Here is a 72,089-nt window from a genome sequence, read left to right as displayed (position 1 = left end):
AGTGGGAGTTCTTTCCCTGATGAAAGGGTGTGTGTTGGCGTATGTGATTGGATTAAAGAAATATTTTATATTGGACTCTATTTTTTGAGTGGCACTCTATTCTTCTTTTCTATGAACTTGACCTGCAGCACCCCCTTGTGGCCCTTTTGTGTATTCAGGGGTACTTGCAAGGGATAATATTCTCTGTGTCATAGATCCTTCTTATTCAAGAGGAACCCAACACAGTGCATGGATGCAGCGCCTCCCATCTACAGTTTCAAACAGGTGTAGATTGCTGTCTGTGACCACAGTTAGGAGTTTCCTCTATCTTCCTGTCCCGGTGTCACCCTGTCTAACCCTTATATACAGTGATCCTAATACATGTTGTCTACTAAAAAAACAGTGTGCTTATTGTCATTTGTGTCTCGTGTGAGAGATTTCCCTTCTCTTTCTATTCAGGTGAGAGAGACTATTATGCAACAGGGACACAGAAAGCAATAATAACATGTCAGCATCCTTCCCCACTCTATCCCAAACTAAAAATCAGCCCCACCAATTGTATGGAGCATATTTAAAAAGCAGTTAATATGATGATCAACATCCTCTGCAGATGAATCTTCCTCATATATGGGTTTCCAATGATTTGACTCCCCACCAGTGAATGTTTGATTAAAGTGGCATTTACGGCTTTATAAATATGCCAATATGCCCTTATGTGTTGTGAATATAGTCTTCAATACCCAAATAATGATCAATGTCTTTCTTTTCTCCCTTTACTGTCTCTCTTCATTGTAGAGCATGCATCATTTTAAATGTGAGTTATCGGTAAAGTAAGCAAAGCTTCATTTTGTCACCCTCGCCGTATGGACAGTGTCAAACATTTTGCCATTTACCTCCTTATGCCATTTACAATTTGTTGGCAAAGCTCTAACTGCGAGACAAACTTTTGCTTTGCATCACTTTGTTATTTTTATTCTATGCTTCCTTTGTCATTATATGCAAACCATTTTCCCCACTCCAAAAACCTCTCCACCATGACTATTTTTGGTAAACATCCATCAATGCTAAGGTGGAATCAAAAATGTTTTGTTGTTCAATTACCCGGATGCAGTGCTATGCTGTTTATACTGCCTTGCATTCTGATGCAGTTCAGAAAAAATTATATGAAGTGTTAGTTCACCTTTACAGAAAAAATTAACAATGGATGCCCACCCCACCCCCTGGTTTCTGCTGTATTTGCCTTCGGGGATGCTGTGATGTCAGTGCCCATGCAGCCAGTCCATCAGTCTGAGGATTTGAAATCTCTGCTCTTCTCTCTGCTGTGCTTCCGGGACGGACGAGAGAAATTTTGATTATTCAGCGCCATTGCAGAGAATCACTCTGATCTGTCCTAGAAGTTCTGCACCAAGAAGAACGGGGACTTCAAATACCTAGATTACTGGACCGGCTTCAAAGGCACTGATATCCTGGAGGTAAGTACAGTGGGGACTGGGGGGTGGAGATGGCATCCGGTGTTAGTTCACCTTTTCATTTTTTCTGTAAGACCATGCATAAAAATAAAACACGGAGTTTGGCTGTCTGTTTCACAGCTGGGTCCCATTCTGTGTGTCAGGAATGTCGATAGTGACTCTTATATGAATGAAGCCTGCAAGTAGCAGTTGCAAGCTTCATTAATAAAACATTTTACCAGTATTATTTTAATTAGTGCACGCATGGAAATCAAGCTATCAATCAAGCTGTACTAATTAGAATGACCTGGAATTTAACCATAGCAGCACTGTCATAAAGGCTGCTTCAGGTTTGTGCCTAGACATGTCTGCACTACAGTCTATATGCAGTCCAATTTCTGTCCAATCCTAAAATGTATTTCCACTTTTGCAACCAAATTTACACACCTACTTTATATGATACATGTTCCCATTTACATAGCATAATAAGTATTTCAAAATGACTCCATATCTTTTTACGTAGCTAAAAACCCTACCCAGTTTTCCCCATTTATGAAATGTTAAAAGAGAAGTATAGCCAAAGCCTTTTTGGCCTTCTCTTGTGAGTCACAGTTGTGCACTTTTGCACGGTTTGTCTACAGAGGAAGGTTTTTAGTATAATTTGAAAATGTCATTTGTAGAGGAAAAAAAATAGTATTTCTCTTTTATTCATTGACTGACCCAGCTCCAGAATCTTGTTGACCATTGGGTTATGCTGCCCCCTACAGAAGTGCACACTAGGCAGGCAAAAACTTTACCACGCCTATCGGGCAGTCCCAGGGGATATACTCCCCTTCTCTGCTATAGGCACCTTTTTTCTGCCTAGTCAGGAGTAACAACATAGTTCCTTGGTGGGGTCTCTGGTCCTAGCATTTTTCTATTTTTAAACTGAATTTTTTTTCCTTCTTTTATTATTTTCTGTTCCTGTGAGAACTACAATCAACTGCTGGACTGGGCGATGGACTGGATATTCTAGATCTTTATGGTCTCCCCAGCCGACCAGCGAGCATGTGCAGGCCTCAGCTTCACGCTAGGTCGGCCGCAACATAGCCTCACTGGACGGGGGCTGGCCGGTGAGTTAAACGTCTCACAAGGGCGTATACAACCTGGTCCCGACCTGAGTCGCAGTGTGCCTCCTGGCCCGCAGCACCCACATTCCGATAGTGCTGTGGTCTGGCTGGAGTGGTGCCCACCTGGTTCCATGGTATGGTAAGTAGTGCCCCCCCCCTTTCCCTGATGGCCTTTTGGGGTGGACGTGGGCTCCTCCCTGGGACAGTCGGACCCCCAGGTTCCCCTCCTTCCCACACAGCGTTCCCTCCCATATGTCGGGGGTCCACTGTGGACCACCCCCATCTACCCACACTAAGCTCCCCCCTCCCAGGGGGTGACCATACCTGTCCAGGTTCATGTTGGGGGCCAGAGGGAGGGGGGGCTCTGCCGGCAGCCGAACCTGGGTGAGGGCTCCTGCCAGGCCCCCCCCCCCCTTTACTGACAAAATGTCCCCTGAGGGTCCCGGGAGCCGCCACTTTGTTGTGGATGGCTGGCTGTGATATTGGTGGCCATGTTTGTGTAGTCCGGCGGCCATTTTCTTGTGGTTTCCCATTGAATAGAGCGGCAGCCATGTATTTGGATCCTTATGGACGGTGATTGCGGGGGGTGGACCTCTAGTGCTGACTCCTGGACTTCCTTTTTCTCTCTGATCGCCGCCTAGTGTGCAGCATCTGGTGCTCTGCTCTTTGCCTGACCGGGGTGGTGAGTTCCTGTGGGTGCCTTGTGGCTCTCCCTCTCTCTGCTATAGCAGCTGCTGGTTGTGCTGGGACCTGTGATGCCACTGGGGAGGCAGCGAAGGCTCACTTGGCAGTGTTTCTTGTTTTTGCCTGTGTGGTTCCCCTGTTTAACCATGGAGTCCCTGGAGCACATGTCATCACCTGATCCCCTGAGTCCACCCTGTCTGCAATGGCGGCGGCCCTGGAGTCCTTTGTGTCTAAGGTTGATATGATCCTGCATAAACAGACCAGCAAAAAGCGTTGACTGCCTTCAACAGCCTCCTCTTTCCCTTCAGATTCTGAGTCTGATCTGGCCACCATGGGCGCAAGTTGACCTCCTGGGTCTACATCCACGCACCCTGGGTGCTCTGATAGTGAGGATGATTCCTCTTTACTACAGCCGCACATGAATCGCTGTTGTATGCATTGATTGTATCGGTGCAGGAAACTTTAAAAATGGAGGATCCGGCTGCGTCGGAGGCGCTGGTCACCTTCGGTACCCAAAAGTCCTCAAAAGCACCAAAGGGTTTTCCTTTTCCCACCTATTTTGACAAAATTGTCGCGATTTGCCCTAAACGCAATGTGTTAGTGCCTAAGTGTTTCGCTAGAAGGTATCCCTTTGAAGAGTCCCTGTTAAAAAAGTGGACAGTCCCACCTATGGTGGATTCTCAGGTCTCCATGCTGAATAAATCGACACAAATTACGGTGGAGGAGTCTCCGGCTTTTAAAGACCCTTTTGATCTTTTGATAGGTGAGCGGAGATCTTGGTCCGACACATGTTCACTATGGCCGGTTCAGTCCTTAGGCTGGTGTTCACTATTGCCTTGGTGTTCCAGACCTTGACGGAACGGGCAAAGCTTTTGCGCCAGGATCTGGAGGGGAACAGCTTCCCCCTGCCTTTGCGGAGCTTGTAGACCAGTTGGTCCAGGGGTTGCAGTTTGTCTGATATGCCTCTCTGGATGTGGCTCTCTTCGTTTCTAGGCTGTCCGTGACAGCAGTGGTCCTTCGGCGCATGATATGGCTGAAATGCGGACCAAGCTTCCAAGAAAGCCTTATCGGTTCTCCCCTTTGTGGGGATCACCTGTTCGGGTCTTTCCTGGATGAAATCATTGAGAATCACAGGAGGGAAGAGTACTCTCCTCCCACAGGCTTCCAGGGGCAAGGAGTCTTGTCACAGATGTGGTCCTTTTATAAGCAGCCTTTTCATTCCTCAGGATCTCAGGACAAAGGATCCAAATCCATTCGTTCTGCCTCCAGAGGTTCCAAGAGACCCTGGCCTGGTAAGCTGAGGGCAGGTCCTTCCAGGCCTGCAGACAAGCCCTCTTCTGCCTGAAGGGGTGCCCTCACCCGTATTTGGGGTGGGGGACGTCTTCCCTTCTTTCCGTACAAGATTTGCTACTGCAGGGGGCGATTGTACCGGTTTTAAACTTTGAACATTTTCAGGGTTTTCATTCAAACTGGTTTACAGTACCCAGAAATGAAGGCAAAGTTCGTCCTATCCTGGACCTTAAAGCCCTGAACTGCTTTGTGCTGGTACAGAAGTTCTGGAATAAGTCCATTCATACGGTAGTGGCATTCCTTCATCAAGGGGATCTTCTTGCCTCTGTCGATATCAAGGACGCTTACCTCCATATCCCGATTTATGTTTGGCATCAGCGCTTCCTCCCTTTGCCGTGGGCGAGGAGCATTATCAGTTAGTTTCTGTTACCCTTCTGTCTCGCCTCAGCTCCTCAGGTATTCACAAAAGTGTTGGCCCCGGTTTTAGCATTGTTGCGACAGCGGGGGATTGTGGTACTGGGATACCTAGATGATCTTCTGCGAGCAGAGTCTCCGAATGCTCTAAAGAACAACCTGGACATCACTGTGCGGACTCTGCAGGAGTGCGGTTGAATTTCCAGAAGTCTGCTCTGGTTCCCTCCACCAAGTTGGACTATCTGAGTCTGACTCTGGACTCGGCCTCAACCAGGGTGTCTCTACCGCTGGACAAGCTCCAGAAATTGCAGGATGCAAGTCAACTTCTGTTGTCCAGCAATCGGTCGTCTCTCAGGACTTGAATGTGGGTGCAGGGCCTGATGGTGTCCACCACACGATACCTCTGCAGAGAGAGATTCTTGTCAAGTGGGACAAGAATCCACAGTTTCTAGGCAATCTGATTCTGTTGAGCCAAGGGTCCCTAATTTGGTGGCTTCACTGTCCAGCACTTCAACAGGAAAATTCCTTCCTTCCTCTGTACTGGACGGTGGTCACCACGGATGCCAGCCTGTCTGGGTGGGGAGGTGTCTTGGGCACGGATTGTGCTCAGGGGGTTTGGACTCGGGAGGAGTCCAGACTACCGATCAATATACTGGAACCTTGGGTGATGAGACTTTGTCTGGCCCATTGGACAGTTCGTCTTCAGGGGTGCCCGACTGTGGCGTATGTCAATCATCAAGGGGGCACAAAAAGTGTCCTAGCAGCTTGGGAAGTAGCTGGCATTCTAAGGTGGGTGGAACGTCTCGTTCCAGCCCTCTCTGCTGTGCATATTCCAGGGGTGGAAAATTGTCAGGTGGATTACCTCAGTCAACAGGCGTTGGACCAGGGGGAATGGTCACTTCATACAGAGGTGTTTCATCAGCTGTGTCTCCGGTGGGAACTCCCAAGGTGGACCTGTTGGCATCTTGTCTCAACAGGAAGGTGCATAGATTTGTGGCGAGGTCTCGGGATCCTTTTGCCGATGCCACAGATGCACTGGTGGCTCCTTGGGGCCAGTATCGTCTGATATATGCCTTCTCCCCTCTAATACTTCTGCTGAGACTTCTGCGAGGAATTCCGCTCCTCCTAGTGACCCCAGACTGGCCTTGCTGGTCTTGGTACACGGATCTAGCATGTCACTGATGTCCCTTGGAGACTCCCTCTCAGAGAAGATCTATTGGCTCAAGGGCCGATCTTCCATCCTGCTTTACAGTCGCTGGCTTTAACGGCTTGGCTGTTGAAAGGATAGAGGGTTGTCTGACTCGGTGATACCCACGCTGTTAAAAGCTAGAAAATCTACCTCTAGGAAGATTTACCATCGCGTCTGCAAGTCGTACATTGCGTGGTGTGAGTCACTGGTGGTTTCCTCCCCGTTCCTTTTTGGTGGCTCGAATTTAGGCATTCCTCCAAAGAGGTGTGGAACAGCGCCTGGCCTTGGGTACCATCAAGTGCCAGGTTTCGGCTTTGGCTATTCTCTTTCAACGTCCTTTGGCTACGCATTCTTTGGTTCGCACCTTTGTTCAGGGGGTTCGCCACTTGGCTCCCCCAGTGCAGTCTCCTTTGCCCCCGTGGGATCTCAACTTGGTACTGTCTGTTCTTCAGAAATCATCTTTTGAAAATATCCGTTAGATTCCTCTGCTTACATTTTCCCAGATGGTAGCCTTCTTGGTGACTGTTACTTCTGCACGCAGGGTGTCGGAGCTGGCTGCTTTGTCTTGTCGTTCACCTTACTTGGTGGTTAACAGAAATAAAATGGTGCTTTGCCCTTGTCAGTCGTTCCTTCCTAAGGTTGTCTTTGGTTTCCATCTGAATGAAGACATTGTGTTGCCTTCCGTGTCCTAAGCCTAAGCATCCTAAGGAGATTGCCTTGCATTCTTTGGATGTGGTTTGGCCGATCAGGGTGTACTTGGCGGCAACCGAGTCGTTTAGGAAATCAGACTCACACTTTGTCCTTACGGATGGATCTCGCAAGGGGTTGGCTCAGACAGACGGTGGTGCAGGCCTAATCCATCAAGGGGCAGGTTCCTCCTTTCCCTGTTAAAGCGCATTCTATGCGGGCGCTTAGTGCCTCCTGGGCCTTCCGCCATCAGGCGTCAGAGATGCAGGTTTGCAAGGCGGCCACCTGGTCGTCTGTGCATACTTTCGCAAAATTTTACGAAGTAGATGTGCTGGCATCTGCGGATGCTGCTTTTGGCTGCAAGGTTTTTCAGGCTGCTTTTTTGAGTGGACTAGTCCTCTTTGAGGGTGTATGTTTTTTTTTTCTCAGGTGAGCTCCAGTTGTTCCTGGTTGAGCTGCATGTTACCTGGTTGGCTAGGTTTAGCCTTTGGGAAATTTTTTCTGCTGTGTTTTTTTCCCACCCCTCATGTTTGACACTGCTTTGGGACATCCAATGGTCAAGAAGATTCTGGAGCTGTGTCCGTCAATGAATGAAAGAGAAAATTGGATTTTTGTCTAACCGTAAAATCATTTTCTCTGATGTTCATTGACGGACACAGCACCCACCCCTCTAATGAGTTGGGTTATATTTCTTCTGACACTGTTTGCAACAAAACTGAGTGCCTGTAGCAGGGAGGAGGAGTATATCCCCTGGGATTGCCCCATAGGCGTGGTAACGTTTTTTTCCTGCCTAGTGTCCTACTCCTATAGGGAGCAGCATAACCCAGTGGTCAAGAAGATTCTGGAGCTGTGAACATCAGTGAAGAGGATTTTATGGTAAGACAAAAATCAATTTTTTTACATTTTTTAATTGCATCCTTTTAAATGAGATCCACATAATGTAAGTCTCCTATAACAAGTGCTAATGTCCTTTTTATAACCTTAATTCCTGTGTGTAGTTTGTAAGTCTATAGTACATGGAACAGCCATATTTGCTAATTAGAAATGCAGGCTCTGCTTAATGGTGCTGCGCAGTTATCAAGCTGAAAACCATGGCATAGAGTAAGACTAGTTTAGTCTATCTCAATAGCTCTTAAATAATACATGTGAGCTTTTTAAATGTGATAACCCATTAGTAGGATGATAATGCATGCTGCTGCCTGCAAACACACTTTTATTTTTGTTACATCCTGATACCACAAAAATGCTGGGGTTCTCTACAGAAACATGGGCCACAGATCTTAAAGTTTTACAATGGCCTGCAAGGCGACCCATCAATCCTTGTGGCCAATAGGTAGACAGAGTGTAAAGAGAAGGTCATAATGCATACATTAAAAAAATAAGAGAATGTATGGAACCAGTGGGGGGAGAGGATGCTACATTATATTTAGAAATCCCATAGGTACACTTGAAGGATAACAAAACTTTTAAACAACACGGGGCCAACTGCCAAATCCCTCCTTCCTTCCTCAACCATTAGCTATATTCCCTTTATAGGCCCCAACTGGAGAAGCTGCCTATTTGCATAAACCCTAATGGAGAAGCTGTCTACTTGCAGGTCTGCAGAAAGATAGCATTTCTATTAGGGTCTATGGAGAAACGACCACAGCATTGCAGAACCACCAAAGTCAGTGTAGACTATGGCTAGTGGTGGAACCCATCTTATGATCCCAATTGAGTAGTGTGCGATACATATAGGTAAGGGTGGACCCCCAAGTTGTTTAAAAGGTTTATTATCTATTAAATCAGTGGTCTCCAAACAGAGGCCCAGGGGCTGGATGTGGCCCTTTGCTTGCCTATATCCGGCCCTTGGGGCACTATCCCTCCCACAGATATGAGACACTATTCTGCCAACTATCATTAACAATGGAGTACCATTTTTCCCACTGACACTATTTTTCCAAACGATAATAACGATGGGACACTATTCCTCCCCCTGATAACAAATTTGGGGAAAGTTTGAAGGCCCCTGAATCTAAGCAAGGTTGTTATTTACTTTTCCTGATGTACAAACAATCACTGGAGGAAACATTTTCGTATCCAAATATATGAAATATAATAGCATAAATACAGAAGAGTAAGCAAGTATGATGATTACTTTTGTGTACATAATACATCAGTCAATCAACATGTGAACCTAATGAGAATTAAGCTGTGGTTTCCTTTTATTCTTCAACATGTGTATGACAATGGTCATACATAATGTTTTATTTCTTTATTTCAAAGAAGAAGTTCTTGATTTTATAAAACTGTTATCCAGTTGACATGTAATTCTCCTCCAGTTCAGTGTGTTGGAAAAATCCTCGCACCTCTTTAGAAGGCATATTTTAAAATCTAATTTGAATATTGGTGCTGTAAAGCATGATTTAAATCCTTACATTTAGGAGACATGATTTAAAATAAACCAGTGGCCAGGCTGCACAGACTAAACTGCTCCTAATGTTGATTAGTGGATCCTCCAGGAAGTAAATTCCTTTGATTGTGGAGCACTCAGGAGTAATTAATGCAAATATTGACCACCTCCTATAGTCGGGTCCACTCAAGCAGCCTATTGGAGGAAATGGAAGGGGGTAGGCCAGAGCCATCAACCACTCAATGTGGTCAGTATTTGCATAGTAGAGTGTCATAATGTTTTGGGCTCCAATAATCTAGCTTGCCTACCCACTGTTCAACCTGTGTAGCCTATTTAGGCAAAACAAAAGGTTCTATATAATGACCACACCAGCAGCACAAACTAGCCTTCACTTTGTGTTTGGCTGCAGGAAAGGGACAGCATTTACGGTACTTTTGGGTATGGTGGAGCATATGCATCATTCCCCTTCTTTCCATGTGACAGCACTGGTGCTTAGCAATTGGCTGCTCAGGCACCTAATTCTGTCAGATGGGGGTGGGGGAGTCTAATGCACTCGGTAAGCTCTAAAGGAGCAGCAGGAGAGCAAATGAAAGGTAAGTTTAAAGGGTTTGTAGATCCTAACAACAAATCCCTAATGTGTACTTTTTAGTCTGCTAAATATAGCAGTAAAATGATTTGGTGATATCTGTTTAATATGTGCAAAAAATAACCTGCTGGTCCTACAAGAATCCTTATGAGCAGACTACGTTCTATGTTGCATTCTTATCCGTTATATTGTTCTCCGTTATCTCTGAGGACTACAGAATTCCTCCTGTCTATGTTATGGAGAAGAGGGGAGGGATGTTTCTGTAGGCCCGTCTTGTTTCTGCTGTTCTAACAAAGTGGGGTGAGTGTGCATTGTCACTTAAGGACAGGAAATGTGTTACTGGCAAGATCACCAGGTGGAAATAAATAAAACTAATGCAAGCCACCAAATCAGCTGTTCAGTTGCAATATATTACATTTTTGTTTTTGTGTACATAGCTTTTAGGCTGCTGGTGGGGCTAGCATTTATTTAGGCGAACCTCTTGATTTGTAATTTATGGGGGAAGTACATGTTTATGTTCAGCATCCAGTATCTCATGTAGTAGAGCACTATTGTAGGCACAAGTTTTTATTTATAAATTGCACTTACTGTACTGTATTATGAGGATTGTTCTTAAGATTTTAGTGCAGATTGTCCATATTTAAGTATAGCATAATAATATTTAAGCGTTGCATACAGTATCTCACGAAAAAAAAAAAAAAAAATGTATATAGTTAGTCAGGTTGAAAAAAAGAAACAAGTCCATCTGGTTCAACCAACAAAAAAAAAAAACAAAAAAAAAAAAAACAAACAGTATTGAAAACCCAACCATACAATCCTATATACACAATCCTTTACCCTCAGTTGATTCAGAGGAAGGTGAAAATGCCCCAGCAAAGCATGATCCAATGTGAGTACATCCCTCACATTTTTGTAAATATTCTATTATATCTTTTCATGTGACAACACTGGAGGAATGACACTTTGCGACAATGTAAAAAAAAAAAGTGAGTGTACAGCTTGTATAACAGTGTAAATTTGCTGTCCCCTCAAAATAACTCAACACACAGCCATTAATGTCTGAACCGTTGGCAACAAAAGTGAATACACCCCTAAGTGAAAATGTCCCCAAAGTGTCAATTTTTTGTGTGGCCACCATTATTTTCCAGCACTGCCTTAACCCTCTTGAGCATGGAGTTCACCAAAGCTTCACAGGTTGCCACTGGAGTTATCTGCCACTCCTCCATGACGACATCACGGAGCTGGTGGATTTTAGAGACCTTGCGCTCCTCCACCTTCCATTTGTGGATGCCCCACAGATGCTCAATAGGGTTTAGGTCCCGAGACTTGCTTGGCCAGTCCATCACCTTTACCCTCAGCTTCTTTAGCAAGGCAGTGGTCATCCTGGAGGTGTGTTTGGGGTCATTATTATGTTGGCATACTGCCCTGCGGCCAAATCTTCGAAGGGAGAGGATTATGCTCTGCTTCAGTATGTCACAGTACATGTTGGCATTCATGGTTCCCTCAAAAAAAAAAAAAAAAAAAGCTCCCCAGTGCCGGCAGAACCACACCATGACACTCCCACCACTATGCTTGACTGTAGGCAAGACACACTTGTCTTTGTACTCCTCACCTGGTTGCCGCCACACATGGTTGACCCCATCTGAACCAAATAAGTTTATCTTTGTCTGGGTAATCCATGTCCTTAGTCTGCTTGTCTTCAGCAAACTGCTTGAGGGCTTTCTTGTGCATCATCGTTAGAAGAGGCTTCCTTCCGGGACAACAGCCATGCGGACCAATTTGATGCAGTGTGCAGCGTATGGTCGGAGCACTGACAGGCTGACCCCCCCCCCCCCCAACCTCTGCAGCAATGCTGGCAGCACTCGTATGTCTATTTCCCAAAGAAACCCTCTTCATATGACACTGGGTATGTGCACTCAACCTCTTTGGTCAACCATGGCGAGACCTCTTCTGAGTGGAACCTGTCCAGTTACACCTCTGCATGGTCTTGGCCACTGTGCTGCAGCTCAGTTTCAGGGTATTGGCAATCTTTTTATAGCCTAGGCCATCTTTATGTAGAGCAACAATTCTTTTTTTCAGATCCCCAGAGAGTTTTTTGCCATGAGGTGCCATGTTGAACTTTCAGTGAGCAGTATGAGAGAGTGAGAGCCATAGCACCAAATTTAACACACCTGCTCCTCATTCACACCTGAGACCTAGTCACATGACGCCAGGGAGGGAAAATGGCTAATTGGGCCCAATTTGGACATTTTCACCTAGGGGTGTACTCGCTTTTCTTGCCAGTGTTTTAGACATTAGTGTGTGTTATTTTGAGGGTACAGCAAATTTACACTGGTATACAAGCTGTACACTCACTACTTTACATTGTAGCAAAGTGTAATTTCTTCAGTGTTGTCACATGAAAAGATATAATAAAATATTTAAAAAATGTGAGGGGTGTACTCACTTTTGTGAGATACTGTATCATATTTCAGCTGTATCGAAACCATAAAGGAGGCATTCTTACAATGTTATGTTTCTAATATTGCAATCTTATGTTTTTTACACAGGGAATGCAACATCTTCAATACCAGCACCACCGCCTGCGCCGCCACCACCACCTGCGCCTCTACCACCACCTGCGCCTCTCCCACCTCCAAGCAAGGATGTGCCAACGCAGTCGGTCACCCCTGCAGTGAATGGTACAGACCGTGGAGCCTTGCTTAATTCCATTAAAAGCTTCAAGAAAGGAGTGCTGAAAAAGGCTGCGACCAATGACCACAGCACCCCACGGATCAGCTGAAATCTGCAATTGAACAGCATCTGGGAGTAGGCGCCAAATGTGTGTGTGTGTGTGTGTATATATATATATATATATATACACACATACATATATATATATATATATATATATATATATATATATATATACACACACACACACACACAATGCTTGGGCTAATCTCAGTTCAGATGTTTTATTTTAGAACAGTGTATAGTGGAAAGAAGGCCTTACGTTTTAAGAAAGGTTGAAGTGTAAAATATAGGCCTGGTCTGGCCTAATTAATTCACAGTACTGGAATCGCTTATCAAAGTTTCTCAAGGAGGGACTCTCACACTTCGTACATATGGGCTTCACTTTTTTAGGAGCAAGTGTGCACAGCAGTCCAGCAAGATTCTACAAAGCATATGCAAAGCTTTTATCCAGCTTCAAGTGTTGTTGAAATCTTTAAAGCAGCCTTCAGTTGAAGTTTGGGAAGGTTTAACACAGAACCTAAAGAGGAGCTCCAGTCCCCCCCCCCCCCCCCCCCAAAAAAAAAAAAATTTAAGCCCGTGGCTACAAATACTGTAGCTGCTGACTTTTAATATAAGGACACTTACCTGTCCAGAGATCCAGCGATGTCAGCACCCCAGCCTATTCTTCAATCGGCTTCTGGTGCAGGCGTGGGCATCTTAGGTAAGGGAAACCGGCAGTGCAGCTTTTCCTGGCTTCACAGACTGTTTCCTCCTGTTCATGCGTGAATCGCGCTGCGCTTTATGAATGGTCCCGCAGTCTTCTGGGACCTGTGTGTTTCCCAGAAGGCTGCAGGGGGGGGGGACAGCGGGTGGAGAGAAGGGCCGAACATACTTATAGATCATTGCGTCGATCTGACCCGGAAGTAGGAGTAGGAACCATTTTGGGTGGAGCTCTGCTTTAGGAGGTAGTGCGGACTGTCACTATAAATAAGCAGCTAGTAGACTTCATTAAGCGTACTTAATTACTACTAACTACTACGTAAAGCTTGCTGAAAGCCTGCTAGCAGCTTGTTTAAAGCAGAAATCAAGCCAAAAATAATACGATTAAAATGAAAAGCCCATTACGACAAAATGGGCTATTGCTGCTATTTGCCATTAATCTACAGATCTCCCCTGCAGTAATTTTTTCTGTCACTAGTCAGTCTTGATGGTCAGCATCATTTAGCCAACTTTCTCTAAGCCCAGGGCTTCCTGGACCTGCCGCAGCCTGTGACTGGACAATGATTGCGGCCAGGGGTGTACACATGCTGCGACTGTTTGATTTGCTTCACGGTCATTGCAGGAATTATACCTCCTGTCATATTCATTCAAGTTGAATAGGGCCGCTCTGTAAGTGTTCTGCAACTGCGTGCACTGCACATGGTTGCTGTGTGCTAGTGTAGGGTTCAGGGGTTAAAGCAGACAATGAGGAGAAGATACAACACCTCCTCACTACCTGTCACATGCTTTCAGAAGAGCGATTCTAATTCGGATCACTCTTTAGAGAGAAAAATTACATTTTAAATATATCTTAATGATAACAAAACTGCATTATTTGTTTCTTTTATAACTGCCATAATCCGCTTTAAAATGACAGTCAGCACTCCCATTTACATTCACATTCCAGAACTGAGTTTGCTTTGACAGAGCTTCCTGAAAGCTTTGCAAAGGCTTTAAAAACTTGCAGTACACATTGGTCTTTAATATACTAAAGCCCATATGCACAAGGCCTTAACAGAAACACGTGCTTTGCCCATGCAGAGCAATGCAACAGTTATACTTTAGAGCTTCCCTCCCCAGCAGCATACACACACTCTTCCTGCACTCTTCTATTGCTCTGTGCATCCACAATGGTGAATGTGTGCTGTCAGGGAAGGGCGCATTAAATTAGAACTGTTGCCTTTTCCTTGCATGGACAAAACACAGATTTCCTTTGGGCAATCTATGTTGCATATAGTAGCCAGATTTTTTTCTGTTACTGCGTGGGTAAAAGTTAGAATGCAAGGCAGCAGAGATTTGTACGAGACAGTCCTTCCTTGCAACCCTTTGGTATATGAGGCCAATTTTGTCTTAAAGTAGAAGTTCACCCAAAACCTAACTAACTCTAAACCTACTTGCAGCCACATTCTAAAATGAATCTATCTAGCCATGTAAAGAAGAAATCCTATACCTTTTCTGAAGCCAGTCCAGTCTTCAGCGGCGGATGCAGGATAGAACCAACAATGGCTGGGAAGTGAGGTCACCCATAGAGGTACTATGGGTCTTCCGTTGTCGGCTGCCTCCTCTGCACCCGCCTCCGCAGCGAAGCCGCCGCTGACAGCTCAATGTGGGACCGGATCAGAGCAGGTTGGGGAAAAGGTATGTATAGCCACTTCTTCATTACATGGTTAGATAGGTTAGTTTTAGAATGTGGCTGCGAGTAGGTTTAGCGTTTGATATTTTTTGGGTAAACTTCTACTTTAGATTATCAGTAAACAGATCATCTCCTTCTTGTACAGTTTACCATGCACAATGTATCCCTTCCGCTTGAATGCTGCAATGTAATATTTTGGCATAAAACATACCAGTCATTTGGTAAAGTCTAGTTGCTGCCTTAAAGAGATTAACTGTTAAAGTCAAAATACATATTTGTTAAGGGAACAAGCCCAAGATTATCTGTGCAATTTAATTTTAGTGCATATCCCTGCTCCTTTTCTGCAGCTGTTGAGAAAAGCCCACACTAGTTGCTGATAATTTAAAAGTGGGAAGTCTTATGCTCAATCCCAGTGCTGTATGATGCAGTGTATCTCTGCCATCTGTTTAGATGTGGGAAGTCCTATGCTGAACCCTAGTGCTGTATGATACAGTGCATCCCCAGCATCCATCAAGGAATGCATGCCTCTCAAAGTAGATATTACAGGGTTATCATCAGGAGGCAAGGTTTACTAGATAGTATTTCTGAAATCTTCAGCCATATGCTTTAAAATATGTATGTAAACTTGAAATCTGTTTTCATTTAGTTTGGCATCATGCTTCACTTTCTTTAGCACAATGAGAACTCCAAGCCATTGCCTGAAAATTAGCAGCAGTGTTGTCAGCGTTTCAGTCTTGTGTGCGATTCCTTGGTTGGCTGCTGGGTTTTATGTCAGGTCTATCAAATAGGCAGCCCAACAGCCAACTGAAGGTGCTCGCATGGCATGCTGGCAAGCTGCTGCTAATACCCTGGACTTAGCATTGTCAGCCTGCAACAAGAAGTTCTGTTACTGGGAGGATCTCTAGGTAAAAAACTTTTACAGAGTCACAAAAAAGGAGTTAATTAAAGCTGAGGTTTAATCTGCTTACTTTTTGTTTCCTTGGTTCCTCCCTTCCTCATCAACATCATTATGAAAAAAATAACTAAAATCTTTATTTTTTTTAATTACATACCTTATTTTAGATCTAGTGAGATCACCACTTGATCTCTGTGCTTCTCTATGCAATGCAAGAAAATCATGGCTAGCAGGAGAGGTCAGCAGGGTACTGTACATAGCTTTCTGAAAACATCACAGCACCCTGTAGGCATCAGTAATTCTCTCAACAGCCCCGAGCCCCAGGGCTGGTCCTTTTGAGGAGTTATGCAAATATCAATATTCCTTGATAGGAGAATTTCAGTCTGAAGGAGTGGGTATACCTAGCTAGGCTGCATTTACATGCAGACAGTCCTAGGTAATGCCCACATGTGATGCTGAGCCTCCATGAATAAAAGGGACAGGCCAGGGACAGTAAGTCTGGGGGGAAAAGCGCTAGATGATGGTGTACATCCTCCAGACAGAAAATTTGCCTCTATCTGAGGTGCAGCAGCCTCTAGTGCACACTGGGAGAAGCTCCCAGTGTGCAATGAAAGCGTAAGGAATTTCAGTACAAGAGAGGAGCCTGTACAACTGTGTAAGATTGAAGGTAAGGCTTTTAGATTTAAGGGTAAGTTCCCTTTAAAAAAAAAATAAATAAATGAAAATTTTTTGCATTTCTTGTTTGGAGCGATCAGCAGACCGGTCAGTGTATCTGTGTGGCTGTACATCTCGTATGGGTAGGCAAATACACTGACAGGAAGAATCAATGAACTACCACAGTGCTCCACTGCACCCTGGGAGTTCTTCGAGAACTACAAGCCGACATCCGCAAAGGATGTCAGTACTTGTAGTTCATTAATTCACAGAACTCTGTGAATAAATGATGCGGCTATGTGGGCGGAGCCCCGCATGGCTGCGCTGATTTAAAAACTGACAGCTTGTACTGCTGTCACAGGGGGGCATCGGGTGGAACTTGTAGCACGTTCCCAAAGTTTAACTTATCCTTTAATGTAAGGTTCAGATTATAAGAAACTATATGCAGTGAAGTATGGTGCTAAACCAACTGAAAAACAGATTTTGGGTTTAAAAATGGAGTGCTAGGGATATCGTACCTCATACTGTAAATTTATTCTAAGTTGGCGTTATGCTCTGTGCATAGTTCCATGAGCATGGAAGTGACCTTATAACAGACCTAGGGAAGGCTTTACTACAAACTGTTTTTTTTTTCTAATTGGCTTCTAGAGTGTCCATTTGGAGAACATTGCTACGTTGGCCATTGGTGCTATGGGTGTTTACAGCTGTCTATGGAAGATTCACATAGAAACCGAATTTCAGTGTCTGCATTTCCCTCATAGCAACAGGCAAATGTTTTCTATTGGACACTCAGTACATCAAGGAACATGTACCAACATTAGGGAACATTTAATTCATTGCTTGCTTCCTCCAGTTCCAAACCAGTATGTCTGTATCTCCGTACAGACCTGGAGCTAGGGGAAGAGTCTGCAGCAACCTGCGATGCCCTGATTGCAGTTACAGTGTTCTGCAGGCCCAGAAGGCACAAGAAAAAGCACATTTTTTTCTTGTATCTACGTTGGTGCATTTATTTATTTATTTTTCCCTAAAAAGGGGACTATACCTTTAATAGTGCTGAAGCTTACTGGAAGTCTGGTAAAACTAATTTAAAGTGAGAGTCAGCACTCTCGTTATGAACTCTACTTAACATCCTCAAACTGGGACCTGGCATTTGCTTGGCACTTTGCAAAGCTTTCAGGCAACTTTAAATACATTTGTAGTACACACTGCTTTTATACAAGCTAACGTCCGCGCCCACAGGACCGAAGTGTAGCTAAATGGATAAAGATGCAGTTAAAAGACTTGTATGCATCTTACCTGCCCAATATATTGTAATTGTCTTCAGCAAGTTTTCCCAACTAGACCCACTTTCAATTACTATAGCCAACTCCTGGCCATTCACTTTTGTCCTATGCAGTCAAAGCAATACAGCTTGGTGAAGATTGTGAAGGGACAGCAGCTCCCCGATGAGGCTGCCCCTTTCTCTGGTTGCTGGTGGTGTGCAGGAGGATAACAGGAGGCTATTACAGAAACTGGAGGACTATTTACCAATGTAGTTGACTGCTTTCTGCCTGTTTTGAATTACATAAATGGATTAAGTGGGGGTGTATATGTATGTGTATGTTTATATATATATATATATATATATATATATATATATACACACACACACACACACACACACCTACTGATCAGCCATAACAATATGACCACCCACCTAATATTGAGCAGGTCCCCCTTTAGCCACCAAAACAGTCCAGACCCATCAAGGCTTGTCCCTCCACCAGCTTGCCTTTCATAGTGCATACTGGTGCCATCTCTTCCCCAGGTAAGTGACACACACGCACCCAGCCATCAACATAACCATGATATTAAAGAAAATATGAATCATTAGACCAGGCCACCTTCTTCCATTGCTCCGAGGTCCATTTCTGATGCTCACGTGCACATTGTAGAGACTTTTAGCTGTGGACCCAGGTCAGCATGGGTACTCTGACCGGTCTTCAGCTGCACAGCCCCATACACAACAAACTGCCATGCACTGTGTGTTTTCACACCTTTCTATTGGAACAAGCATGAACTTTATTTTTAGCAATTTGAGCTACAGTAGCTGTTCTGTTGAATTGGACTAAACAGTCCTGACCACTGCATACCGGGAACATCCCAACCACAAGACCTTGCTCTGACCCAGTCGTCTGGCCATTACAATTCAGCTCTTGTCAAAGTTGCCTTTTTTTTTTGCTTTCAACACAACTTCAGGGACAGCATGTTCACTTGCTGCCGAATACATTCCACCCACTTTCAGGTGCCATTGCAACAAGGTGATCAATGTAATTCCCTTTACCTGTCGATGTTATGGCTGATCAGTGTTTATATAAAATATATATATTTTTTCACAATATAGGTAAGATAAAAGCACTTTTGCAACACAAAAAAGTAGCTGAAAATCCCACCTCTGACATTTGCAACTGGAACAAGAGGACCCACTGGAAGATTTCCCCTCGCCCCTTTTCTGTAAAAATGTACACTCCCCTTTACTTTCTCAGTAAAAATGGTCATAAGAACATATAATGGGTTCAAGTCTCCCTATAGGGATGCAGAAAGCAATAAAAAATTTAACAGAGGCTGTAATCCTTCCTCACTCTAAAACTAGAAAAAGTGTATTGACCGGCATCTTACATGAACCCTAACCCTCACTCTACCGCTTAAAGGCTAAGTTCACCTTAGAAAAAATAACAAATGCACATAATTACAAAGTAAAAAAAAATGTGCATTTTTTTTTTTTTTTTACTGGAGCCTGCAAAGCATTGCACCCGCGATCTGATGAGGTCTGCCTGTCAGTTTTTCAGGCAGACCTGATTTGGCCCTCCAATCTCTTCTATGAATCGATGGATGTCAGCCGATCCGATCCTGTGTGCCAAAAACAGGCCGATGGTGGTCCCATTCCCCATCCATCCAGTGGATTGGATCAGATGGAAACGGACAGGTAGTCCGTTTCCATCAGATTACCCCATAGAGGATTCGGACTATGTCCGTGTCGACTCTGAATAGCGGAGCAGACATGGACCTGTCACCCATCTGCTCAGCGGGGATCAGCGGATAGATCCCCCGCTGAGCAAGCAGATTCTGCTTAGCGAAGGCACCCGTGTTAAAGGGGCCTTAGGGGTGGGAAGGAGAATGAGCGCTAATTTCACTTGTAAGTGAAGGTCCACTTTAAATACAACAATACTGCTTCATTGCATTTAAAAAAAGGGAATGTTAGCAGGTAGGTTAGATCTTCTCTAGCAGCCTGAAATGGGTGTCTACTTTGTACAGATATTGTGATTGGATAGCTCATGCATGATCCAACCATCATCCAATGCACATAATAATGCCATTCTGAGCAATTATGGATTTTTCACACTGTATCTGTGACCGCAGTTCCTCAGAAGAAAAGTAAAGGCCCATGATATTGTTATGGACCTAAAAAAAAATGTAAGACCCTCTCCAACTGCAGTGTGGGGGGGGGGGTGGGGGGGTTGGGGAATCTAAACAAGTGTGTTTTTTATTTGGACAGGGAATGTATTGTGTCTATAGTTTACACAATTTACTGTGAAACAACCATCTGCAGATTGATAAATGAGGCCTGAAATCTGGGCCAAGCCCTAAAAAGTCTACGCTGCTCAAAGCAACCAGCATTTCCGTTAACTTCTTCAGTACAGGTTCATTTACAATATAACTGGTGGCTAAGAGCAAGAGACAACTGGGATCACTAAGCCCCATAATACCAGCAAATAACTACTCTGGTTTCCAGCAACATGCATTCAAGCATCTGTACTTTAACATCTCCTTTGAAGACTATAAGGTGTTTACAATGTTTAATCTGTTACCAAAACGTCATATATTAGCCAGGCAATGAGATATTGTATTAATATAGATGGTACACTTGGTGAATTTGAATCTAATTTACTTTTTTTGCACTTTAAATCTGTTTTACAGAAGGCAGAGGGATTGTTATGTGTATGATTATTGGGCTCAGTAATACAATGTATATTCAGTCATATTTTTAATAAAATAAACTTGTTCCATGATCTCTTATCTGTTCGTATTGTCAGTCATTTTAGCATCATTCCATCCAAAGTCACAGGGTATAATTGAGTTTAAAGAGAAGCAACTGACTATGTATCATACAGTATCTCACATTTTTGTAAATATTTTATTATATCTTTTCATGTGACAACACTGAAGAAATTATACTTTGCTATAATGTAAAGTAGTGAGTGTACAGCTTGTATAACAGTGTAAATTTGCTGTCCCCTCAAAATAACTCAACACACAGCCATTAATGTCTAAACTGCTGGCAACAAGTGAAAATGTCCAAATTGGGCCTAAAGTGTCAATATTTTGTGTGGCCATCATTCTTTTCCAGCACTGCCTTAACCCTCTTGGGCATGGAGTTAATCAAAGCTTGACAGGTTGCCATTGGAGTCCTCTTCCACTCCTCCATGCTGACAACACTGAGCTGGTTGATGTTAGAGACCTTGCGCTCCTCCACCTTCAGTTTTGAGGGTGCCTCCAGAGATGCTCAATAGGGTTTAGGTCTAGAGACATGCTTGGCCAGTCCATCAACTTTATCCTCAGCTTCTTTAGCAAGGCAGTGGTCGTCTTGGAGGTGTGTTTGGGGTCATTATCATGTTGGAATATTGCCCTGCGGCCCAGTCTCCGAAGAAGGAATCATGCTCTGCTTCAGTATGTCACAGTACATGTTGGCATTCATGGTTCCCTCAATGAACTGTAGCTCCCCAGTGCTGGCAGCACTCATGCAGCCCCAGACCATGACACTCCCACCACCATGCTTGACTGTAGGCAAGACACTGCTCACCTGGTTGCCGCGACACACAAATCTGAACCAAATAAGTTAAGCTTGGTCTCATCAGGTTCCAGTAATCCATGTCCTTAGTCTGCTTGTCTTCAGCAAACTGTTTGCGGACTTTCTTGTGCATCATCTTTAGAGGAGGCTTTCTTCTGGGACAACAGGCGTGTAGACCAATTTGATGCAGTGTGCGGCGTATGGTCTGAGCACTGACAGGCTGACCCCCCACCCCTTCAACCTCTGCAGCAATGCTGACAGCACTCATACGTCTATTTCCCAAAGACAACCTCTGGATATGACGCTGAGCACGTGCACTCAACAGCTTTGGTCAACCATGGCGAGGGATTTCTTCAGAATAACAATGCAAGGATTGTGTATGAAGTGCAGTAACCTACAGCAATATGTATTTATTTATTTTAGGAATCTACAGTTAAATAAAAAAAAGGTGAAAGCTGAACCATTTGGAAAGGCTTCTTTACAGTAAGAGTTTTTAAGGTTTGTTCAAGCATACTTCGGTCTCTGAAAAGCACTCTAAGTTTGGATCTCTGCAGAGAGCGTCTGACAGGTGGTGAGCAGGTGTATCGACCTCTTCACGGCCTGCTTTAACCCCTTGATTGGCACACTACTGCACCAAAATTACATGCATTGCACATGGTTGCGGGGTGTTTGCAGAGTTGCCCCATTTTCTTGAAAGGATTGCTTGCACTCAAGGGACGCTGCACCCTCCAAAGGAGACAGGTGGTATAATTCATGCCGTATTATAGAGGAGAGCAACACCGTTCAAGCCAGTCCATGGCTGCAATCCAGGGTGGGTGCTGAACCTCAGCTCGCCACCGCAAACAGCATACATGAAGAAATTGGTTGCACACCACCAAACGATTAGATGAAAAGAAGATTCTTTATTCACATATAAGGTGCAAGGTACAGCAGGGTAGGATAGTAGACGACTATCACGCAAATTCTACGTGCTTGTTCATTAACTAACTTAGCACATAGTGTGAAACACGTCTACTATCCTACCCTGCTGTACCTTGCACCTTATATGTGAATAAAGAATCTTCTTTTTATCCAATCGTTTGGTGGTGTGCAACCAATTTCTTCATGTATAATTCCTGTCGTAAGCACAAAGCATGTGTATACCCCTGGCTGCTGGCTCTGCAACTAAAGGGAGTTGAGGAGGCTGTAAAAACGCAGATCAAGGGAAGGGTTTTACCAGTTACTCCTCAACTGCTAGTGTGAGCAAGCCCTTAAAGTGTTACTAGACCCACAACAGTATCATCTATCTGTATATGCAGTAAAGCATGCTTGTTATGCTCACTGTGGAAACTAAGGGGTTAATCCTCCGCATTGTGTAAAACAATTTTGTATTGCTAGAGGGGTTTCTTTTTTTTTTTTTTTGAGGGTGCATGTGATCAGCACAGGGCCAATCAGCACTGTCCAGACAGAGGGTCCAGGGGTCCTGCAGCCTCATAGGACAATCAGAGGAGAATGAAAACTCCTTCTACAAGCACCAGACAATGATATACGTCAAGGGACATCTATACCTCCTGATGAGAAAAGATATAGAGCAGTTTATATTTACTAAAATAATTGCATTTCAATGTTCTGTGTACTGTGGGAGACCAGATATAGTGAATGCAGGGTCTTGGGTTTAGTAACACTTTAATTGTTGAATAGACCTCCACATTAGCTAGTTTTTGTCAGTCAAGCTATCACAGCCTTGAATAATAACCTGGCAATGAGGGGGTATTACAGGTTGGTACTCATGTGGTTAATAGAAATGACCCAGATCTACATGGTAGCAGGTAATCTGCCAGCCGTGTCCAAATGTCTTTCCCAGAACTCTAGACAAACCTCAGTTGCTTGCCTCAGCCAAGGTCTCAAAGTTCACGCTTCTATATTATCATAAACTGCATGATAATTCTAATCCCCTCCAAATCCCACAGAAGGTCTGTGCCTTTAACCGTGCCAGTCTCCGATATCAGGGTAAATCCCTGGGGGCCCTGGCATCATATGCCATCCTAACAGGTGCCCGCCACAATTATTTATAGTTGGCTTGTCAGACCTGGAAGCCTCCTATAAGCTTAATGTGTTGGTGTGATAAACATAATGCAGATATACGAGGGGTCTTCAAAAAGGTTCCGCACTTTTTTTTATATTTAATAGAGTTTAAAAAAAGTGCGGAAACTTCTTGAAGAACCTTCGTATATGTCAAATTTAAAACCTTCTGTTTATACCTGTTTTATAATTTATGTGCATGTGGGCAGCCATCTTCCCTTCAGCTCCGGAAGGTTTTACCCCCTTAATGACCAGGCCATTTTTTGCGATATGGCACTGCGTTGCTTGAACCGACAATTGCGCAGTTATGCAACGTTGTACCCAAATAAAATCCCACGAGCAACCAGACTGAAGTTAAAGAGGAAGTAAACCCTCCTCTGCAACTTGTACCTATAGGTAAGCCTATGATAAGGCTTACCTATAGGTACTGTAAATATCACCTAAACTTGTACCGCTTAGGAGATATTTACTTTGCATGCAGCCAGTGACATCACTGGTGCATGCGCTCTGAAGGAACGGCCGTTCCTTCAGAGCCCCATGCCGTGACCATCGGCTCCCGCGCGGGAGTGACGTCATCGCGGCTTCAGCCAATCAGATGGCTGGATGCCGCAAACCCGGAAGAAGGGCGACAGAACATGTCACCCATGAGACAGGTGAGTGGTTGGCACTGCGAGGCTTTGTTCTAAGGTAAGTATTTCATGTGTTTGTCTTTCAGGTGTTTGTTTTTTTTTTTTTTTTAATTCTGAGGTTTACAACCTCTTTAATTGCTGCTCCACCAACTCATAAGTGCATTCACATTATATCCAAAAAAATCCTGCGCAATTAATGAAACAACCAAAGGGAATATATAAATAAATAAGTTATATGTGTATCATACGACTGTGTATATCCAAAAGTGACAAAAATATGAATACCAAAAATAGTGGAACATAGAATGAATGGAATAAAATAAATAAATAAAATATAAATAGATCAAAATTGTGCAAAAATCCAAGGTGTGAAAATAAGTCACTATATATATATATATATATATATATGGTGTTCAAAAGTCCATACTGTGCAATCAAGTCCCATTATATGAAGTGTTGCCACTAAAATTAAATTCTTCAAAAGTGCTAATAGTGCTGTAAACATGCAAATGTGAAGTCACGGAAAAGTGACAAAGTGCTTCAAAGGTGCCACAGTGAAGATCTCTCCCAAAAGAACTGTGCACCCCCTTGTGAGTGGGCGCTCACTTTAATGCATGGGACCTCGCAAATAAGCTAAGTCAAGAAGCGCTTAATGCCTCCCTGGGCTGGAAATAGGATCTGTTTAATCCCCCCAGGTGGGGATGCTCTATGGAGTATCTCTCCCTCTGGTGCAAAGGTGGTTCCATATAAAGGAAGAAAGCTAGATAGTGCTGAAATCTTTTAAAATGTATTGAATAAAAAACAACAATGTACTACTCACATTTAGAAGGTGCTAAAGTGCACCAATCTATATTGGACAACGATGAGCAGATAAATATCGTGGTGGTGTGGTGAGAAACAAACAGCCACGGGTTAGCTGCATAAGCCTCCAGGCGCTCTCTCTTGGTCAGTGCAGCGTCCTTGCCCTTCCCCTATGCGTGACGACACAGGGACCATTTCCCCCTGATGAAGACACGAGGTCCCTTGTTTAATCACGTGTAGGGAAAGGAGTCACGTGAGTGCTGGGAGACGCTCTGATATAAGGTATAATCTGCATTTTTTTTTTATATAGCACATGGACACATAGCTTTATTTAACAGAGGGGATGGCATGATCATAGTATAGTTGGCTCCCTCCTCTGCCCAGCTGACAGTTATTGGGGGCGGGGCTGAGTAATCCCACTGACGTCAGGGAGGAGCGAGATGCGCTAAGAGAAGGTATAACCGGCATTTTTTTTTTATATAGCAGAGGCACAGGGACACAGAGGGGATGGCATGATCATAGTATGGATATGAGAGTAGCAGGAGAGGAGGATCATGGAGTGGATGGAGCTGACAGGTGGGGGGGAGAGGGAAGGAAGACACAGGAGAGCAGAAAGGAGAACTGCGGATGACGGAGGCAGGTAAACTAACCACAGTGTCAGGGCTCAGTAGCCATGATAAACCGTAGTTCTGTTTAACGGGGGGAGTATATAGCCAGGTAGGATCAGCCAGGTATTTCAGGTGATACAGGAGGCCAAATTACACAGCACAAGCACTGTGCTGCATAACATGCTGTAAGGCCCCTTTCACACGGTCCGTTCTGTCGACGGAGTCCGTTCTGCTCAGCGGGGGATCGATCCGCTGATCCCCGCTGAGCAGGCGGATGACAGCTCCATCTCCGCTCTGTGTGCAGAGACAGAGCTGTCAGATCCCTGCTCTTCTCTATGGGGAGATCGAATGAGAACGGATCGCCTGTCCGTTCTCATCCGATCCGATCCTCCAGACGGATGGAAAATAGGGTTTCCATGCGTCTGGATTTCACGGACCGGATTGGATCGGATGGCAGCGGGTGTCAGCAACGATGTCTCCGCTGACATCCGCCGCCCCATAGGGATGCATGGAGCATCCGATCCGGTCCGCCTGAAAAACTGACAGGCGGATCAGATCACCTGTGTGAAACGGGCCTAAGGGAACAGGATCCATTTTTTTCTTTTTAGGGTAACAAACACTTTAAATAAAATGTAACTACAATACCAATGAACGAGGCCTAAGTATTTGATACAATTTTCTGCTATTATTGATAAACTTGTTACAGAAATCCAGCTCTGCATACAGAGTTCTATAGACAGAGGAATATCCTACATCCCTTAGGATGTGCATGCTAACTTCTAATAAGCCAGAAAAATGCACATCTAAAGGGATGCCAAAAATATTGTCTTTCTTAGTTTACTGAAAACAAAATGTGTATCTTCTGTCCTCCTTTCAGAGCCTTTCCTGGAAGTCTATGCTGTACACTAATGATGATTTGTGGGGCTGTCAGCCTGCCATCTGATGGGAATGAAGTACACCATTTTCTTGCTATTCCAAAGCTGCATTTTTTTTTAATGTCCGGTGACTTTAATCAGGAAGGTAGAGAGAAGCTCAAGAGGATTTCTCACATTGGAAAGAGGGTCATACTGAATGTCTCTCTATAAATAAATACATTAACAAGTATATGGAGATCATTTTTTTCTGCCCCCACATCTTGATCATATTACAAGAAATTGTTTTTTTTTATCAGACAGCAGAGCCTCCATAATAGCCGAAGATTCAGACCTATTAATCCATAACTTAATCCAATGTGCTTCTATTCTCCTCCATAGGGATTTTTTTAAGCTAGAACTTGGTGGAATTCAGTTCCACTACCACCACTGGCTCAGGCCCACTGCTCCCTGCCGCAGTGCTGAGAAAAGATTATCCAGTGCCCAGGGCAAAGATGTCAAATTGAAATGACCATAGAGACCTGTGATCCTATATAGAATGATCACAGGCGCTCTGTGATCATTCCAGAGAGAACGGTCAGCTGTGTTTACAACAGCTGACTGTTGGTCTCTCTCAGCGGGGAGCTATCGCGGCTGGCCGGCGGCAATCCCGCACGCGCTCACCCCATAGTACCAGGCGCGAGACCGAAGTAGTCCTTTGGTTCGTGCAGGAGGGGCTGCTTTTCCCCAGTAAAACTGCAGCGGGCGGTCCGGAACTGGTTAAAATACTACATCTCTGCTACTTTACCACTCAAAAAAATAACAGATTGTTTGTGGTGCCTAGCAGGGCAAGAAGAGGGAAAGTAGCATCAAAGGGCACAATAGCCAGGTGGATTGTACATAGATAATCTGCAGGTAGGGATGGTCCCAGGCTTGATTGGATCGTACCCGCTAGGAAGCTGTCACTGCACACCGCCAATCATAGGCAGTAAGGCATTTCTCAGCCCACAGCTGCACACACACACACGCAGCCTATGATTGGTGGTGTGCAGTGACAGCTTCCTGGTGGGTAAAAGGCCGAAAAAGCCTGAGCCCATCATTATCTGCAGGGAAGCAAGCTGGCCTTCATTCTCCACATTTCTGTCCTACTGCAGCTTGGATCTAGACAGTCTCACTTCTCAAGATTTTGAGAGGAAGAACTTGCAACTTTCTGTTTCATAAAGGCTAAATAAAGCCTCGTACACACGCAACGATTATCGGCCGACCGATCGTCCGACTTTTGTCCAAGTTGTGTTTTGTTGGTTGGAATGTGCCTAGACTGCACACGAATTTTCTCGGCCAAAAAAATTCTACTTCAGAAGTGATGTCATGTGTTGGTTTGTTTTCTTTGTGTTCTTTCTTCACTGCCCAGTCTTGCTCATCAGATTTTTCCCTGTCGAAATCTGTACTGACTGCACGAATATCGGCCGTTGTGTTGACGGCCAACAAAAATTTTATAGTCTGCACACCAGATTTTTTTCGTCCGAAAAGTCGGAGTTGGTTGTTGGAAGCATCATACTAACAAGCCGAAAATCGGCAGATCGGACGTTAGCCGAAAATTCCCTGCCAATTTTCGACGCGTGTGTATGGGGCTTCTGTGTTTGATTTCAGCAGCATTTCCCTCCCTAGTAGCGAGTTATTTATCATGTGTATGTTGCCATGAAGGCACCAGGAAAACAGAAAATGTAATACTTACCCTCCTGTAATTTTCCTTTCCTGGTGCCCATCCATGGCAGCTTACTTCCCTCCCCTGTTCTTGTGGCTGGTTTGAGGCTAGTTACAAGAATGGGGTAGAGGGGAGGTACAGTATGTGTTTTTTTTTTTTATAGAGTTGTATTGGTCTTGTAGCTTGGATGTGGGTGGAGCAACCATGTGTATGATGCCATGGATAGGCGCCTAGGTGGATGCGGCATTGATCTGATGCTGAATCTGTCCCCCGCTGCCTCCGCACTGAAAACTGAGTGAACAAACACTGCTGATTGCTCAGTTCTCCTCTCCGCTCTGAGCAGAGAGCTGTGACTGTCAGGTACCGGCTTTCCGCTCTGCCCCTACAAGGCTCACTGGAACGCTGAGCTGTGTTGGCAGGCAGGAGGGGCTGGCTCGGCTTCCCAGCGGCTCCCTGAGAGGCTAAGGCAGCTGCCTTCAGCCTTCAGAGTGACTTCAGCCAACAGCAGACTTTACCTTGCTGAAAATGGATCACAGGAGTGCAGAACAAAGGGCACTCCTGTGATTCATAGGAGAAGTAGTCCTAGAAGACTACTTCTGGTCCCAGAAGACTACGGGACCATTCACAAGGCTTGTGCGGCATGCGCATGCACAGTAGGAAATAGGCCTACTAAAGATGCCGGCGCCTACATCCGAAGCTGATTGTAGAATCAGTTCGGGTGAGGACATTGCTGAATCCCTGGACTGTAAGAGTCCTTATATTAAAAGTCAGCAGCTACAGTATTTGTAACTGCTGAATTTGAATTTTTTGGGAGGAGCCTGAAGCTTCTCTTTAATCAGCAGAAAAGCCCATGTGGACTATGCACTGTCTGTCTGTTCTGTAGGGCTGTAGACAGAATTTCTAACAGTTCCTCATTTGAAGGGGCTGTCCCTCTTTTGGAACTAAATCCTCTGTCCTTCCTTCCTCCTCAGTTGTCCCTCTGTTTGGTCTGGTGGTGATCCAGTCTCTAAATTGTCTTTTCTCAACCTTTTTACCACAGAGGAACCTGTAAAATTATTTTTGGGTCTTGAGGAACCCCAACTAAAATCAAATATGAGGAGTCAGTGGGAAGATTGTAATTTTATTGGTGGTCAGTGGGAAGAATGCAACATTTACACACAGCTCAACAGATGTTTAGGGTCACATTGCTTGCTCTGCCAAGTGGCGTTGGACCCGGAACTATGTAGGTACCATCAGGTGAAAAGTCAATTAGCCACAGCTCAAGGAACCCTGAGGAACCTCTGAGGGAACCTTAAGGAGCCACAGAACCCTGGTTGGTTAATCATTTCAGCAATCTATTTAGATCTGCCATAGTTCTAAATCAAATTATTGCTCAAATGATTGTACAGTAAACTCCCCCTCCATCGCGGGGGTTACGTTCCAGGCCCACCCGCAATAAGTGAAAATCCACGAAATAGAAATACCCTATTTAAATACACTGTAGGCATGTTTTTTATAACTTTCACTGTACTTTTAAAAGCATTTTAAGGTCTTTAACCACTTGCCGACCGCTCACTGTAGCTCTACTGCGGCAAAGTGGTTAGTTCCCGTCCAGCGACGTAGACCTATGTCGCTGGACTCCTCCCCTTGTGGGCGGCGCACGCGTGCCGCCGGAGGCTCGCTTCCGCTGTATTCAGTCACAGCGGGAGTCGGGCCAGGGGAGGAGCGGCGGTGATCGCCGTCGCTCTTCCCCGATCGTCGGGGAATCGAGTTTGGAGATCCGCCCGCTTGTGTAAACAAAGCGGGCGGATCTCCTAAGTGACAGACAGTGACAGATTGCAGGGTTCAGCATAGCTGAACCTGCGATCTGTCCCTGTGTCACTCAGTCACCTCCCCCCACACACATCAGTAAACACCAGGCATACATTAACCCCTCCCTCTCCAATAAAATTAACCCCTTCCCTGCCAGTGTCATTTTAACAGTAACAGTGCATATTTATAGCACTGATTACTGTAGTAATGTCACTGGTACCCCCAAAAGTGTCAAAAATGTCAGTCAAGGGTCCGATCTGTCCGCCGCAATGTCGCAGTCCCGCAAAAAAAAAAAAATCGCAAGATCGCCGCCATTACTCGTTAAAAAAAAAAAACACCAAAAATGACAGAAATCTTTCCCTTAGTTAGTAAACGCAATAACTTTTGCGCAAACCAATCAAAATACGCTTATTGTGATTTTTTTTACCAAACATAGGTAGCAGAAAACAAATTGGCCAAAAATTAAAAAAAATTTTGATTTTACATTTTTTTGGGGGGAATTTCATATAAAAAATGTGAAAAATATTATTTTTTCAAAATTTACGCTCTTTTTTTGTTTGTAGCGCAAAAAGTAAAAATCGCACAGGTGATCAAATACCACCAAAAGAAAGCTCTGTTTGTGGGGAAAAAAGGACGTAAATTTCGTTTGGATACAGCGTCGCACGGCCGCGCAATTGTCAGTTAAAGTCACGCAGTGTCGAATCGCAAAATAGGGCCTGGTCAGGAAGGGGGTAAAATCTTCCGGGGCTCAAGTGGTTAAGGATCCACAGGAGCCTGGTTGGTTCATCATTTCAGCAATCTATTTAGATCTGCCATAGTTCTAAATCAAATTATTGCTCAAATGATTGTACAGTAAACCCCCCTCCATTGTGGGGGTTACGTTCCAGACCCACCCGCAATAAGTGAAAATCCACGAAATAGAAATACCCTATTTAAATACACTGTAGGCATGTTTTTTTAACTTTTAAAAGCATTTTAAGGTCTTTAAACACACTTTTAAACAATAGAAACACATTTAAACACATAAAAGATACTGAGAGACAGAGCAAGAGGAAAACACAAAAATACTTATTTAACAATGATTTAATTAGTAAAATAATATTAATAGGTCTTACAGAAAAAAAACGCAAAATACCGAGACTGCGAAAACGGAACCGCGATTTAACAGGGGTTTACTGTATTTATACTTTTAAAAAGTATTGATGAAAGTAGTGATGAAAAATGCTTTGTGGGTTTAACCAGTTTTGCATACTTATTCTTTGTGGTTTGCCTGAATGAGGGCATGAAAAGCTTTGTGTCCTAAACCTACCTTTTTTTTTTAACTAAAGGGTATCTCTGTCATTTCAAAAAGTTGAAAAGAATGAACATGGTAGCTGCCATTACCAACCAACCAACCCCTGAAATGTTATTTACCTGGCCAACATTGTTTTTAATACTTTGAGTTACTGACCCACCACAAGCATGTAACAAGTTAAGTTAGTGAAGTCAGGACTCCTGATTTTCATGCTTGTTCCAAGTCAGTGGCCCAAAGTTTTGAGGTTATTAAACTTTACTTGCAGTATTAGCAGGATTGTCAAAACACAGGTTTACTTTAAGCAGTACCTGCCCTGAAAGATGAAGGTACCCCTGCAGGTGTAAAGCTAGTCAGATTTCAAAGCATGAAAACTTTACAGCTACAGGTTTGCGGTGACCCTACAGAGAGTGACATATGTTGCCTGTCTGTGGGTGGAATCCTCTAGAAAGTGACTGCTACATGTGAGGAGGGGGGACCAGCTGTACTCAAATGTCAGAAGCGTTTGCACAGCTGACACCAGTTGCTGAAAACAGAACATGGCAGCACTATCATAAATTCTCTATGAAGCCTTGTGGCAGCTTAATATAGCTCTGGCCTCAGCTGGAGTGAATCTTGTCTGATGGTGAGGAGCTCTGTACAGGTACTGTAGCGTCTTATTTCCTTCACGTTCATTGTTCGGACAGCACTAATAATCATGACAAAGTCCAACAAAGATTCAGATTTGGACGAGCTCTTTGAGGACATCGATGAAGATGAAATTTTGGCTAATCTTTCTCCCGAAGAGCTGAAGGAGCTTCAGAATGAGATGGAGGTTCTGGCGCCGGATACGGATTTACCAGGAGGGATGACACCGAAGAACCGAACAGATAATGCCTCATCTAGCCAGTCTGACCTCCAATCCCAGGAATCTTTTGGAGACATCGACGAAGATGAAATTTTGGCCAATCTCTCTCCGGAGGAGCTGAAGGAGCTCCAGAAAGAGATGGAAGTATTGGCTCCAGATCCAAATTTACCAGTGGGGATGATACAGAAGGACCAGACGGAGAAAGCACCTACAGGACATTTCGACCACCGATCGCTCATTGATTACATGCATTGGGAGAAGCAGTCAAAGCGAATGTTAGAGGAGGAGAGAGTTCCCGTTACGTTGCTGCCCTCTGAGGTAAATCATAACACAATAGAAGGAAATGACTAATAATTTGTCTCTGGGTGCTACAGCAAAACAGGAGCAAACATTCCTGATCAGTAGCTTTTCCTAAATTTTTAGTGATGTGAATCAGTTAGACTCGAGTGTCCCAGATATGTTCCTGTCAGTCTCACTCCTCCAGCTATATTCTCTTTACTATAAAATGAATAAAAATCCAGCAGGATAATATAATCCTCTTGCACTATCCATAAAAGTGGGCAGATCAATTTTAAGCAGAAATATTATAAATGAAAGTGTATGTCCAGCGAAACATTTTCTTAGTTTTGGATAAAGTAGGGAAGATCAAAATCCTGTTGGGTTTTTACTGCTATCCAGGCCTCTGAGAGATTTCACCTCAACTGTCAAGGTGACAACTCACCAGAGAGGATATTAGGACAATCTCCAACAGCAACACAGACAAATAGAAATTATTCTTTAAGTAGAGCAAAGGTAGATCAAATTGTCAGATTTTTATTTCTGAAAAAAACAAACCGCCATCACTGAGTCTGCAGAGGGGGTCCTCTAATATAAGTCACTAGGAACTCAAAGCCGCCTATGCCGCAATACGTATAGAGGTTTTGGGCTCCACTACTTAATTTGACTTCTTGATACTGTAAAGACTGATTCGGGATTTACTACCTCTCCTACATGTGTTATACATATATGAAACATGTATAGGGTTTGTCATTTATAATAATGAACTCTTTAATTTGACATACTTTTAAGGTGCAGACAATTGTATAGAGGCGTTCTGTTTTTAAGTACCTAGATTTTTATTTCTGTCTTTGTCCCTGTTCGAGATTTTCCCTCACTTCCTGTTAGGTGAACCCATTGTTAATAGGACAGAAAGTGAGGATAACAGAAGTTTTGGGTGGATTAAGGCTGGGTTCACTCATGCTGCGACCGTGGCTTACAGCAGGAGTCCGATGCATCCCTGTTCACCGATACAGGTGTGGATCAGGTCCGAATTTCTACCTGAATTTGCACCTGATTCAGAGCCAAAGACACACAGGAACCTTTCCAAATGCAGACCACGGCTTCCCCAGAGTGTGTGCGGGTCACACTCTCCTGTCAAACCACATTCAATTCCGATAAGTGAGAACCTAGCTAGCCTTAAGCCAAGTACTCACCCAAGTTACTGAACAAAAAGTGCTGCTTTACCACTTAAGATAAATCACAGGCCAACACACATTTTAGTGCCTCTAATGTTAGACCTGTTCCTGGGTATATTTTACCTGCTGAATACAAAAATGGCTTAATCTGCCCTTATTTTTCCCCAACATTTAATGTTTAATCGGTTTTAAAGTTTGACATGTTTTACACACAGTAAGGGATATAGAGCAACAAGATTATTAAGACTACTCAGAGAAGGAATAATGTGCAGCACATCAGTAATGACAAACATAAATGGTATAATAAGGAAACTACATTTATACCAAACTTATAAAGTGCATCAAACACTTTAAGATGTTATTGGGATCCATGGACTCCACATCTGATTAAATTTAGAGATAGAACATATTCTAAGAGTATGCCTTTTTCAGTTTTTTAGTTGTAGGTTAGGTTTACAAGAGCCACAAGCTCAGATACATTCGGTGTTTGTGCAGACCTCCAGAGTCTGGTGATGAGCGTCTTAGAATAATGATTACGATGCTGCGGAAATGTAAGGATAGGTTCTTGATGCCTAAGTATAGTAAAGCTAGTGCTGGGTCAGGTTTAGTAAGAATCCCAGTGATTTGGGAAATAAGCTGGAAGACTTTATTCCAGTAGCTAGTGAGGCCTTTACAAGCCCAAAATATGTGTAAAGAGTGCCAGTGTGTCCACATCCCCTCTAACAAAGAGAAGAGTTCTCAGGAGAAAACTTAACGGTATGGAGTTAATTACCAGTGGGATATAATCTTTTGAGACATTTCCCAGTGGTTGATACAATGGGTGACACTCTGGGAATGTCTGCTCTATTTTTTGACATACCGTATACATGTCATATGCCACTCTTCACTCTGGTTGCACATCAAAAATTTGGATATTTTAATGTAGTGTTTTAGATTTGGTTCACTCTGCCACGACTTGGGATCCATGAGACCTCAAGTCACGTGACATGTGAAATCCCATTTTATTCAATAATAGCTGTCTTAATTAGCACTACTACGACTTGTGCCCATAGACTTTAATGGCAGTTTCCTCCAAGTCGGATCCTCATCTTAGTTGATGTGATTTTAATCCGACATTACACAAACATTACACAGAGATTTCCGGAAGTTGCTTCAAAGTCGCCTGGCAAAGTTTTCAATGTGAACTGAGCCCTGATTAATCTCCTTGTAGCATGAAATAAACACAAAAAGTAGCCATACCCTCTACAGTGCTAGATCTGCAAAAATGAAATAAGTTGATGAGTTGGAATGTACACATCTCCTTTATAATCATAACTATTATACCTTAAATAACTTACACTTTAGACAAGACACAATTTTTCCAAAGTAAAATTAAAAGTATGTAAACACTCTTACTATATCTGCTAACTTGTATGCCAAAACACAAACAAGGTAACAAAAGAATAAGTTAATCAACAAGATTTTTTTCAAAAACTGACTGAAAAATTATATAAATCTAACCATATCTAAGAAACTAGAGCTGATGCAGTCCAGTCAATGCCAATGTAATTTTCTGAATCAGTGCCCCAAATAACCCCAAGAACAGGTCTAAAAAGCAAGGCACCAAGAAAAAGGTTTTTCTTTGTTGGGATGTGTAATGAATGAGGGGGATGGCCCTTAGCCCCCATTTAATTTGACTGTGACTTTGAAATTGTGTGACCTCACCTGAAATCACACGATTTTAAAGTAGTACTAAACCCAGATCCTGCATTCACAATATCTGGTCTCCCACAGTACACAGAACATGGAAATGCAATTATTTTAGTAAATATAAACTGATAAGTGTTAGGCCGCAGGCCTGTATTTGTGGGAGGAGCTAGCGTGCCTTTAAGACGCTGCTCCTCCCCGCCTGCCGCGTCACTCGCTGTTATCCCGGACAGCAGAACTTCCGGTCCTCCAGGCACCGCACCGCAGCGTTGAGCAGCAGCCGCCGACCTGACCGACCGTGCCGCCACCGCTGCCACCACCACCACCGCCGCCGTTTCCCTCCGGCCTGCCTCCAGCCTGCTTTCAGCCTCCTGCACTGACTTCATCTGCTCGTGCGGCCGTCCATCCATCCGGCCTCCGGGCGGCAGGTACCGTTGGGGGGGAGGGTTTCCTGCGGGGGCTTGATTCCTGCTTTGCCTGCACCAGGCCACGGCCCTGCTTCTTCGGGGGGTTTCTGGGGGAGGGCTTGATTCCTGCCTTGCCTGCACCAGGTCACGGCCATGCTTCTTCGGGGGTTTCTAGGGGGGCTTGTTTCTGCCTTGCCTGCACCAGGCCACGGCCCTGTTTCTTACCTTTCCCTACACTTACTGTTTTACCACTGGTACTAGCTGTGTACTTCATGCTGTTATTTTTTTCTACTGCTACTTGTGTACTGTTGCTCTGCCTATGGACACTGCTTTGTTACTTTGGGTACTGCTACTCTAATTACTATTGTGACTAGGGGTACTGTTACTGCTAATACTTTTTGCTATGGGTATTGTTACTCTTATACTAGTGTTACTACTGTTACTGCTACTCTAATACTGTTGTTACCAGGGGTACTGCTACTCTGCTAATACTATTATTTTGATGTGGGTATGGCTACTCTAAAACTATTGTTACTATAGGTATTGCTACTCTTAATACTATGGTTACTATGCGTACTACTACTCTGAGATTACTATTTTACTATGGGTACTGCCGCAATGTTACCGTTATTTTACTGTTACTGCTGATACCTCTTGGACTATCACCTTACGTGCTGCTACACTCCTATTTCTGTGTACTACTGTTTAAACAGCTACGCTGCATACTGTTACTACCACAACTAACCGCGTACTGATACACTGCTACGCCATTATGTGCACCATGGCGGTATATACTGCTATATTATCGATTACTACCGCACACGCTACTGCCTTACACTACGGACGCGCTGCCAATACCATTACCTTACGTGTACTATTGCCATACATGCCGTCACGCATGTCACTTCTGTGGACGCTACTATACGGCCACGCTACATCACTGCTGATACTATTACTACCATATTTATTGCCATACACTATTTTCTTCACTACTAATGCTGTTACTACCGCATGTGCTATGGCCATATACACCGCTACTACATTGTGTACTACTACTACTTCTTCTTTAGGTATGTTGCACTACCCCTTTGTCAAGCCCCCGTATAGGGTTAGAGAACTGGCTGTTTAGGGCTAGGCGCTGGCCTTAGTCTCCCTGGTAGCTGGTCCCGCAAGGCCAACTCCCCAATCTCAACACAGAGATTTTCGCCCTCGGGCCAAATCATAGTTAGTGCCTCGCATCCACCCATCTCTTGGGGTCATAGTTAGGGCCTCACCTGTCACGGCCACACGTTTTAAATCTTTTACTGTCATCGAGAGGCCAACCCCCCGCCACCACGCTAGTGGCTCGTGCCCCACGCCCAAATCATAGATAGAGCCTCTCACCTGCCGCTCGGCAACTAGCAGGGCCTCACCTGTCACGGGGTAGTCAGCATTTCGCCTCGGCACTAGTTAGCCAGCCAGTTCTGTGTTAGCTTTACGGTGTTGTTTAACCAAGTTCCTTTGTATGTTATCTTCTCTTTTTCAGCGTGTCTCAAGCTGCCAACGTAGGTGAAGGGTCGTCTCCCCCAAGCACACCCACTAGGCCTACCACCCCTGTTAGAACTGGTACCCCCAGGGAATTGCGAGAAACTTCCACGCCAGGCCCTTTAAGACCCTGGACCATCCCCAGGATTTCGTCTGTTTTGCACCACAGGGGCGCCCCCTTTTTCAGCTACGGCAAGAAGGCTGAATTCTACGTACAGCTCTCAGCACATCCTGGGAATCCTGGACTGGGTACCAGCTGTCGGGGGGGGGGGGGTTAGGACGGACATACAAGGGACACTAGACACCATCTTGTGATCACTACAGTCAAACAGTGACAGACTGTCCAACTGGATACGCTGGCCATCCCACGTGGTCCCACCTCCCTCTAGGCCGTTACAGGCTCTCGCTCCTAACAGCTGGCAGGGTAGGCCCCCAGCCTCGCCACTTTCTCCCCTTCTGCTTCCCCAGTCTTTACCCCAGCACACATGGTCCCCCTAGCCCTCCGCAAGGACATCTTAGATGAAAGGACATGAATCCGGTTTCCTTGCTGGTTGTCTCCCAAGACGTTGTAGGAAACTGGGTGTACAATTGCGGTGATTTGGCCATCGTATTGAAGGCTGAGACCCAAGACTCAACAAGCTTACCATACCAGATTTTGTCTTAGCCTTCGGCATCTACAGGGACATTGCGTGCTCCGTGCGTCTGCATGCCGGGAGGTATTAGATTTATTCCTTCATGAAGTGGTTGACTTAGGCCACAAGTACGGGGGGGGGGGGGGTTTCTTGTTCTACGACTTCCACAAGTCTGTATCAGCTAAACAGTTGCAGCCTTGGCATAGTCTAACATCCGTTCTCACTAGAGCTTCTTGGGCTCGGAACTCTTTTTCAGATATTTTGCAGGCTTTGTGCCCCGACTTGTGCAGTCTGCTCTTTCACCTCTCATACTGACGACCTGGGCCCCACAGAGGCCGATCCCTCCTTTCCTGGTTCCTCGTGGGGAGCTAGTAAGCTTGATCAATGTGACCTAAGGGACAAGCTTGGTCATCCCGTCGTTTATTTGGCTCATTTATGCAATAACCTTAATGGAGGTGCCTGTAATTTTAGCGCCTGCAGACTACTGCACGTCTGTTCCATATGCTTTCGGGCCTATGCAAATCCATGTGCCCTTCTAAGCCTCCTGGAGCACAAACCCTATTGGGATAGTCTAGCGTTTATTCGAAAAAAAAAAAAAAATCTGGTCATTAATCTGCTCCTCATTCGTCCACTAACCCGAGCATGAATTGCCCTCGTCCACTAACCCGAGCCTGAATTGCCCTCATTCCATCTCCATACAAAAAATTCTCTCTTTACTTTTTCACCGTGGATTATGCCATTCAAGCAATCTTGAAGGCAGGTAGGGCCGCATGGCTCAGTTAGTCCGATAACTCCAAACGCCTTCAAATTGTTACCCGTTCGTTCCTCCTTTTGGCATGTTCATGGTGTCAAGGGCAGAGGAATGTTACTTTGCTGTTAGTCTCACGTTGGGGCCAAGAGTAGCCCGAGAAGATTCGTCACATTTGCTGAGACTCTCTGCTGGTTCCTCCTCTATGTCTCGAGGTGCCCCACGAGGTGACATCATGTGGATGGTTTTCCTGTTGGTCGTACATAGCGACTGCAACCCTGTCTGTCTCAAGGCACTGTAGCACTGTTACTACCTTAGGCGTCCCCCTGTCACTAGACTAGACTACTGAACCCACCACTAGTCTAGTCTTCCTAGTCATCACACTCGATTCCGACACCACGCAGTCTAGTCTCCCCGTGGACAAACTCGGGCGCTTTCGCAAGGGCGTAGTCAAGTTCCTACAAGTTGGAACTTTTACTAGTAAGGATCTACAATCCTGGTAGGTTCTTTGTTCTTTGCGATGTGCTTTATTCCCCAAGGTAGGTCATTTATTTCTAGGCATTGGGCTTATTACCAGGCCTTCCAGGTGAACTTTTGGTCGCTCAGATTCCCCGGCTAGGGCAAACCTGGCCATGTGGATGGAATTCCTGGAACACTGAAATGGGGTCTCCATGTTCATCCCTCTGTTATCCGCCTATCCACAGTTTCCGGACGGACGCAGCCGCCGGTACCGGGGTTGCAGCAACATATAAAAACTCTTGGTTAAGAGATTGTTGGCTGGAAGAGTCTCTTGGCTTACCGGCCTTTCGCGAAACTTCGGCCTCATTAGGAATTTACCTGATAGTGACAGCGGCTTTCGCATGGGACAATCCTGGTCAGGAATGGCTGTGAAGTGTTACAGTGTCAACAGGGCAGCCTGCGACGTAATCAATTTAGGGCCGTTCATCTTCTTTGATCATTGTGAGGCTAGTTCGCTGGCTGTCCTGGTTGGCGGCCACCTTTCAGTTCTTCCTCTTCTGCGTTCACATCACAAGTTCCCCAAAGTTCGACAAGTTGATCCTGGGCCAGCCTGGATTTGGCACACAGTGTCAAGTGTCTCGGGTAGCCTTATCTGCGAACACCAGGAGGGCTTACGTCAGAGCCATGACCATCTTCCAAGGTTCTCAGTAGAATTTGACTTACACGGTCGTTCAGTTAAACCATGGTCGCATTCGCTGTTTTTGCCACCTTTCAGCTCAGACTTTCATTCAACACGTTCAAACTTTACTTGTCTGGCATTCGACACCACAACTTGTCATCTGCTCCAAGCTTTCTCCTTTCCTCAGGGCTTACCCGGTGAAGGAAGTATTGTAAGGTATTAGTAAGGTAGTTCATCATGAGACAATGTGCGTTTGCCCATAGATGGGAATTCCGGACCTTTTCTGGCGTACTGGTCACATTACCATTCGAACCTCATACAACCTAGTCATCAAGCCTCCATGTTTTAGCCTTATGGGTTCCTTAGACCAGGAGAATTTGCCTTTGCGTCCCAGTCAGTCAGGCTATCATGCCTCCTCAAGAGGTTTTAGGTAGGTAGAGGACCACTACGTCCTTTACACTCCGACGTTCAAAGACCGGGCAGATATGCCATCCGTTGGCTTCCCTTCTACCCGATCGAGATTAACTGGTGCCCTAGATATCCTAAAACATCTACCAGCTCAGGCCACTCCCAGCCGCTCTCCGCTATTCTCCCTGTCAGGTAGTCCCCTAACCACTACTAAATTATTTTACATACGCACGTTATGCTTTGAATTAGGCTGGGACCCCTCATCGCATTACGGACATTCGTTCTGAATGGGGGCGGCTTCAGCTGCTTCTAGTGCCAATACGCCAGGGCACATAATTAATATCTAGGGCGGTGGGAATCAGCTATTTTCCACGCATTCATCTCACATCCGGAGAAAGAGGTAAGGTTGGCTTTCAAGAATCTTGTATCATAAGTCGTGTCATGAATAAGTGTGTTTACTGCTTCCTTTTTGCCCTCTTTTATTTACAGGCCTACCCCCTACGTCGGTTCCGGCACACCACACCGACTTAACCATACTCCCAGTTCCAATCATCATTAATTAACCGACCACAAGTGTTAGGCCGCAGGCCTGTATTTGTGAGAGGAGCTAGCGTGCCTTTTAGACGCTGCTCCTCCCCTCCCCGCCTGCCGCGTCACTCGCTGTCACCCCACCCACCTTCACCCTTTTTTCCTTGGTACACTATCCCTCGGGAGGCCCTCTTTTATCTACAGGCCTACCCCCTACGTCGGTTCCGGCACACCACACCGACTTAACCATACTCGCAGTTCCAATCATCATTAATTAACCGACCACAAATACCTTTTTTCATCAGCTGTATATAGCAGTTAGTGCTCTCTTGTGACTTGTATCAGTGTGTGCTGATAGATTGTAGGAGGAGTTTTAATATCTACCACTATTGTCCTATCAGGCTTCAAGACCCTTAATTCTCTGTCTGAACATGTCTGCACAGTGCTGATTGGCCCTGTGCTGATCACATGTACTCTCCCAAGAAAAAAACAACTCTCTAGCAATAGACACCAAACTGAGCAGCCTGATTCTATAGACTTTGCAAAAATGTGGTTATTTTTTGGAGTCTGTGGAAGAAGGGAAGGAACAGAGAAGACAGGATAAAACAGCCTTTTTACACAATGCAGAAGATTACCCCTTAGGTTCAATACTAAGGGGTATAACAATAATAGGAAGAAAGCTGCGCACAAAGAAGGTAATGCTAAAAAAAGGCTGCTCGTACAAAGTATATCAAACCAAAAGTAAATGTAGAGATGATACAACGCCACTAAATTGGGTAACTAGCTAGCTAAATATACAGAGGTGAACCAAAGTCCATAAGTCCATATAGAGAGAAAAATCAGATGCTGAAATTGTGGCCGTGAATCCAACACCAATCTTGCAAATGACTGACTTCGCACGCCTGTTTGACCTTCCGTAACAGGGGGTCCAACTGTCTGGTAAGGGTACATCCTTTATTGTTTGTGTGATCTCTGCCAGAAACTCCATTTGCAAGATTGGTGTTGGATTTACGGCCACAATTTCAGCATCTGATTTTTCTCTCTATATGGACTTATGGACTTTGGTTCACCTCTGTATATTTAGCTAGCTAGTTACCCAAAGGGGTATAACAAGCATGCTTTACTGCATATACAGACTGAGTTTACTATGGTGGGTTTAGTAACATGTAATCATTCACCTGCAGTGGCATCTTTATTGTTAACATAGTGTTCCTTATTTCAATATGCCCCCGTCCATAAACCAAGTTACCCAACACCACATACAGTATTTGTGGGGAAGAGACCCTTATCCTCTCAACATTGGAATAAGCTGCTTTCCCAATGCAGGTGTTTGGAAGCTGGCAGTGGGTTATAGGGGGGATGAGAATGACAGTGGGTGGGGTGTTAGCAAGGCAACAGTGGGGTGTCAGGTGTGATGAGGATGACAGGAGGTAGGGTGTTGACAAGCTGGCAGTGGTGTGCCAGGTGTGATGAGGATGACGGGGTGGGGTGTTAGCAAAGTATCAGTGGGGTGCCAGGTGTGATGAGGATAACAGGGGGTGGGGTGTTAGTAAGGTTACAGTGACGTTCCAGGTGTGATGAACACGAGGATGACAGGGAGTGGGGTGTTAGCAAGGTATCAGTGGGGTGCCAGGTGTGATGAGGATGACAGGAGGTAGTGTGTTAGGAAGGTTGCAGTGGAGTGCCAGGTGTGATGAGGATGGCAGGGGGTGGGGTGTTAGCAAGGTATCAGTGGGTTGCCAGGTGAGATGAGGATGAGGATGACAGGGGGTGGGGTGTTAATTGCCAGGTGGGATGAGGCTGACGGGGAGAGAGAGAGAAAGAGTAAAGGCACAGAAAAAAAGAAAGAAGGATCACAAATATGAAAAAAAAGCATAACATTTTTGGCATGATCTGTATTCTTTATGAATTTAGAAATTGAGAAATAAATATATTTTTAAAAGTTTAGAAAAATCTATGAACCCAATATGCACGTCTGCAGGCTGTAACTGATGCTTTTGAGAAGTCAAAAAAGAACACTGCAAAAACATGTACAGTACAGGGGTGTTATCCTCGACTTTAAAGACATCTGTGTGGCTTCATGCACAGATGTCTATTCTAGTCACACTCAAAATCACCAAAAGTAGTGCATGTACTACTTTTTCAAATCAGTGTGGCACCGCATAGTCGGCGTCACACCGATTTGAACAGTGCCATTGCCGGCACTAGGATGCGACTTGATTGCATGACAAGTTGTTCCAATGTGAACGGGGGGGGGGGGGGGGCTTAAAGGGAATGTTAACCCAAGAACAAAATCGTAATAGATTGCAGCTTACCATTCCTTGGGCTTCATGTGTTCCTGAATACATACAGCCCTAAACACGAGTAGCACTTGGAACAGTGCCCAGCCACCGTGTATTTGAGCCTATTATAGACTATGACAGGCAGTAGGCAGCAGAGCTGGGCGCTGCACCTGTGACTCCCAGGCACCCAAAAACGCCAGGATTTGACGCACATGGGCTAAACACCCAAAGTACATGACACCTTAGATGTGGTGGCTGCATTCATTTACTGTTTCAGGGTTGTTTTCTTTATGGTCACCTGATGAATCTGTACGTAACACATTTCCTGTGTAAAATGGCAACATTGATTTAGTGTACTGTATCCATAATGGAGCAGCATTGTTATCCTAGTACAGGAAGTATGTTAAAAGAGATGTATGTTTTTTTTTTTTTAAATTTATACTTACCTAGGTGGATGAAGCATCAGTCCGATGCTGCATCTGTTCCCTGTCATCTCTAACCCTGAGAACTGAGCGATCGAACACTGCCAGCCGGCAGCTCTTTGCTCTGCCCCTTCCTCGTTCACTGGAGCTCTGGGCTGTGGAGGAGGCGTGAACAGCTGGCTCAGGCTCTCAGCGGCTCGCTGAATGGCTGAGCTGAGTGCCAGTCCAGGCATGTGGGTGGATACTGACTTCATGGCCATGATGACGCGGTGCCTGGACCAACTGTGAGGTCAGCAGACAGTGGAGTTCAGACCGCTCTCTGCTGAAAACGGGTCTGCAAAATGATCTGCACTCCTGTGATCCATAGGAGAAAGACAAGCCAAACAAGCTTTGGTTGTACTTCTCCTTTAAGACTGTAGAAGATCTCCCTTTTTACTCATCTCCATAACATGTGGGGGTGGGGAGGGGGGGGGGTCTGTAGTCCTAACACACTTTCTGAGAACATTGAGAAAAGACTGAGGAATGGAAAGCACAAGGCAAAACACATGCAATGTTATATATAATGGACCAAAAGGGAGCAAATAAGAGAAATACTTTTTTAGGGTTTACATACTGTATGCTTTAAAATGTAATCCAAATCTTACTTCTCTTTTTTCAGTTTGGGAGAGAATAGGAAATAGTTGGAACCCATGTTATCCTATTTTTTTTTTCTACACCAACCTGCCAGCTCACAGTTTATCAAACTTTTGTGGGGTACTCCGGTGAACGCAGATCAGTTTTTCTAGTTTGATAATGAATTTATTATTAGGTCAATGCCCACAAACCAATAAATAAATTGATAAAGGTCTCCAGTGCCCTTCATTCTCTTTATCCAGTGCAACATTTTCAGATTAAGGGGCTCCAGATAAAGTGCATGCATAGATCTTTAGAACTTTCTCTAAAATTGCTCTATGGTGCCAGTTTTGTGCTCCAATCGCATATAAATTGCTCTCATTGCTCTTCCCCAGTGTCACACCACACTCACTGGAAATAAATAACCTTTGTAAATAAATAGGTCTAACAGCGATATGGTTCTGGTATCACACATCAGTAGGGGAATCCACCGCTTCACCAATCCACAGTATCCCTTGCATACATACAAGCCACATTGGGGGGTGTTAAACTGTACCAAAATGTATTAAAATCACTGTTGGTGAGTGTTTTTTTGTTAATAACACCTTTTTGGGTAATTTGTACACATAAGCACAGGCGTTTTATTAAAGACGTAATTCTAGTTTGATAGTTGTACAATTCCTGCAATAAGGGTGCAAACAGTGACTTTCAATGAGTTGCTTCTCAGCTTAGCTCAATAATTGAAAAAAGTCCGAAGTCATAGAATCGGTCTGGCTTTATGGGTGTCTGTGTCCCAAGATGGTTACAGATTGGCCTTAGTGCCAATGTTACGGAGATAGGAAATGAGAAGAATTTCTCAAGTGGGGATACATCCAAAAAATGGTACTTTTATCCTGTGTCTCCATGGAGAGATTCTTCTAATTTCCCGTGTCCAAAACTGTACTAAGATTGTTTGGCCAGAATTCTACTTTAAATTAAACCTGCTGGATCTTGTATGGATAAAATTGGTCAGCTTTTGTTGAAGCATAAATCAAGGTTTAGAATAGCACATACATTCGAATATAACATGAATAACTTTTACTGTGGTTACCTTACCGTCTTCATTACAGTAGATTTTTATACTTGTGTTGGAATGGCAAAGCACCGATGGGCCAACAAAGTGAATTTAATTTAATTAATTAAATATATTAATAAATTAATTAAAATTTCATTTTTTTAAATGATAAAAATAATAATATAAAAAACAATCACCTTACTTTGAGGAGCCGAACTGTTAAATGTGAAAGGAGATCCCATTTAGCGGGTCATATATATATATATATATGTATATATTTCCATATATTATATTTATGCTGTGTTTTAAAAGATTATACAAGTAACTTTCACTTTTTTTTTTTTTGCTGCTTCTAAACAGTAATCTATATTCAGAGGAATAATGGAAAAACTTTGGGTTCATTTTTATAACAGGTGTGTAAAATTTGCTTTGAATGCATGCAACAAGAGCAAGTTGGATTGAGTGCCAGGTTTCCATAGGAATTTATGGCGCATCAATGATAAGAAAAGGCCTTGTATACACTAGCAGTTGGGGGGGGGGGGGGGGTCGTTAATAAAATTATGCAGTTGGGCTGTGATTTTACTGCCCCTAACTGCTTCCCCCCTTGCACTTTAAATACAGTGGGAGGAGGTGCACACTTGCCACAGTTGCCATGCTTTGCATTGCAGCACTGTAAAAATGATCCTGGCTATTATATTCAGTGAGCAGTACCAACCGCTGAATGTAACCCATTCAACTGAAGGGGAGTGCCCCACAATTTCCACACAATCGCATGCTAATGCAAGGTTTAAGGGGTTAAAGTAGGTGTGAGGAGGAGATACAACGCATCTTCACTGGCTGTCAAATGCTCTCTGAAGAGCAATCTGATTGTGAATCATTCCTAAGGCCGGCCATAGACAGTGCGAATCATGCTGAACTAGACGAAATTCAAACCATGTATGGGCAGGCTGAATGTACCAAGTTGATGGATCAATCAACTTGGGTACAACCAACCTGCCGGATTTACTTGCGATTATTGCTAGCGGCTGCTGTAATCATTGTCTTCTCCCGATGGGGACAGCTTTCCTCACCCCTGCTGGGAGAACACAATGCCTCGGCAAGAGGGATTTCCTTGTCAGCATTGTCAGTGTTGATGGGGGAAATCAAGCAAATTTCTTTCCTGCAACCCGTGGTTGCAGGAAAGAAATTTGCACCTTCTATGGTCTGCCTAAGAGCCCAGCTACTGCAAACAAGGAAACGGATTCATCATTTTGGAAATTGCAAACATTTAAGACTCAGACTTTCAGTTGTTTCTGAGATGCTTTGACTTACTTTTTAAGTTAACCACTTGCCCACCGCCCCGCCGCAGATATACTGCGGGAGGCTGGCTCAGCTGCGCGAAACCGACGTATACGTACGTCGGCTCGCGGGTGCACTCCTGGGGGCATGCGCCCCATTAGGCAGCGGGGGGAAGCCAATCCACAGGGCCAGCAGCCATGATTGTCGCCAGCCACCCGCGATCGCTTCCCATGTAAAGAGAACGATGGTCTGCTGTTGTAAACACAGCAGACCATTGTTCTCTTTGGAATGAACACAGAGCGTCTTTGATCCTCCTATTTAGGATAACAGGTCTCTGTGTTGATTCCACACGCCCCTCCCCCCTCAATTAGAAAACACCCCCTGGGCTCAAACTTAACCCTTTGATCACCCCTAGGTTAACCCCTTCCCTTCCAGTGTCATTATTACAGTAACAGTGCATATTTTTTAGCACTGATTATTGTAGTAATGTCACTGGTCCCCCCAAAAGTGTAAAAAATGTCAGTTAGGGGTCCGATCTGTCCGCCGCAATGTCGTAGTCCTGCTAAAAATCGCAGATCACCGCCATTACTAGTAAAAAATAAAAAATAAATAAAAATGACATAAATCTTTCCTCTAGTTTGTAGACGCGATAACTTTTGTGCAAACCAATCAAAATACGCTTACTGGGATTTTTTTTTACCAAACATATGTAGCAGAATACAAATTGGCCTAAATTGATGAAATTTGATTTTTACATTTTTTTTTATTGGGAATGTTATATAGCTGGATTTGAAAAATATTGGGTTTTTTCAGAATTGTTGCTCTTTTTTTGTTTATAGCGCAAAAATTAAAAAAAGTTGCACAGGTGATCAAAATACCACCAAAAGAAAGCTCTATTTGTAGGAAAAAAAGGACCTCCATCTTATTTGCACGAACGCGCAATTGTCCGTTAAAATAACAGTGCCGAATTGAAAAAAATGGCCTGATCATTAAGGGGGTAAAACCTTTCGGTCCAGAAGTGGTTAAAGAGGTTGTAAACCTCCCAAAATACAAAAAATAAAAACCCTAAAGGCAAAGGCATAATGAGCTAGAATGTATCGCATACTAGCTCATTATGAAATACTTCCCTTAGGACGAAGCCCCCGCAGCGCTGCCCATTCACCGATGACACGGCCGACATGTTCACCCGTCTTCCTTTCAGGTTTGCGTCCTCCGGCAATCTGATTGGCCGTAGCCGCAATGACGTCACTCCCGCATGCGTGTGGCAGCCGTCGTTCATGGCACAGGGCTCTGCAGTAACGGCACGGGCGGCCGTTCCTTCAGAGCGCATGCGCCAGTGATGTCACTGGCTGCATGCAAAGTAAATATCTCCTAAACGGTGCAAGTTTAGGAGATATTTTTAGTACCTATAGGTAAGCCTTATCATAGGCTTACCTATAGGTACAAGTTACAGTGGAAGCTTTACTTTCTCTTTAAACCCTGTGAACTTATTTATTTGCTTCCTTGTGATCTGTTTAATATACCATTGAAAGCATTTTGTTATATCTGTTTACTAAGTGCAAAAAATACTTGTTGATCCTGATAGAGTATTTCACAACATGAAAGGAAAGATTATCCTTAGGTGTAATAGCCAAAGGTTGGCTCTTATCTCAGGTAAAGATGATATATGCAGGATTATCTTTCCTTTCATGTTGTGAAATACTCACCTGGAGCACCCCACATCTTCTTTCTACCTTCAGGTATATTGCTGTCTGTATGAAATACAGCCTCTCTGTCTGGCCTTTTGACCATCATCACTGGAACAGAAAGTAATGGGAAATCCAAAATTGTGCAGCTGTCTTCAGAACAGAAATAGAAGGGAAGCCCTCCATTGGAGACATCTGTTCTGATGATGACAACTGTCTACCGGGGTAATTACACTTAAGGCCCGTACACACGATAAGAAATTTGGAAGGGAAATTTCGTCCGTCGACCGATCTGCCGATTTTCGGATTGTTAGTATGGTGCTTTCGACAGCCAACTCCGACTTTTCGGCTGAATCCTGATGTGCAGGCAAATTTTTGTCCTCCGTCAACAAACGTCCGATTTTCGTCTCATTAGTACTGCATACTAGCACATTATGATAATAACCCTCAGGGGAATTTTTTTAGTTGGGGGGGGGGGGTCACTTTCCTACCAGTTTAACTCTTACCCGTTCTATCCAAAATAAAAAGTTGTTTTTGCACAGAGCAGCCTCCATCCTCCTCTTTTTGGGTCCCCAGCTGGTGCTCCTTGTCTCTCCCCCTTGCCAGGTGCTCTCATAGCAAGCTGCTTGCTATGGGGGCACTCGTACATGCTTGCTCCTGAGCCACTTCTGTGTGTCCATAGGTCACACAGCGCGCAGCGCGCCTTCATCCTTACTCCCTCCCCACTGGCTGTGATTAACTGAAGTGGGAGCCAATGGCTTTGCTGTGCCAATGAGGAGGGAGAGACCCGGGAAAGACGATGTTCTCGTGCACATTGCTGGATCACGATGAGGCTTGTGTATTGGGGGGGGGGGGAGCTGCACACAGAAGATTTTATACCTTCATGTATGGAATGCATGAAGGTTAAAAACCTTTTTAGCCTTTATGACCACTTTAAAGCTGAACTACAGAAAAACGTGCAACTACCATTGTAGAGGGGCTCCCCCCTTGCCCTTTAAATAGTTTTTTGGGGGTCAAGCTCGTCCAAAATAACTATTTCCATTACTAAATGATGTGGCTGCTGGGTGTACAATATTCCACTATGGTAGCATTAGCCACTGTACATACAGTACGCGCATGTTCTGGTGACTTTGCGTCTGTTGCTGGACATTAACCACTTGCCGACCGCCGCAAGTACATATACTGCGGCGGTCAGCCCCTCACAGGCAGAGTGACGTATCGGTACGTCACTAGCCTGTGAGGCTCTGGGGAGCGAGCGCGCGCCGCAGACGGCGCGCTCCCGCGCGGTCACGGACCCCCCCGCGCGTGTGACCGGCGGACCCAATGTCCGCCGGTCACTCAGCGATCGTCGGGGGAGAGGGAGAAAGTCAGGCGGCTTGTGTAAACAAGCCGCCTGTCATTCTCCTCTGTGTAGAAACAATGATCATACGGTTCTACTATGTAGGACCGTTGATCATTGTTCCTACAGCTCAAGCCACAGCCAATCACAGATAGAATCACGCCCCTAGGGACACACACAGCCCCTCCCTCTCGAATAAAGTTAACCCCTTCACTGCCAGTGTAATTTTACAGTAACAGTGCATATATATAGCACTGATTACTGTAGAAATGTCACTCGTAACCCTAAAAGTGTCAAAAATGTCAGTCAAGGGTCCGATCTGTCCGCCCCAATGTAAAAATCACAGATCGCCGCCATTACGCGTTAAAAAAAAAACAACAAAAATGACAAAAATCTTTCCCTTTGTTAGTAAACGCGATAACTTTAGCGCAAACCAATCAAAATACGCTTTTTGTGATTTTTTCTACCAAACATATGTAGCATAAAACAAATTGGCTGAAAATGTTAAAAAATTTTGATTTTTACATTTTTTTTGGGGAATTTCATATAAAAAAATGTGAAAAATATTGTTATTTTTGCAAAATTGACGCTCTTTTTTTGTTTATAGCGCATGATCAAAAAAAAAAAATTGCACAGGTGATCAAATACCACCAAAAGAAAGCTCTGTTTGTGGGAAAAAAGGACGTCAAATTCGTTTAGGTACAGCGTCGCACGACCGCGCAATTGTCCGTTAAATTTACGCAGTGCCGAATTGCAAAATACCCCCTGGTCTTTCAGCAGCCAAATCCTCCGGGGCTTAAGTGGTTAAGAGAGTTGGGTTTAGTGCTTCTCTGCCATTCAGTAGAAGCCTTGTATTTTTATCAACGAATACTCATTGGCTGAGGTGGAAATTGTGACTTCATCTGCCCGCCTCGCCACCTTGGCCATTTAGAGGAAGCATTGTATTTATTGATAAAAAAACAAGGCTTCTCATGAATAGTGGAAAAGCATTTAGGGTGACCATTGATGGATCAAAATTTGACTGGTTTAGCAGGAACTGGACAAATTTTGATTTATCTATGGCCATTCCTGCTCAACAGAAGTTGATCCAACATTTGATGTTGGAGAATTTTCATTCAATCAGCAGCTGCAACCAATGAGCGGCAGCGTTGATTAGTATATTCTGACAACGGAGTCGTCCCTGCTTCGTTTAGTAATGGAAATAGTTTGGGCCAGCTTGGTCAAATTAACTATTTAACTTGGCAATGGAATTCTACCTTTAATCTTTCTTGTCCATGGTACCAATAAAATAAATATTACTTACCTTATCCCTTGCTCCCCCAGCAGCTTCCATTCTTCTCTTCTCATCAATGCTCTGAGTTGTGGGAAAGTCCTCGATGCCCTCATAATTTAGGACTGCTGGTCCTACATTGTTTGTGATGACATCAGAGGGCAACCAGCATGGAGCACCGAGGAGAAATGGCCAGTCAAACAAAGAGGAGGAACCTATAGGAGCGAGGGATAGGATAAGTAAAACCTATTTTTACTAGTAGCCTAGACAAAAACAGGCATCAAATCTGTGCATTGCGGGAGGATCCCTACTACAAGAATAGTTTTTAAGTCTCCCAGAAGGTCAGCTTTAAAAGGAATATCGTTTTCTATATTTATTTTCCTTATTTATTTAATTCAAGTTTAAAACTATGTTTTTCGGTCACTGAGCAGAATCAAACCTAAGCTGGCAGTATATATATATATATATATATATATATAAAAAAAAAAAATAAATAAAAAAAAGAAGATTGCAATTTATAGAGGTGGTTTTACTTTTATGGCTGAAATGTTGAGCACAACAGAACTGTGTGGGCGACAGAAACCAGATTATCACCTTCATGTTTCCAGTGTAGAATAGAGGATGGAAGGAATGATTTGACTTGTTCCTTTGGCCAACAGAGACGGTTCTTAGTTACAAACACTTTTATACATGAGACCCTGTCTATAGGAGTACATGACACGAGAGAGATGGTATGTGTACAGGGATTAATTCCTGCAACATCAGAACAGTCAGAGTCACAGGACATTGCCAGCTGTCTCAGCTGTGATTGGTCAATAGAGAGCAACTTAACATACAAATAGCATTGATGCCAGCCACAGGTATACATATATATAAATATACACACTACTCAAAATAATTAAATGAACACTTTTTAATCAGAGTATAGCATCAAGTCAATTAAACTCCTGGGATATTGATCTGGTCAGTTAAGTAGCAGAGGGGGCTGTTAACCAGTTTCAGCTGCTTTGTTGTTAAATAAATTAAAAGCAGTTTCACTGGATGGGCAACTATGAGACAACCTTCAAAACAGGAATGGTTTTACAGGTGGAGGCAAAATAAATTTTTTCTCCCTACTCATCTTTTCTGACTGTTCTTCATTAATTTTGCATTTGGCTAGGCTCAGTGTCACTACTAGTAGCATGAGGCGATACCTGGACCCTATAGAGGTTGCACAGGCAGTTCAACTCCTCCAGGATGGCACATCGATACTTGCCATTGCCATAAGGTTTGCTGTTTCTCCCAGCACGGTCTCAAGAGCATGGAAGAGATTCCAGGAGATAAGCAGTTACTCTGGGAGAGCTGGACAGAGCCATAGAAGGTCCTTAACCCATCAGCAGGACCAGTATCTGCTTCTTTGTGCAAGGTGGAACAGGATGAACACTGCCAGAGCCCTACAAAATGACCTCCAGCAGGCCACTGGTGTGAATGTCTCTGAACAAACAATCAGAAACAGACTTCATGAGGGTGGTCTGAGGGCCCGACGTCCTCTAGTGGGTCCTGTGCTCACTGCCTGCCACCATGGAGCTGGGTTGGCATTTGCCATTGAACAGCAGAATTGGCAGGTCTGCCACTGGCGCCCTGTGCTTTTTACAGATGACAGCAGGTTGACCCTGAGCACATGTGACAGATGTGAAAGGGTCTGGATAAGCTGTGGAGAATGTTATGCTGCCTGTAACATTGTTCAGCATGACCAGCTTGGTGGTGGGCCAGTGATGGTCTGGGGAGGCATATCTATGGAGCGACGCACAGACCTCTACAGGCTAGACAATGGCACCCTGACTGCCATTAGGTATTGGGATGAAATCCTTGGACCCATTGTCAGTCCCTATGCTGGTGCAGTGGGTCCTGGGTTCCTCCTGGTGCACGACAATGCCCAGCCTCATGTGGCGAGAGTATGCAGCCAGTTTCTGGAGGATAAAGAAATTAATACCACTGAATGGCCCCCAGGCTCGCTTGACCTAATCCAATAGAACACCACAGGGACATTATGTTTTAGTCCATCCGACGCCGCCAGGTTGAACCTCGGTCTGTTCAGGAGCTCAGTGATGCCCTGGTCCAGATCTGGGAGGAAATACCCCTGGACACCATCCGTTGTCTCATTAGGAGCATGCCTGGATGTTGTCAGGCATGCATACAAGCACATGGGGGTCATACAAACCACTGAGTTCCATTTTGAGTTGCTGCAGTGAAATTTCAGCAAAATAGACTAGCCTGCTGCATCACTTTTTTCACTTTGATTTTTGGGGTGTCTTTGAATTCAGCCCTCTGTAGCTTGATAATTTTAATTTCCATCAAACCATGTGGCATCCTTTCGTTCCTAACACATTACTCAGTCCATATCAGTATAGATATCCAGCATGATATTTTTTCCCCTTGGAGATCTGATGTGTTTTCAAAGTGTTCTTTAATTTTTTTGAGCAGTGTACAGTATATATACACATAGTATACAGTGGTGATCGAAAGTTTGGGCACCCCAGGTAAAAATTTGCATTAATGTGCATAAAGAAGCCAAGGAAAGATGAAAAAAATCTCCAAAAGGCATCAAATTACAGATTAGACATTCTTATATGTCAACAAAAGTTAGATTTTATTTCTATCATTGACACTTTCAAAATTACAGAAAAAAAAAAAATGGCGTCTGCAAAAGTTTGGGCACCCTGCAGAATTTATAGCATGCACTGCCCCCTTTGCAAGGCTGAGACCTGCCAGTGTCATGGATTGTTCTCATTCATCGTCTGGGAAGACCAGGTGATGTCAATCTCAAAGGTTTTAAATGCCCAGACTCATTTGACCTTGCCCCAACAATCAGCACCATGGGATCTTCTAAGCAGTTGTCTAGAAAACTGAAACTGAAAATAGTTGATGCTCACAAAGCTGGAGAAGGCTATAAGAAGATAGCAAAGCGTTTTCAGATGTCAATATCCTCTGTTCGAAATGTAATTAAGAAATGGCAGTCATCGGGAACAGTGGAAGTTAAAGCAAGATCTGGAAGACCAAGAAAAATATCAGACAGAACAGCTCACAGGATTGTGAGAAAAACAACTCAAAACCCACATTTGACTGCACCATCCCTCCAGAAAGATCTGGCAGACACTGGAGTTGTGGTACACTATTCCACTATAAAGAGATACTTGTACAAATATGGTCTTCATGGAAGAGTCATCAGAAGAAAACCTTTTCTACGTCCTCACCACAAAAATCAGCGTTTGAACTTTGCAAATGAACATATAGACAAGCCTGATGCATTTTGGAAACAAGTTCTGTGGACCGATGAGGTTAAAATTAAACTTTTTGGCCGGAATGAGCAAAGGTACGTTTGGAAAAGAAGGGGCACAGAATTTAATGAAAAGAACCTCTGTCCAACTGTTAAGCATGGGGGTGGATCAATCATGTATTGCAGCCAGTGGCACAGGGAATATCTCACGAGTAGAAGGAAAAATGGATTCAACAAAATTTCAGCAAATTTTGGATGGTAACCTGATGCCACCATCTGTGAAAAAGCTGAAGTTAAAGAGAGGATGGCTTCTACAAATGGATAATGATCCTAAACACACCTCGAAATCCACGGGGGATTACATCAAGAGGCGTAAACTGAAGGTTTTGCCATGGCCTTCACAATCTTCTGACCTCAACATGATTGAAAATCTATGGATAGACCTTAAAAGAGCAGTGCGTGACAGACAGCCCAGAAATCTCAAAGAACTGGAAGACTTTTGTAAGGAAGAATGGGCAAAGATACCTCAAACAAGAATTGAAAGACTCTTGGCTGGCTACAAAAAGCGTTTAAAGCTGTGATACTTGCCAAAGGGGGCAGTACAAGATAATAAGTCTGCAGGGTGCCAAGACACCATTTTTTGGTTTTCTGTTATTTTGAAAGTGTAAATGATGGAAATAAGATCTAACTTTTGTTGACATATTATAAGAATGTCTAATCTGTAATTTGATGCCTTTTAGAGATTTTTCCATCTTTCCTTGGCTTCTTTATGCACATTAATACAAATTTTTACCTAGGGTGCCCAAACTTTCGATCACCACTGTATGTAGATGTATGCTGGTCCACAGCAATGATGTGCAGCCAAGCTAAAGAGAGTGCATTTAGACAGGAAGTGGTTAAAAGAGCCTGAAGGAAATCAGAAGCGCTGGGATGAATGAAAAAATGAGATGCAAGTATTTTTTTAAACAAAAAAAAAATGCTGCTTGTTTATGATATAACTATTTTGCAAACTAAATGTCATCCAGTGAGGGTTTACATCTATTTAAAGCAGATATGGAATATGATCATTTAACTTCTTCTCAAAAATTTAACCTTATACCATTTATTTACTAATAGAGAAAAATTGCCGCAGCAGAAAAAGAAAGACCAGAACGTCTGGACAAAGAGGAGGAACAACTACAACCAACAGAAGAGAATAGAAATGAAGTATTGGAGAAAGTCTGCAACAAGGACGACCATGTTGATGGCACTAAAGAAGTGCAAGAGAAGGTGCATACAAAGCAAATCCCAGAAGCAGAGCCAAAAAAGGAATGTGCAAAAACTGCACTGGATAGCGAGGGCGAACAACCAACCCAGCAGAAGGAGGAAGGAACTGAGTCTGTGGCTGAGAATGCAAATGGTAGCACACTGACTGCTAACAATGATCTGGTGGACAACACAGAAAACATAAAGCCAGCAGGGATTTCAAAATTGAACATCCCCAAGAAACTAGCTATAGACTCCAGCTTCATCAAGATGACTGCCAGGCCTTCTGGCAACCAAACCGACTTGGACAGAACATTGCAGAGCATCAGGAAAAATGATCCAAACATCAAAGAGGTCAACTTGAACAATATTGAGAATATTCCAAAGGAAATGCTGGTTGACTTTGTAAATGCTCTGAAAAAGAACAAGCACGTAAAAACCTTCAGTATGACCAATGTGGGAGCTGATGAGAACATTGCATTTGCTTTGGCCAACATGTTACGTGAAAATAGAAGCATCGCCACCTTGAACATCGAGTCTAATTTTATCACAGGTAAAGGTATTGTGGCTATCATGAGGTGCCTTCAGTTTAACGAATACTTGACTGAATTGAGGTTCCACAATCAGAGGCATATGTTGGGGCACCATGCTGAAATGGAAATCGGAAGGCTTCTAAAGGCTAATAACACTTTGCTGAAGATGGGGTACCATTTTGAGCTGCCTGGTCCCCGAATGGTGGTTACCAATCTGCTGACCAGAAACCAAGACAAGCAAAGGCAGAAAAGGAAAGAAGAACAGAAACAGCAACATGTACAAGATGAGGAGGAGATCATTTCTATGCTAGAGAATGGTCTGGAGTTGGGTATTCCCCCCCAACTTTGGGCAATGATTAATCAAGCTTCACAAGCTCCTAACTCGAGAATGCCAACAATTCCTGAAGAGCCTAAGATTCCAATCCCACCGCTCCGAAAAAATAAACAAAGCAAGCCACAGCTTAGCTCAGAAAACAAGGTCAATGCTGAACCCCCACCTTTCAAGGATGTGAAACTAAAAAAATTCCAGCCAAAGTCTGTTGCCCAAAAGTTGAGAGAAGAGGCAGATAAAACCAGCCTGCGAGACATGATACAACTAAAGAGAGCAGCACCCAAGTCAAGCACGTCTCAAAATTCAGAGCCGTCAGAGAAAACCAATCTCAGGGATGTAATAAAAACTCTCAAGCCAGTGCCAAGAAACCGGCCACCACCTCTTGTCAATCTGACGCCAAGGGATGAACTTTTGCAAGATATTCGCCAGAGTAACGTGGCTTATCTTAAAGCGGTGAGTCATTCCAATTTAAAGGGTTTTCTACTTAACCAAGTTTATTCAGTCTTCTCATACACCCTGCACACTTAAACGAGTGCACCCTTCTGCAGCATAGCATAACCTTAGCCATAACTTTTTTCCTAGGATTTAATACTAATTATTATTATTATTTAAATCTGTTTTCATACTTACAATTTTGTTTTTTTTAAATCTGTGCTTCTCCTTCCTGGCCAGCAACTCATTAGGCTTAGTCAGCTTTGCAGTCGAAAGAGCAAGCAGCCTAGGGTGACAATGCTGCTTTTGCTTTGCAGATGCCGCTGTCAGAAAACAATGTTCCAACAGGTGATTGGGGAAAGGGATTCCTTCATTCATCTCATTTGTATGGATGGAAGTATCTGTTAATGTATTTTCCTCTTTTTTGTTTTTGTTCGGCTAAATGGTGGAAAAATTGTATAATCAGCTTAAGAGGTGTCATACTGTGCAGTCAACACATTTGGAATTTAGGACATACCTTGAACCAGATAGGATAGATAGATAGATAGATAGATAGATAGATAGATAGATAGATAGATAGATAGATAGATAGATAGATAGATAGATAGATAGATAGATAGATAGATAGATAGATAGATATATAGATAGATAGATAGATAGATAGATAGATAGATAGATAGATAGATAGATAGATAGATAGATAGATAGATAGATAGATAGATAGATAGATGATAGATAGATAGATAGATAGATAGATAGATAGATAGATAGATAGATAGATTCTTGCAAATAAGGACATGCTTTAAATCAAGTTTCACCGACTGTTTTGTTATTAATGATGCAAAAGATTACCCAGAGACTTTACTGGAGGAAATTTGATTGTATGATTTATGTGAGAGGCACATGTGGACTAAGTAAAACCCGTAGGATTAGAAAATACAGCAAATTCTAAAACATTAGACCTGTAGCTCCCCTCTTTCGTTATGTCACTTAATACCCCCTTTTGTGTCCAAAGGAAAAGGATTCAGGGTGACATGGTGCCCCCATTGCCCTATAACCCCCTAGAAACAAGTCCTAGCAACTAAAACCTGCTGTCCTAATCAACTGTCTTCAGCTAATATATTTTAAAATATAACATTTCAATGAAAATATCATGTAACACATCAGATAAATATTCGTTTCCTAATTTAAATTTGTGTGTTTATTTGTATTTTCAGGTACCCCTACCCAAAGAGCTGGAAACCCCCCTGGATCAATTGTTGTGAAGATTTTTATACATAGGCTGTACAAATATTGCTTACAATAAACTTGTGGAAACAATGGAAAAGCCTTTTTAGCTAGTTATATGGGATCAACGCAGCACATAGGATAGATAGTAGATTGAATGGTGGGAATTAATAACACGTATCTGTCAACAATCTATTCAGGCGCGGAACACAGCAAGTGACAGGCACGGGAAGTCGCTGGGTACAGCATATAATGGTGTCAATAGGAGTGAACACACAAGTACTGCAATTTCTCATTGTGTCTCAAGAGAAAATCCCAAGATTGTATGTCATTGCATATAATACATCATTTACTACAGATAAAATAAAAATATTCTGATATCTGAATCCCCAAATGAAACACTAAAAAAAAAAAAAGAAAAAAATACATCCGCTTAGAGTTCTTTGTAATTGGTTGTTGCTAACTTACTTTTTATTATCAGGCCATCATATTATATATAATATAATAAGGTTATCTGTGAATGTAAAGTCTAACTTCAGACAAAATGTTTTTATGGCTTTAAACTGCACTGTGCTGTTTTGTAGTTTGGAGTAGAGTTCTCTGTGGCCCACCATGACAGTATAGCAAATGATGAATCAACTTTACATTAGTGTGGGACTGTCCCTGGAAGTTATGTTAAACCCTGGGCAATGACACCATATGACTGGTGTTATGAGAAACTTAAAGTTTCAAATGTTCAAAAGTTGGCGATCGTTTTGATGTGAACAAAGTTTTAGAAGAAATAATGGAAAGTTTTCAGAAGGACTTCAGGAGCTCACATTTGAACTGAGCTATGTCTGCATTTAGGATAGGTTTATGATATGTGATTATGTGGAAAGGGAAACTGAGTGCTGCAAATTAAATCAACTTGATTGTAAAGGATAATAGGAGGTATCTAGTCTATTTTGCTGCCTGCTCAATAGGAAAGGATCTTGCCCCCTCTAGTGGCAGGAAAACATAACACGCTTTGAAAACACTTCAATTGAAGTCTATGGACAAAGAACAGGCATTGTCACACCAAAAAAGCACCAGTACTTCTTTCCAAGACATACAGAAATGCGCACAAGTGTGAATGGGTATCAAAGAAAAAAATGGTAATCCTCTGGTCGTGCATTGACATGTATCAACCAACGCATGTAAAATTGCACAGGTATAAACAGGGTGTAAATGTACTTGAGACCCCAGGATGAAAGGGAAACACAGTATGCATTATTCGGGCAAAGAGTTTATTCTATTTGTTTACTATCATCAGAAGAAATCTTAGAAGTAAAGGTAAACCCAAGCTATAAAATCTGAGCAATTTCTTTTTTTTTTTCAAATTCTTTATTTAAGAAACAGTATACAAATAACAAGATAACAGCCAAGATCAGAGAAATAACAACATAATGTATGGAGAGTATACAACAGTGGTAGACATTTAGCTTGAGTTATCGAATAAAGTAATCTGAGAAGACCTTAGCTGAAATCTTCTTTTATAATATTAAGGAAAAAAAATGTCCGGAACCCGTGTAAGCATGAGGAAGCGGATCTGCAGGTAACGGGGAAGAGGAGAGTGGGAACACTTTTTTTTTGGGGGGGGGGGGGGGTAAAAAGAGAAAGAGAGCTAATAAAAAAAAGGGAGGAGGGGGGGCGAAGGAGGCACCAGAGTATGAGCTCAGCCAGGGATCAGACCGTTTAATCACCTAGGAGTGCTTTGCCCTCATCAGAGTAAGCAAACATATCCCAGAGTGACCATGTTTTCGTATATTGTTCTAGTCTGTTTTGGGAAGTCAGTACCAAATCTTCTAGTGTAAATCTAAGCAATTCCCATTACAATAATATTTGGTGATCCTTCCATAAAAGGTGCTGGTTCAGGCCCCTTCTGTTATAGGGTGACAATGCTGTGTCTTAATAAGAAACCTTCCCTGAGAAATGCCATGCAGCCTTCGTTGGACTGCATATTGTAGACTGGAAGATCAGCAGCACTGAGATACAACGATGGTGAAAAATATTGTATATTTAAATGAAATCCAATTAATAATTGATGAGCAGATAGAAAGCAAAGCAGTATGATGGCTCAGTGGTTAACACTACTGTTACCTTTCGGCACCTTAGTCTTTAGATTTATTTCTAGCCGAGATCAATGTTTGTGTGGGTCTCTTCCACAATCCAGATAGTAAGTGTTTTTTTGTTGTAATTGGCCATACTGTACGTATGACATTTTGAGGATGGGACTTAGGTGAATGGTTGTCTGTAAAGTGTCAGTGCTATATAAATGACTAAAATCAATAAACTGGATTTTTTTTTATTATATTATATTATATATGTATATTCTCTTCTGATTTAAAATAGTTTTATGTGATATGATGTGATGGGCACCTTAAAGACCACAACATACTGGGGTATACAATGTACGGTTAACAGCAAACACACACACATCATAGGTTGAACTGGGTAGACGGATGTCTTTTTTCAACCTCACTAACTATGTAACTATGTGATGTGCAACTTTAACCTGCAGATGGCACTACTGCTATACTCCCTGTAAAAGCGAATTGTGATTAATAGCTGTAGGCTATAACATTTATCTTTAAATTCCATAAAATCCTTAAACTACAACCACAATGGCATAACCTTTTATTTAATTTGTGGTGGTGACTTCAGGGCTGTAAAAAAAAAAAACAAAAAAAAAAACAGGCATAACCCATACATAGCATATCGATGTATTATGTTGTACACAAGAATGATAATGACCTTTCGTACAAATGGTGATCCTCTCCTATAGGATTATACTTGCAAAAATTAAAAAAAAAAAAGTGCTACTGAAAGCAGCATCCTGCATGCTTAATGTGCAAAGCTAATACACTACTATCAGCCATCACACATGCAGAAGCTGGAAACCCTCTATGTCATTGGATGACAATTATCCCATAATAAGGTGAGAAGTGGGGACATCAATGTTGGTTCCAGGGCCGGATGTCTGCATAATCATCATAACCAATCCCTTGGGCAGAAGGGTTGTCATGTACCTGAAGGTAACATATTTTTATGTATAATACATGGTTTTATACCACCTCACTTACTGATCATGCCATCTGTCTGGGTCCTCATTGTGTGATTACAGTTCACCCACTCTGGATCTGTATGCCTAGAATGGAATCAATAGCAGATAGGATGACAGGGTGCCCTGCTATTCCAGTGGTCCTTTCTAGAAGTATTTATGCAAAGTGGACAAACGGTCCATTTTTTCCTCTCCATCACCAGCCACAATGTGCCTCTTGTGGCTGTAAACTGTGTAAACTGTGTATAACAGTATATTCAGCCCTGGGGTCAGTTTAAGAAGTAAAACCTAACTCCAGCTTCCTTTATGAAAATAAAATAAAAAGTTCCCTATCCACCCAAAATAAAGCAGCTCTGACTGCAAAACTATTTTCTCTACTCTTCGGCTCAGTGTCAGTCATTGTCAGGGTTGAATGACACCCAGTATCATGACACTCACTTCTTCTGAGCCCAGGATGTCAAGGACCCGCCTCCTGGGGGATGTCATCAAGCCACCTTGGACTCACAGGATAATGCTGATGCATTGCACCATTGAAGACATGCAACCAGCCTAAAGACACTTAGAAAAATAGTATGTATAAAGATCTTAAGGGGAAGAGACACATTGGTGCTTCAAGGTGGGCAAGCGCCTGGAAGGGGAGGAAAAGACCTGTAATTTGGCTTCACTGGTTCATTTATTGATTACATTTTAGGGCTCAGGTTAAGCATGAAAGATGAAAACCAGGAAGGATAAAAATTGAATGCTTTTGTTGTCTAGGGATAATTGAAAAAAAACAGTTATACTTATCTTATCCCTTGCTCCCCCGACAGCTAGTGCTCTTATCTTTTCTGATGCTTCAGATTGTGGGCAGTCCCTCAGCATCCTCAATTATGACACAGAACTGCTGGTCCTGCATTATATGTGATGATGTCAGAATGCCTGCAACTGACAGAGCGGCAAATAGAAGCAGCTTTGGGGTATTGGTCATGCAGCTGGAAGGAACCCTAAAGGAGTAATATGGTAAATATTACCGCCTTTTCTGGTCCCCCTTGGCAAAATCATTTGACCCTTGCATGAAAATGGGATTTTTGACTTACCTTAAAATCCATTTCTCTGATGTTCGTTGACGGACACAGCTTCAGATCTTCATAACCGTTGGGTTATACTGCCCCCTACAGGAGTAGGACACTAGGCAGAAAAAATGTCTGGCTATGCCCATGGGCAGTCCCAGGGGTATACTCCCTCTCTCTGCTATAGGCACTCAGTTTAGTTACAAGCAGTGTCAGAAGAATTACAACTCCACAGAGGGGTGGGTGCTGTGTCTGTCAATGAACATCAATGAAATGGATTTTAAGGTAGGTCATAAATCCAATTTTCTCTTTCATTCATTGAAGGACACAGCTTCAGATCTTCATAACCGTTGGGACATCCCAAAGCAGTAAACATGAGGGGTGGGAACTGGATAAAAAATTCCCAAGGCTAAACAGTAGCTAACAAGTCAACAGGAGCTCAACTAAAACAACTGGAGCCCACCTGAAAAAAACAATACACCCTCGAAGTGGATCAGGTCCTATCAACAGCAGCCTGCAAAACCTTGCGGTCAAAAGAAGCATCCGCAGATGCCAACACATCCAGTTTATAAAACTTTGTGAAAGTGTGCACCGACAACCAAGTGGCTGTCTTGCAAACCTGCGTCACTGACACCCGATGACGGAAAGTCCAGAAGGGAATAAGTGCCCGAGTAGAGTGCGCCTTTATAGGGAAAGGAGGAACCTGACCCCTGATGGAATAGGCCTGGATCACTGTCTGTCTGATCCATCTGGATACGGTGGCAAAGGAAGCGGACAACCCGTTACGAGGCCCATCCGTGAGTACAGAAGTCTGACTTCCTGTAAGACTCCATAGTTGCCAGGTACACCCTAATTTCCCGGACCACATCCAAGGCATGCAACGCAATTTCCTTCGCATGTTTAGGCCTGTGACACAGGGAAGGCAACAAAGTGTCTTCATTCAAATGAAAATCAGAGACAACCTTTGGAAGGAACGACAGACAGGGGCGAAGAACCACCTTAACTCTGAATCACAAGGTAAAGTGCCAGTTCCAACACCCTGCGAACAGAGGGGATAGCCACCAAAAAGGCCACCTTCTGGGACAGCGTAAGCAGGGGAATCTCCCGAAGATTCTCAAAGGGAGGCTTCAGGAGGACCGAAAGCACCAAATTGAGGTCCCAAGGTGGCAACGGAGCCCGCACTGGAGGAACCAAACGTCGGACACCCTGAAGAAAGGTACGCACCAGGGAGTGTGTAGCCAAAGGTCATTGGAAGAAGACCACCAAAGCCGACACCTGGCGCATGATGGTACTCAAGGCCAATTTCTGTTAAACCCTCCACTGAAGGAAGATCAAGATCCGAGCCACCGAGAAGAAGTGAGGATAAACCCCAAGAGACTCACACCACGCAATGTACGTCTTCAACGTACGATGGTAAATCCTCCTAGAAGTTGATTTCCTAGCTTTTAAAAGTGTAGGAATCACCGACTCAGATAAACCTCTATCCTTCAGCACCTGGCGTTCAACAGCCAAGCCGTCAAAGACAGTGACTGTAAAGCAGGATGGAAGACAGGTCCTTGAGACAGCAGATCCTCCCTGAGAGGAAGCTTCCAAGGAACGTCGGCGACCAGCCACACCAGCCACGTCCAGCCCCTCCGCTGGCTGAGATAATCCGCCTGCCAGTTTTCCCACCCGGAAATGTGTACGGCGGAGAGGGCTGGAACAAACCGTTCTGCCCACCTTAGAATGCAGGCTACCTCCAGAGCCGCCAGGACACTTCTTGTACCCCCTTGGTGTTTGACATAAGCGACAGCCGTGGCATTGTCCGACTGAATGCGCACTGGACAACCCTGAAGACTATCCATCCAATGGTCCAGACACAGTCTGATCGCTCGGAGTTCCAAGACATTGATTGGTAGTCTGGACTTTTCCAGCATCCAGATCCCCTGAGCAGGATGCTTGCCAAGGACGCCTCCCCAGCCGGACAGGCTGGCATCCGTGGTAACCACTGTCCAATACTAGGGGAGGAAGGATTTGCCCAGCCGACGCACCAAAGAACGAAGCCTCCATATCAGGGACTCCTTCGTTCCCCGACTCAGTCAGATCTGATTGTTCAGATACTGCAGGGTCTTGTCCCATTTGGTCAGAATCTCCCTTTGCAGGGGCCTCGTATGGAACTGTGCAAACGGAACTGCCTCAAAGGTAAACACCATCAGGCCCAGAACCCGCCTTTTCAGAAGTCTGGTCCGCAGACCAGCATTTGAACCAAAAGTCACGCTGAAGGACCACTGCCAAAACAGAGAGCCGAGCCACTAGGGGAGCCACATTCAAAGCAGTATCGCAGATAAACTGCAGCCCCTGGACCAGCTGGTCCGCCAGCTCAGAAAACACAGGGGGGAGCTGTTCTCCCTCCAGGTCACGGCGTAAAAGCTTAGCCCACTCGGTCAGAGTTTACAACACCAGGGCAATAGTGAATACCAGCCTCAGTGCCGAACCAGCCAGAGTGTACATATGACGGACCACAGCCTCTGCCTTCATGTCAGCCGGATCCTTAAAGGCTGGCAATTTTTAATTAGAATCATGGTTGCCTTGTTCAACCTGGAAACCGGAGGGTCCATCACCAGTGGAACAGTCCACTTCTTAAGACGGGACTCCTCATACGGGTAACATCTAGTAAAGCGCCTAGGGACCCTACAGGGATACTTTAATTGTCCCTACTCTTTAGCAACAATTCTGTCAAAATAGACAGGGAAAGGAAACACCTTTGCCACTTTGGATGGCTTGTGAGTGCCAGAGGGTACCTGCACCTCCGTCGTAGCTTCAGCTGCATCCTCCATCTTCAAGGTTTCTCATACAGATACAATCAGTGCTACCACCAGCGCCTTTTCGTACGTGGTTGCAGACATGGAGGAATCATTCTCACTATCAGAGGATTCCGGGGGAGTGGTTGCAAACCCAGCAGGGTGACTCACGACTGCAGCTCAGATTTAGGATCTGGTAAGACAGATGAGGCAGGGGAAGGCGGGGGGCGCTTTTTGCTAGCCCGTCACCCGAAAACCACCTTAACCGGGGACACAAAGGACTCCAGGACCACTGTCAATGCATCGATGGATGGGAGGGCCCCATAACCTCAAAGAGGGGATCAGGTGGGGAGATGTGCTCCAAAGACTTCATGAGTCATCAGGGGGACAAAAAGTGTAAAGCACTGCAAGGGACAACCCCCACCGCACTGGCAGCTCCCCCCCCCCCCAGTCACCAGGCACAAGCACCAAGCGATCCTCAGCAGAGAGGGAGAGAACCCCACCAGACTCACCACCCAGCAGAAACAGGCACCACAGCCACCAGGATAATCTGCACTCCACATGCGGTGATCAGGAAGTGAAAGGATCCAGGAGTCTGCACCAGGGGATGAGGAGGGGCTCTCACCGCTGAAATTGCCACCCACAGGGCTCCACTGTCATGGCTGCCGTTATTTTCAATGGCCACCAGACTACACAAACATGGCCACCGTGTATAGAAATACACAGGCTACAAAAAATGGTGGGCCTGCACGGCACCACGAGGCTTACAGGGACCCAGGAGAGAACTCAGGCCTCAATGACAGACCCAGGCAGAACAGGGGGCCCTGGCAGGAGCCCCCGACCAAGTACAACCCCCCCTGCACAGTCGATCTTCTGGTCGCCGGTGGTGCACCCCACGGCCCCTGTCACCAGCATAGCGCCCTGCCCCTACCCCAGGACCCAAACAGCCCCAACATATGTGGAGGGGGTGTAGGATGGGGGACAGATGACAAGGGGGGGTGCCTGACGGGAAGGAGGGGAACCTGATGTCCTACCGTCCCAAGGAGGGGCCCACTTCCACCCCAAAACCCTCCAGGGGGAGACAGATACTCACCATACCAGAAACCAGGCGGGCAACGCTCCAGGCAAAAAAACTATGCGAGTCGGGCCGAATGCGGGTCATATGCGACCTCGCGAGGCGTTTAACTAGCAAGCCAGCCCCCATCCAGTGGGGCTATGTCGCGGCCGACCTAGCGCAGAGCTGAGGTCTGTGCGCACTCGCTGGCAAGACTGGGCTGACTACTGGATCTAGATTATCCAGCCCGTCGCCCAGTCCGGCAGTTGATTGTAGATCTCACAGGAAAAATCCAGGAGAAAAAGAATTCTATCGAAAAATAAATCTTTTGTATCCAAATCCGTCTTTAAACTTCTCTACAACAGTATCTCTGACCTGCCTGGTGTGTTCTTTGTTCTTCATGATGCTCTCAGCGCTTTAAACGGACCTCTGAGAGTATCACAGTGCAGGTGCATTTATACGGAGACTTGATTACACACAGGTGGATTCTATTTATCATCATTAATCATTTAGGTCAACATTGGATCATTCAGAGATCCTCACTGAACTTCTGGAGAGAGTTTGCTGCACTGAAAGTAAAGGGGCTGAATAATTTTGCACGTCCAATTTTTCAGTTTTTTATTTGTTAACAAAGTTTGAAATATCTAATAAATTTCGTTCCACTTCATGATTGTGTCCCACTTGTTGATTCTTCACAAAAAATTAGTTTTATATCTTCATGTTTGAAGCCTGAAATGTGGCAAAAGGTCGAAAAGTTCAAGGGGGCCAAATACTTTCACAAGGCACTGGATATTTTTATATATTTATTAATTATTTAGAACACTCTGAACAAGAAGAAATATGATATGAACAGTAAAAATGTAATAAACTATGTGATACAACAGGCATATACCATGAAAAACAACCATTTAACCACTTGCCGACCGCCGCAAATACATTTACTGCGGCGGTCAGCCCCTTCGGGGCAAAGTGATGTAGTACTACGTCGCTCACCCAGGAGCCTGTAGGTGGCGAGCGCGCACTGCCGGAGGTGCGCTCCCGCCCCCGCTCGCTCACTGAGGTCCCCGCGCGCGTGACCGGCGGCTCCGATGTCCGCCGGCCACTGGCGATCTCCCGCTGGAGAGGGAGAAAGGCAGGAGGCTAATGTAAACAAAGCCGCCTGTCATTCTCCCTGGTGTAACAGCAGAGATCATACGATCCTGCTATGTAGGATCGTATGTCTCTGTGGTTACATCAAAAGCCACGCCCCTCTACAGTTAGCAGCACGCCCCTAGGGACACACTTAACCCCTTCCCTGCCAGTGTCATTTTTATAGTAACAGTGCATATGTATAGCACTGAGTACTGTAGTAATGTCACTGGTACCCCCAAAAGTGTCAAAAATGTTAGTCAGGGGTCCAATCTGTCCACCGCAATGTCGCAGTCCTGCAAAAAAAAAAAAAAAAAAAAATCGCAGATTGCCGCCATTACTAGTTAAAAAATAAAAATGACATAAATCTTTCCCTTAGTTAGTAAACGCAATAACTTTTGCGCAAAGCAATCAAAATACGCCCATTGCGATTTTTTTTTTACCAAAAATATGTAGCAGGAAAAAAGGACATCAATTTCCTTTGGGTACAGCGTCGCACGCCGGCGAGTGATGTACCGGTACGTCACTTTGCCCAGGAGGGGCTGACCGCCGCAGTATATGTACTTGCGGCGGTCAGCAAGTGGTTAAGAAGCAAAACTTTATTCGGACCTTTGCTGGAAGAAAATTTTACTGACTGGACCTTCGTGAGTTTTAATGCAATACCCCTGATATACACGGTTGAGTTTTCGAAACATCACCTATAAAAGCAGTGCTTGCTACAGCCTGCAGCTGCCCATCCAGTATCAGGGTGTGCATCTGTAATGAATAATTAAAGCGGAGTTCAGGCCACATACACATTTTTTACCTAAAAATACCCCTCTAATCCTAAGCTAACCCCAATTACACTAACACTAACCCTGCATTACAGTAGTGTACAGTAAATTAATATAGATAAAATCTTACCTTTAAAATTGATTGAAGAGTGCGGCCATCCCCGGTGTGTGTGTCTGAAGCCGCTGTGTCCTTCTTCCTGGTTTCAGCTACCCAGAATGCTGATCGCAATCTCGCGCATGCGCAGTAGATTGCGATCAGCAATCAGAGTAGCGGCTGGCCATTTGCAATGCATCCTGGGATTGATGACGCTCATCTCCCAGGACGCAATGCAAAGGAGGAAGTGACGTCGGGGGCTGTGGCTGCACAAGGAGGAAGAGGAAGGCAGGTAAGTTAATTTTCATTAAAAACAAGGTAAGTGAAAAAAAAAAATATTAAATATCCAATTCTTTTTCAGGTTTGTTTACTCCACCTGATGCTGCAAAGTTTATTTTTAGGGTGGAACTCCGCTTTAATTTAAAATTATACAATTTCCCCAGTGGAAGATGTATTTATCTTGCATAATTTAGGAAATAGGAATAGATAAGCCTGGTACCAAGCACCACTGACATTACATCAGCACAGGTACATCAATCACAACCTGACAGCTAAGGATTCTTCAGAAAAACCTGGAAAATTCCCAAATGTCTATTTATTGCTGAACATGTTTCCAAGCTATAGCGAGTAGAGACTTCCATGTCTTCATTTTGAAGTTGAACTTTAGGAAAGAGAAAAAAAGAAAGGGTGAAGAGCAGGCAGGATGCAGAAGAGCCATAAATGGTGCAATATTCTGGGGTTTCAGGTCACAGCCAGCCAGGTCTTTGTAAGGCTTCTTTCACACGGTCCGCCTCCGCAGGCGGATCCGTGTTGCTCAGCGGGGATCGATCCGCGATCCCCGCTGAGCCTGGCGGATGACAGCTCCGTCTCCGCTTGCAGAGCGGAGAGGGAGGTGTCTCAGCACCCGCTGCCCTCTATGGGGGATCAGAGGAGAGCGGACCGCTTGTCCGCTCTCATCAGATCCGCTCCGCTCCGATTACTGAACGGATGGAAAAATAGGGTTTCCATCCGTCCAGATTTCAGCACAGGATCGGATGCGGATGGCAGCGGGTGTCAGCGGAGGTTACTCTGGGCGCAACAGTTTATTGCAGGGATGGGGGGCGCCTTAACCCTAACCCTAAGGGAAAGGGGGCGCACTTTGGCATCCTTGCCCTGGGCACTGGATGACCTTGTCCTGCTTGCCACCGTTGCCTGCCACCAGCTGCAGCTTGTCACTTCCCACCGTCGCCTGCCACCAGATGCAGCTCGTAACTTGCCACAGTCACCTGCCACTAGATGCAACGTGCCACTTTCGCCTGCGACCAAATGCAGCTTGCCCGTTGTTCCTATCGTCTGCTACCAGATGCAGCGTGTCACCTTTGCCTGACAGCAGATGCAGTTTGTCACCATTACCTGTCACCAGATGCAGCGTGTCACCATTGCCTGTCACCAGATGCATCGTGTCACCATTGCCTGTCACCATTGCCTGTCACTAGAAGCAGCGTGTCACCATTACCTGTCACCAGATGCAGCGTGTCACCATTGCCTTTCCCCAGATGCAGTTTGTCACCATTACCTGTCCCCAGATGCAGTGTGTCACCATTACCTGTCCCGAGATGCAGTTTGTCACCATTACCTGTCACCAGAAGCAGCGTGTCACCATTGCCTGTCACCAGAAGCAGCGTGTCAACATTGCCAATTATCAGATGCAGCTTGTCACCATTGCCTGTCTCCAGATGCAGTTTGTCACCATTGCCTGTCACCAGATGCAGCGTGTCACCATTACCTGTCACCAGATGCAGTTTGTCACCATTGCCTGTCAAAAGATGCAGCGTGTCACCATTACCTGTCACCAGATGCAGCGTGTCACCATTGCCTGTCACCAGAAGCAGCGTGTCAACATTGCCAATTATCAGATGCAGCGTGTCAACATTGCCAATTATCAGATGCAGCTTGTCACCATTGCCTGTCACCAGATGCAGCGTGTCACCATTGCCTGTCACCAGATGCAGTGTGTCACCATTGCCTGTCACCAGATGCAGTTTGTCACCATTGCCTGTCACCATTACCTGTCCCCTGATGCAGCGTGTCACCATTGCCTGTCCCCAGATGCAGTTTTTTCACAATTACCTGTCCCCAGATGCAGTTTGTCACCATTACCTGTCACCAGATGCAGCGTGTCACCATTGCCTGTCACCAGATGCAGCGTGTCACCAGGGCCAGATTAACATAGGGGCTATTGGAGCTGCAGCTCCAGGCCCCTACTTTTATATAGGCCCCAGGTTGGCCATATTCACTGTTACCGCTCTTCTGTCAATTGTAAACACAGAAGTCTGGCTTCTATGCTCGCTTCCCCAGGCAGCTCCCTCAGAACCTCCCCACACAGCACGAAGGCCGGACAAGGAGGGACAGTTGCCGATGCATGGATGTGTTTATGGGCTTCAGAGACAGCATCCCATGTGGAATTAGGCATGCATGGCTGCACCCTTCCTCCTCTGGGTGCATACCAAGGCACGGCCCTTAAGGCCTTCAAAATCCTAAGCACCAAGCCCATGATGCTCTTAATCCGGCCCTGCGTGTCACCATTACCTGTCACCAGATGCAGCGTGTCACCATTGCCTGTCAAAAGATGCAGCGTGTCACCATTACCTGTCACCAGATGCAGCGTGTCACCATTGCCTGTCACCAGATGCAGCGTGTCACCATTGCCTGTCTCCAGGTGCAGCGTGTCACCATTACCTGTCACCAGATGCAGTTTGTCACCATTACCTGTCACCAGATGCAGCGTGTCACCATTGCCTGTCAAAAGATGCAGCGTGTCAACATTACCTGTCACCAGATGCAGCGTGTCACCATTGCCTGTCACCAGATGCAGCGTGTCACCATTGCCTGTCAAAAGACGCAGCGTGTCACCATTACCTGTCACCAGATGCAGCGTGTCACCATTGCCTGTCACCACATGCAGTTTGTCACCATTACCTGTCACCAGATGCAGTTTGTCACTTGCCACCCGCAGCCTGCAGTGTTCCACTTCACCTTTAGCCTGGCTCTCTCTCCCCTTCAGCTTGGCATGCTGGGGGCTGCAGACAGTTTTCCCAGTCTTAGGGACTACATTTCCCATGATCCTCTCTGCTCTTTTTCCATTTTTCTTTCCTGGCAAATAGGTAGGAGAGGGGAGAAACATCGGCAGCTGTTGGCCTCTCCCTAGTATAGCAGCAGGAAGAGGAGAAGGAGGGGGAATGTACAGTCCACAGCTGCTCTTTCTCCACACAGCGCTCCGATCTCCTGCTGTTCTACTCCCCACTGCACAGAACAGTGTCTCCGTCCTGACTCTGGACTACACTCACCCAGGTCAGTTGCTCGGTCATACACAAGTCACTGCTTAGCAACCTTTTTGAACATATTTCATTGGCTACATGTCACGTGATTGGGTGACGTCACACCTGTAAGTGGGTATAAAAGGAGCGCTTGACCGTTAGCAGATGTCTTGTGTCTCTAGACTTTGTAGAGAGCGGTTGTGTTTTTTCTGTGGTGTCACATAATAGTACTGATAGCCTTATATTAGTCTAATCTGATGAGGAAAAACTACACCCAAGACTAAAAGAAGATTTGTTTTAAAATCTTGACGTTTTGCTTACAATTCCAAAAATGGAATTTACAAGAATGGAGAACAGAGAATTCATCCAGTGTATGAGGGAGGAGATAGCCGAGCAAAGCAGAATGCAGAAATGTGTGAGAGAGGAGAATGCTGCCCGCATCAATTATCTGAGGGGCCTGGCAGCAGAGAGGGAGAGGGATAGTCTGAGGAAAGAGCAAGCTAGGAGAGAGGAGAATGCTGCCTACCTCATATCTCTGATGGCCCTGGCAGCAGAGGAGGAGAGGGATAGGCAGAGGAAGGAGCAATGTAGGAGAGAGGAGAAAACTGCCTACCTCATATCTCTGACAGTCCTTGCAGCAGAGGAGAGGAACAGGCAGAGGACGGATCAATGTGTGAGAGAGGAGAATGCTGCCTCTATCATATATCTGAGGGGCCTGGCAGCAGAGGAGGAGAGGGATAGGCAGAGGAAGGAGCAATGTAGGAGACAGGAGAATACTACCTACCTCATATCTCTGAGGGGCCTGGAAGCTGAGAGGGAGAGGGAGATGCAGAGCAAGGAGCAATGTAGGAGAGAGGAGAATACTACCTACCTCATATCTCTGAGGGGCCTGGAAGCTGAGAGGGAGAGGGAGATGCAGAGGAAGGAGCAATGGAGAGAGGAGAATGCTGCCTACCTCATACATTTAAAGGAGATGGCAGCGGAGGAGGAGAGGAAAAAAGAAAAGGACAGAAAGAGGAAGGAGCAGAGGAGGAAAGAAGAGAATGCTGTCTACATTAATTATATAAGAAAGCAGACATCAGAGCAGGAGAGGGAAAGACAGATTCAGGAACAAAGGAGAAAAGAGAAGAATGCCGCATACATCAGACAATTGAAGGATATGGCTGTGAATGAGGAGAGGAGAAGAGATGAGGAGACACAGAGAAGGGAGCAAAGGAGGAAAAATTAGGAAGGGAAGGAAGAGGAAAGAGGAGAAATTACAACAAAATTAAAGACAAGAGAAGCAGATTGGGAGAGAAGTGTGGAGAAAGAGAATGAAAGGGAGGAGGAAGTAAAGAGGAAGAGAGGATTTCTGATCAAATTATGCGCAATGACAGCAGATTGCATGAGGAGATGCAGAAAGGGAAGAATGGATTTCTAGACAAATTAGAAGAAAATATTTGAGAAGGATCCGAGGGAGGGCAGGATGACAACATGTACTGTAACATACTGAAGCAGAG

General features: G+C 44.4%; 2 protein-coding genes across 3 annotated transcripts in view; both read left to right on the top strand.

The window, feature by feature from the left end:
• The window catches only part of PXK (PX domain containing serine/threonine kinase like), a 174,724-nt gene extending 161,690 nt beyond the window's left edge, over positions 1-13,034 (top strand). Inside the window, exon 18 of one of the 2 annotated variants that reach the window (XM_082265566.1) lies at positions 12,328-13,034. In XM_082265566.1, coding sequence (XP_082121692.1) covers positions 12,328-12,560 — 233 coding nt within the window. In that variant the 3' untranslated portion in view covers positions 12,561-13,034. The remainder of the gene's footprint in view (positions 1-12,327) is intronic. The other variant, XM_082265567.1, reaches the window with a different exon arrangement.
• An 18,490-nt stretch (positions 13,035-31,524) lies between these two features.
• On the top strand, positions 31,525-57,623 carry LMOD3 (leiomodin 3). Its single transcript, XM_082265565.1, has 3 exons — positions 31,525-32,164; positions 54,686-56,131; positions 57,328-57,623. The coding sequence occupies exons 1-3, from the start codon at positions 31,697-31,699 to the stop codon at positions 57,373-57,375; spliced, it is 1,962 nt and encodes a 653-aa protein (XP_082121691.1). The 5' UTR covers positions 31,525-31,696; the 3' UTR covers positions 57,376-57,623.
• The last annotated feature ends 14,466 nt before the right edge of the window (positions 57,624-72,089 follow it).

This window comes from Pelophylax lessonae (assembly GCF_965119305.1).
Source record: "Pelophylax lessonae genome assembly, chromosome: 8".
Taxonomy (NCBI): domain Eukaryota; kingdom Metazoa; phylum Chordata; class Amphibia; order Anura; family Ranidae; genus Pelophylax; species Pelophylax lessonae.
This window is presented reverse-complemented; position numbering and strand designations above follow the sequence as displayed.

Excerpts from the sequence above, each read along its gene's own strand:
- LMOD3 (XM_082265565.1), top strand. The coding sequence starts at position 31,697 with ATGACAAAGTCCAACAAAGATTCAGATTTGGACGAGCTCTTTGAGGAC. Across the intron at positions 32,165-54,685 it reads TTACGTTGCTGCCCTCTGAG|AGAAAAATTGCCGCAGCAGA; the intron begins GTAAATCATAAC and ends ATTTACTAATAG. Across the intron at positions 56,132-57,327 it reads ACGTGGCTTATCTTAAAGCG|GTACCCCTACCCAAAGAGCT; the intron begins GTGAGTCATTCC and ends TTGTATTTTCAG.